Source organism: Capra hircus, chromosome 5 (assembly GCF_001704415.2).
Source record: "Capra hircus breed San Clemente chromosome 5, ASM170441v1, whole genome shotgun sequence".
Classification (NCBI taxonomy): Eukaryota; Metazoa; Chordata; class Mammalia; order Artiodactyla; family Bovidae; genus Capra; species Capra hircus.
The window spans coordinates 5371273-5443361 of NC_030812.1; the positions used below are offsets into that span (position 1 = coordinate 5371273).

The window sequence follows — 72089 nt, forward strand, 5'->3', positions numbered from 1 at the left end:
GAAACGTGGCGACTACAATGGATCTTAGAGCACCTTGGTTAACTGGAGTGACTGAACCGAGAACCAATCACTTCCTTTACTACACCGCCCCATTCAGTATTATAGGTGGGAAACTGGGAGGCAACCAGATAAACCCGAGTTGTTTGATGCATTTGTTGTACAAAAACTTTCTGTACACCTATCATCTTCCTGGCCCCAGACCAGAAGCTAGGGAATCCAGTAGTGAACAAGCATTCCTACAGTAGTACTTCTTGAACTGTTAAAACCAGGAAAGAACTAAGAAACCAAATGAAGTACATGCTAACTCAATGCAAAGAGAGACTGTTGAGCTAATGAGATAAATGCACACAAGAATCACTAGTAAGTGAAAGAAAAGGCAGCCAAGCATAACTGAAACGGAACACAAATACAAGTTACACAGGACAGGTGGCTGACATTCAGGTTGTCCTGAAGATTTTGGGGCCACTCACCAAACCAACTGAATAGCAAAGACAAGCCTGATCCAAGTTTAAAACCACATCTGGACTGAAGACAGACACCCGTCTCATTGTCCACCCGCCACATCCAGGAATCGAGGGAAATAAACGTTAGGGATGGAGTCAGATGGGCTGAGTCATGACAGCTTGTTGGTTTTGGAGCAAGAGGTATCAACCGAACTTCATTTAATTTTATTCTACATGACTTCTGGATTTAACAAAGGAAAATAAATCAGCACTTGAAAAATATAAATTTTAAAAACTGACTTTACATAAGGGTAACACATTACTTTTTCTATTTTTAGCTTTATATAACATTAAACCCCCTCAAAACAGGGACACAGATTTATATTTATTATCCAGTCTTAGTCTCAGGGTTCTTTTGTACACCGAGGGCCACCTCTTAGCCAAGAGCCATTTTGCCTTTAGAACCAACCAAACATCAAAACAGAAAAAATAACCAACTAATTCTGAAACTGTCAGAATCAACTATCCAAGATGATCCAGACCAAATTCTAGGTTTTCTTATGTTTAGCAGACACGTTTACTAGCTGCTCATTATGTATTAAAACATATGCATATCACATTCTATGTACTTGAACTACTTCAATAACGAATGTCAAGACATCACAACAATGAAGCTGAAAGAACAAGTGGTAAATGAACTCCAAACTTGTATTTAACCACTCTACTACCCAATGTACCTACCATTTTACTCCCATACTCACTAGAAAGATGTTACAGTACTTGCTAAGGGCTGCAAGGTTTTTAGTCTAAGTCTGAGCTTTTCCACTTTTATTCCTGGTTTCTTATTCCTATGGAGCAACACCTATAATTCCCAGCTGGATCAGTTATTACCAACCCTACCTGTTTGAAGGTAATTACAATTATGTACTGGAGTAAGCCTAGAATAAAATCCTAATATGTTGGATTAGTTTTGAGGTTTTCAGTGTGTACTAAGGTTTTACTATATTTCCTAAGATTCACCTGAAAGGACCTAGAAAAAAGAACATCCCAGGAACAAGCTAACTCACCATCTAGACTTGGTTTCCAAGTATAACTCCCACTGAAGGGAATCAGGGATCCTTAGGGAAATAGCCAGTTTCAGAGGCGGGACCAAAAAAAGCCCATGATGAACCTGGAAGAATTTGCTTGCAATGCAGGTAATGCAAGAAACATGGGTTCCAATTCCCAACCCAGGAAGATCCCCTGGGCAGTGGGAGTGGCAACCCACTCAGGTAGCCTTGCCTGGAGAACCCTTTGGACAGAAGTCTGGCAGGCTACAGTCCATGGGGTCAGACATGACTTAGCAAATGAATTGAGATCAAAGTACAGAAAATCTTTTTGAGCTATAAAGTATGCAAGTGTGCAAATGATGGACACTCAGAAAGCACACAGGAACCAGCTGCAAAAGGATACCATTGATCGAATCTGAGATGATTTAAGCATCAAAATGAATTATATGTTGCAAAATTTTGGTTTTGACTAAGTGTACTGTGATCTCTAAGAATGTCATCCTAGTGAAAGAATACAGCGTTTAGATAAAGGGGCACAATGTCTACATTGCCAAATAGCTTAGGAAAAAAGATATATGCATTAATTTAGAACTATGTAGAAAGTCAATAAATGGCGATTTTGTGTCAAAGAATATGTAGAAATTCTTTTAAAGATTGTAATTTTAGAGTTGAGAAAAGTTGCAATATTGATAAGGGCGCCCCCACAAAAAGCAACCTGGAAATTTAAGCAGATCTGTTGTAGATAGCCTTGAATCTACTTTTCCTTTAACTTCAGTCCTAGCCTCTAGCCAGCCCCAATGTTCTTTACGAACAGTTGACAGCATGTCTTGAAGTCATCCCCATGCTCACTTAGAGCCTCCCACTCTCTTACTGCCTTTCAGGTGCCATAGACAGTCCTACTTAACTTCCTGGTCCCATGTTCACCTTCAGCTGCTCCATCCTCCACCCCTTGCTACACAAATTTGTACTCCCAGCTAAAAGCACAGGATTTGAGTACTTTAGCAGATACGACCACTCTGTAAGTTTCTAAACCACCATTACCTGAAGTTCATTAATAAAAAAAAATGAGTATTAATACCACTAATTCTTGATACGAGATCTGCTTTTGGCATTGGCATTTTTCAACACCTATACCCAGTTACTTTTTAATTTAAAAGCAGCCTTTCTGAAGAACCAAGGTGGCAGAAGTGGAACCGCTGGGTATGACCTATGAGCAGCAGACAGTCCACAGGATGCAAGAGGCAGAGGTGGCGGCAACCCCGCCAACTGCGGAGAAAGCAGCGCTCGAGGCTAACGCACCTGCGCAAGGCCAGGTAGGTAGGAGGCTAGAGGTGCTGAGTTTCAAAATAATAAAGCTCTACAAAAGCTACAAACTCTCATTTTTCAATATGAAAATTAAGCAATATGATTACCAACTTATTTCCTGCTGGCAATTTATTGTTGCTAAGTTGTTAAGCTCCATTTCTCATTTATTTCACACTTGAGAAAATAAGTCAATACCTCAAATTTTTAAAAAGCTGAAAAACAAAGTACAGTATAACGTCAAATTGAAGAAACAAAAGATACAGCTTATATTGTATTTTTGAAAATATAATTAACTGAATACATCAATTTTTCTAATAAACATTTATCCTTGAAAGTAATTCCACATCCCAACAAAGATCTTCCCATTTCTCTGAAGTCAGTAAGCAAACCTTAATTGGTCCAAGAACTTGGCTTTTCCTCTAAGTTAAATTTTTAGCATCTGGATTTTTAAACTAGTATACAAAACCACCACTATATATATGTTAATTTTTCCATTATCATTTACATTTTTCAGCTATTAGAGACTTAGTGCTTTAAGTAGCAAACTACCTAAATTATAAACATGTATCCAGTTCACATATATACAGTGCAGATTAAAAACTACATTAGCATGTGATTTCTTTTTCCTAAGGTTCCTATAAAGAATGTATGCTTGTTCTATACTATCCATTAATTCTGTACATTTAAAACATTTGGCTTGACCTAGTCAAAAATATAAAGGCTAAAATTTTTATAAGACTAACTCATTAAAAATAGGACTCAAATTCTAAACCAAGTCCTAAAGCCAAGCAAAGAGTATCTGAATAGTTTTAGCATTTCTGCATGGTATGATGAAGTTTCAAACAATAATTCATAAGTTTTATTATTCAATGATGGGAATGGCCTACAACTCAAGTTAATCCAAATTCATACTATTTTACAAGCAAGAGTAATATAAAGTTAATTCAGTTAAAGACCTCATTATCTACCAATCAATACCATTAACCTGTTCACTGAATAATTAAAATATTTCTATCAAGTCTAATGTGTCCTTTTAAGGTTTATGTGTTGCTATTAAATGTGTTATAAAGGAATGAGGTAGAATCCCATTTTTTAAAGTACTGCTATGTAAGCCAATTTCACACTATTAAGACATTTTTATGTCACGTAAATATTAATACAGCTTCAGTGAACTAGGTAACTTTCAGAGAGCCATGCTAAACAATTTATGGAACTGTTGTTCTCTGCTTATTACCATATTTGAGTAACCATAAAGATAGAAAAAAATCTTAAGTGTATTACTTTGGAGGTATTCATATGGGATTTTACCATTTCTAGAAAGAAATGAGAGAACTTTTTGGTAGTCACAGCCTGGACTATAGAAAACTATAAATTGAAAATGTAAAGACAGAATTCAAAGGGCTTCAAAAACATCTGTAGTAACTGAGAGGATAATCTGCAGAACACGAAATTCCCTCCTTTCTAGTCTTCCAGTAACAAACTCCACTAGCAGGGCCTGGGAAGGTGCTTTTAAAATTATACATTTTACAGGCCATCATGGCCCAAGCACAGAATAGCCTACTCAAAATATCTCCACTCTTAAAAAAAAAAAGCATATATACTTATTCTTTTTCAAAAACGACCCGAAATATCACCAGTACATTTTATAAAATTAAATTCAAATTTTATTAAGGATTTCAAATTACATGTCAGATTTCTAAAATGGAATAAAACCATTTTGAAACTGGAGAGATGGCATTGATGAACACTGATATCCCTTGAAATTCCAACTTTATTAAAAAAAAAAATTCCTCTGCAGACCATATTCCCCCGATATAACAAGAAACAGTTCTCTCTCTCTTCACAACAGACAGATCTGTTGTTCTTGGCAATAGCTATTTCCTAAAGGAATGGTTTCGCTGCTACTTTTAAGTTCATTAAAAATGGGATTCTATCTTCAGATTAAAATTTTTTAGTTCAGAAAAAGCTGTGTTCAGATGAGCTATGGGTACAAAAAAAAAAAATCAGTGCAGAATGTCTACTTAAAACAAGCAAAATCATTTTGAAAATAAAGAGGAAAAACAGGTGTTTTCATGGCATTTTTTATAAACTACTGCAATTGGTTAAGGATTTCCAGTAGTTAAAATTTCAGGAGGAATGGATAGTACTATACAAATAACAAAATGTGTTTATAGTCTAAGACCTTAATACTTAAGTTTTTAAAACAGGAGTTCTATCACCTCTAAAAATGAGCCCAATGTAATTTTATTAAAACCAGGAATTCTAAGCTTTCCTATAATTACAACCCAATTAGTCCACTCTGTCCAACCTTTAATATTCATCCCCAAAAGTAACAGTATTTAGCCTGAGGTATTTTGAATGTGGCTCTACAGTCCCTAATTTAATGGCATTTCCCCCCTCTAACAATGGTCTTATTTCCACTTTAGTCCCATGCCATCTATAGTATTTACTACAACATAGTCAAAAATTAAAATAGCTGGAAAAAATCCTAGGACCCCTTGAAACAGCTGCTCATTACCTACTTCTGTTCAAACAGGAGCCACACAAAGATCTGCAAGTGTTGCCTGACTGGATCCAGAATAAAGGGTCTTAAACTTGGTTAACCAGTTTAACTATTCATATCAAGCCTTGGTATAATTAAGATGCTGAATATCACATACTTATGGTACGATAGGTCCAAAGTTTTGAGCTTTTAATGCAACTGAGAAACATTTCATAAAGTTTTTAACTTAATATGCCTTAACACATCTGTGAGGTAGTTAAGTCAACAGTACTACCCATTTTAGTACACAGTAAAACAAAAGGCAAGGGTCAATAACTGACACACGTTAAGCAATAAGAATTGGAATTAACTGTAGAGGCTTGGGGCCTTCAGTCTAGTTATGACCAAAGGAAATGAAATTTAACCTTTCACTTTTTCTATGAAAACCATTAAATCATTTAAGAACTGTCTTTTTTTTTTTTTAATACTTTCTCATTAGTAGATGTAATAGTACCGCTTCCAAATCTGGCCCCCTTTTCTTCAGTAATATGGTAAACTGGGTACATAATTTAAGCTAGGCCTCTGCTTCTACCTGAATTAGTACAAAGTTAAGACATTATCTTTTGAGAACTAAAATTATATGACATTTTTATTTTAGGATGCGAAAACAAAAATGAGCAAACAAACAAACAAAAAACTTGAAATAGGCTTGTCAAATGGTGTAAATTCATCCTTTCCATGGAAGCAGAAGGCAGATCCTACCACAAAGAGAAGATGCTTAATTAATGGAGGTCAAATTTTAAAAGTACAATTGAAATAAAAATAATGAGGCATAACTTCTGAAAATACTAGGTTTTATTCACCTCCCTAAGATAATCAATAACCATACTATTAGTTAATCAGCTTCTCTTATAGTAAATAATGTCACCTGACATACAAAAACCTGTTAATCTAAATTATCAGGTGTAGTCTTACTGGAAATTCTTAACCATATACTTGTCTTGACAAGTTTTGCTTTTCGAACGATGAATTGTCTTAATGCAAGTCATTGTATTACTGTAACAAAGTAATGAAAGGCACAGCTCTTGCAAGCAAACTGAAACCCATTCAACCAGCTGAAAAAATACTTTGGTTCTTCAGGAAAAAACTTAGCAAGACAAAAAAATCGGGTTCATTTCACAGTTCTGTTCACTTTCATAGCTTTAATCTAACAGTTACATGATAAAAATATTCCAAGAAGAACCAAACTATATAGCAACGGACGAACATGCGTGAGAGATTCTGCGCACTCGATGCAGCTGGCAGAAAAACTAGTTAAAATGCTAAGTAGAACAAATCTGGTCTTTAAAATATCAGTTCCTTTCCTTTAAAAAAAACTTCTGAGTCTACCAAGAAAATACAAAAACATAAGGCTGTGAGTAAATAATAGCTGTGTCTAGGCTATTACAGTGCGGGTTATCCTCAGGGCCTCACACATCCTGCTTCACTGCTGCTTGCACTCTGCTGGGTTTTGATCCTTCTGTTAAAGGAAAACAACAGTCAATCTATCTGTTTCTATCTGCTTCAGTTAATTTTTCAATAATAATTATTTTAATTATCACATTATCTCACTGTTCTGTCACAATTTTTGCCGAATTTAAAAAAAGGGATATAGTACTTATAGCAAATTACTCATTCAAATATTACAGTCACAAAAATGCTAGTACAAAGTCCTGATTTTACACTGTAGAATGAATGCCATAAAGTGAAACACATTAAAGTATAATCTTAAAATAGCCAAACAAATTATCTTAAGTCATATTACCAACTGTTTCTGCCTTTCAAAAATACTAATTTCATTCATATTTAGCTGTTAAGACCAATTCAGACATGTCAGAATATTTGACTTTTTAACTACCCTCTCTTACCTGATGAATAGTTAAAGCGTCTTCTGGGTATTTTACAGCATAAGCAAATGAATAAATGCATTAAAGAGAACCTGGAAGTTTCAAGTGAACCCTGGTAAAAACCCAGCATTTTGTAGGAGATACAGTCCTTTCCTAACCCTGATATGACACCTTCCTATGGACAGGAAGCCTAGACTCGGGCATGGAGAAGAGGTGACTGGAGAACCTGAGAGCGCCGCTCCCGTTTCTGTGCACTCCTGCACGCAGAGGACTTAAAACCTGTTCACAAGCGTTCCTTAGGAGAGAAAACATCCTAAACAGCAGCAGCGTAAGTAATTTTGAATGCTTAAAAATGCCCAAGATAAGGCACCATTAAAATAGAATCCTAGGGGTATTTAGGCTGAAACTATGAAAAACCTAAGTTCAGAACCAAAAATAAAAGTTTCTTAGGAAAGGTACATTGAAATTACACGTACTGTGGAAATGCCAGTGAGGAAACATTTATTAAAGACTTTAAGGGCAAAAATAAATTTTATAGTCAGAAACATACCTAACCTGCCTTAAATTTAACAGAAAACAGCACTAATTTTGCTCACCTTTGGGTCATAGTCTGGATCATTTTCCTCATCTCCTTCTTCTTCCCCTTCCTATATTAAAGTTCAAAATGCATCCATGAAGTAGGTACACAGTAGGAAGAAATGGCTCATAATGTAGGGAGAATTTAATACAAATTACTCTACAAGTCAACAGATTTTTCATGATTACAGAGTTTGGTGACAATGCAATTTAATTTGAAAGCTTCTAATATGAAAAATTTCCCAACACAACTTGAGACATCCAGACAGGTTTTATTGAAAAGATTTACTGCAGCCAACGTTGAAAAAGTTTACTGCAGCTTTTGACTTCTTCAAAGAGCTGATAACCCTGCAGCAGAACAGAATTATTTGAAATAAAAAAAGTGTTCTGAGTTTTGCAGTTTATTTATTGAAACCTCATACATACATTGCTTGGATGTAGAATTCTAAAACCACGTTTTTCCAAAAAAAAAAAAAAAAAGTTTTTATCCCATATCATGGAATAATGGATATACCAATGGAATACATGAGTCACTCAATTTGCTTCTCAATGTGTTAAACAGAGAATTATTTGCTCATTTGGTAAACATTACCTCATCCGCTTCTTCACCTTCTTCATCATACTAAAAAAGGGAAAAAAGAGGACGTTTGAATGAAGCTAACATCTGAAAGTAGCATTTACTCAATATCCACCACTGTATCCACTAATGTCTAAAAAAAAAAGGAAGAAATACTTTCGTTTGGCAACTGATTAAAACAAGGACAATAGCTACATGAATCACCCAGCTCAGTGCCATGATCTCAATTTAACAACTTAAAAAATAAAGAACACAGGATAATCGTGGGTAAAGTGTGAGCAGGTAACTATGACTTGTCTGTAAAAAAAAAAGGACCTAAAGCCTATCTGAATGATTGCCACTTAGCAAGAAAGATGTCCAAAATATTGGAGAACAACCTAGTTTTACCTTAAATTGGTCCTTTGTATTTCTATGAATAAAAATCCTATGCTTTCTAATGAAGATTTTTATCAGAATTCAAAAATGTCCAAGGTTATGATTTGTTTGGTCAGAAACATGTAATGGATTTACAACACTAACCCAACATATTGAAGTTTTACTATTTCAAAGTAGCCTTCCTAATAGTAGGAAAATATAAACTACAATAAACCAAACACAGATTCTAAGAGAATCTGTTTAAAACAATTCAAAGAAGTTACTGAGAAGGATGTAAGTAATGAGCCTAATTTTGAATTATTCTGTCTTGCTTTTTAACAGCTCCATCTATTCATTAAACCTCTCACCAATTCTGACCACCACACCCTCACCAAAAGACTTCACTGCAGGATTCAGATTCACTCACATCATCATCATCATCTTCAATAGCTTCTCCAGTAAAGTATAACACTGATCTTGGGATTATACGCTCACGTAAAAAGTGACCAATTTCAAAGTCTGCAGCGAGGATAGCTTCAGAATCATCATCCTGTTAAAGGAAAACAGAAGCACAAAATGCAGTAACTTACTGAATTTGGCATATGTGGGACTGCTCGGTTTAAATCATTCATAGAAACTCAACTTCACTTTTAACATTTAAAAGTAGCTCATGTGTGCATGATCAAATAGTCTTCTACATGTGCCTCAGCTTTACAGGTTTTTAATAAAAAGAAAATGTTAGGAGGTCAGTGTGCCTACTGATCATTGCTTAGTTTCCTCTAGTTTAAAAGTTACAAGAGCAACTTTGCTATACGACGGCAATTTTCAATATTATTGAAAGGAAGGATCTTAGACTCTTATAAATAAAATTAGGTATATGGCACATAATACAGACCAGAGAGGATCACTTCATACTTCCTGAAAGAGACTTATCCAAGCAGCTGGGCAGTGCTAAATGTCACCAAGTCCTACTTGATAAAGACTAAGTCAGTCTCAGATTACTACTTAATGGCAAAAGGCAGCAGAGAAATGCTGCTGACATTATTCACAATTAAAATTATGGATAAGACTAAAGTTCCAATTCTGTGATACTAAACAATGAGTAAATATTCTGTGAAATCCTGAATGTTTATTTTTGATCCATCAACACAATCCCATCTAGTAACAACAACAAAACACCAAAGGGTTAGGGGAGAAGACTTTCAAGGAAAAATTCTAATCACAGACAGAGATGTTCTATCTATAACTACTCAAGACTGTTTTCATCAATACTTGGTAACAGACTTAAGCCAAATTTAAAACATGTCTAGCCTACACTGCATGTATAGGTTTCTTTAAGGCTGTTCCTTATTCCAGACTGTATGCCAAGGACATTTCAGCTATATGATCAACATATATAAAATAACCACATTTCTACTGGAATAATAACCACAGAAAAGAAATCTAAGCAGAATGTGGTTAGTGTTTTCTAAACAGTATAAATGACTTAATACACTCCATTTTCAATAAGGAAGAAAACTTAATAGTTTGAAAACTTGAATCCCTCACATCAGTATTTGCAAGTCTCAAAAGAGAAGAAAATCTTTAGTCTCCCACCATTTCTCAGTGGAAGCAGCAAAAGCATTTTCAATGGAGTAATTTTTCAGACGTGTAAAGGTCCTCTTTTCTGCATTACAACCCTCAGTACAAAATACTAGCGGCCACTTCCCCACTCTTCACATTTGAGAACCAATCTTTTAATTTTATATATAGTAAACAATTCAACAAATAAACAATTCAGCTTACCAGATCTCCACTCTCAGGAACTGCAAAATTGAGAAAAGAAATCCAAATGAGTAGAAGTTAAACAGAGCACATAAGAAAACAACCATAAATACTCAAAGCAAAACACTATTCACCTTCAGGAGGGGCAAAAAAATTAAAGAAAGAGTCATTAGAAACTGTTTTGGTCACAGTACGAACTGTCCCACGTCCCTTGTGTTTCTGCTTCTTCTTAATCGTTTTCAAAGTGACATTCTTCCCTTTTTTCCAATCTATCTGGCACCTTCCAAAACAAAGAGAAAAGAATGTCTATCACAACGCATTTATACTTTCAATTGCTGGAAAGCTGACACTTTTCTAAGTAAATGTTTTGTTTTCCAATTTTAGAGGGGAAATTTGTGCTGCTTTCTGTAGCAGTATAGACAGAAAATTTTAATTTCTCAACAAAATTTTTCAATGTATTTATAATTACCACAAACTCACACTATAATACATTTAAATGTGTACTCCTTTGGAAAAATATCTATTATGGTCCATGGAGAATCCTGCACAAATGGTTAAGCTCTTCTCAGAAAACATTTTACTGAAATATTTGGAGATAAACTAGGTATGTATGTGTGTACCTAGCAGACAGACTAGAAAATAATAAATATCACAAATCGTAAGTTAAACAAAAACAGATGTAGCGCTCTATTAAAGTAGTAAAATGAAACTTACCCTGTACAACCCATAATTTCTGGTCCATCAAAAGAAAAGGGATCAGAATCATCTGGTTCTGATCTCATCCTATATGTCTTTGTCAACACTTCATTTGTGAAATATTCATTGGGTTCAAAGTGAAATTCTAAGACAAAACTCTTAAAAAAAAAAACAACAACATTAAATTAAATTTTTACATGATAAAATTTCAATGCTTTAGTAAATAAAGCTTAATGTATGATTTCTATAAACATAAAATTTTAAGTGACAAAGTCCTATTCTGGGAAAGTCATGTAAATCCAAAATTACCTTAAAAGCAATATATGGCACCAAATAAACTGAGCAAAACTTAGTTCAGCTTATACTGTTTAGTAACATGTTTATGAAATAGGTTAGGTACAGCTGAACAATCTCTCCTTTCTTCCCTCCATCTCCCCAGAGAGGACTTTCAGTCTTAGACTGACAGAGAAAAGGCCCAACCTTAGCAGATGTAATACAAGAACCTACAGCCCACAGAACCTTTGCCCATGCTTTCCATAAACCTGATGGTTTCAGGGAAAAGTTGTTGGCTGATCTTCCATAATGAAGAAGGACGGACGCTCTAACACCTTCTGTTCCATTTACTTTCCAGACACATGTTTAATACAGAATAAGCACTTCCTTATTCATGTTACTTTGCTGTTATCTTTAATACATTTTAAATTCAGTATCAAAAATGGATGATTTTTACAATCAAAGGAGGAAAAGGAATAAATACAGCATCACAACTATCAACATGCGAACTGTAATTCCGACTAACAATTCAAAGTACCAAATATCATTTTCAACTTCTTTTCACTCCCTTGTCTAATTGTTGAATGTCACCTTTCTTTAGAAAGTTCCAGTGATCTACTATGTAAACATCTAATGCTACAAAACTGGAAATATTTCAAGATTCTTTTACCATAGGTTGACCAGCATCTGAGAACTTCACTTTAATATCTTTCAAGTGCTTCAGAATAGGCTCATCATGTTCCTTTAAATTAAAAAAAAAAAAAAAGATCAAAACGAGTATCTAAATGGCATTTTAAGACTAGTGTTCTATTGGACAATATGCATTTAACGAACTGAGACATTTTATTGAAGTTTTATGTATAATTTTGAACCTTAAGATTTACTCTCCAGGTTATGCCTTATATGAAGCTAGTTTAAAAATGTTTCCTGATCATAACTGTTACCATTTCCAGCTGGTTCTTGTTCCTTTACTACTTTGCTAAAAAACAGAAATGCAATAAGCTGTCATTGTTTTGAGATAATTTCTTTTTCTTGACATTAACTTCCAACAATCACAACATGAGATAACAAGTAATAATGCAGATGAAAGTGGCCCAAGAAATGATTCAGATTAGGAGAGGCAAAGTTTCCCAAAGGTAACAAAGGACAATTATTAAAACAGGTAAGTAAAGAACCTGCTTATCAATGCAGGAGACACAAGAAGACTAAGGTTCAAGCCCTGGATCCGGAAGAATTCCCTGGAGCTGGGAAAGGTAATCCGCTCCAGTATTCTTGCCTGGAAAATTCCATGGACAGAGGAACCTGGTGGGCTATGGGGTCCCAATGACTCTAATATACTGGGCATGCATCCACCCACACACACACACGTATGTTTACAGTGTTCTTTGACAATGCAAATATTCCTTGGAATAGCTTCAGACTGAAAAAGGTCTCTCTGGTCAGACAATCAAAACAACCCACCATAACCTCCATACTCTGCCATCTAAAACCAAAAGGCACAGGGCTATGTGAGAATTACAATGAAATGACCAATTATGTAAGAAACTATTTCATTACTTAATTTTTGGAAATGAATTATAATTTATTCGATTACATTAATCAAAGCTGCAATTCCCCGTCTACCAACAACAGCTCTTTCAAAAGAAAGCTATCATGGAAATTCCCTTGCAGTCCAGTGGTTAGGTTTCTGTGCCTCCACTGTCAAGGGCCCAGGTTTGATCCCTCATCGGGGAACTAAGATTCCCATAAGCCTTGGAGCCCTCTTTTCCCCTCAAAGGCAATCATTCTATAAAAGTCAACAATACAGAGACCAGTCATCACAGTCATTTAAATTCCACAGGTTTACTCTTTGAGGTAAACTGGTGTTTTATGAATAAAATTACCTGAACCATATCACTGAGCAAGTCAACATTCTTAAAAACGGTCAGCCAAAACTCAGGAATTCCCTTGGGATCTTCTTTTTCTTCATCCTTTTTCTCATCTTCAATCTTGGCCTTTTCTTTTAGCTCCTCCTTAATAAAAGAGCATTAATGAATGCTGGATACCTAGATTAGACATCTTGATAAAAATGTTTTACATTCAGGACCCAACAAACCTTCAACTAATTCTAACATTCAGCCAAAGAAATTCTAGTCTAATTGTGTAAACACTGCTGTTACCCACAGCAAACCTTTACTTCTATAAATATTTACTATACCATATTCCTCCCAAAAGAAAGCTACTAGGACCCATGAGATGTAGAGAAAAAAATTTTAGCTTCACGGAAAAAAAAAAAAAAAAAAGACTTAAGCATAGTAAAGAGAAAAAGCAAAAAAACATAAACCTTGTTTACTGCCTCACTCACTGGTTTTCTAAATTAAAATATATTCTCTTAATCAAGGTTAAAATATGAACACTGGAGAAATGCGATCACGTAACAGGGCACTGGATCTATGTCACAGTTCTGCCATCTATAAAGGTGGGCAGGTCACTTAGAAGCCTTCACCTCCACTCAAAAAACAGGAACAATCCTTTCGTATGTCATAAGGAAGTTCAAAGTAAAAGTTTATATAAATCTATAAACTTTAAGTACTATAAAAATACAAGGAAAAAGTAAATTTGGGTATAGACAGTGCCAGGCTAACAGTGGCTCATCTGCACTCATATCCATCTCACAATAAAAGAGATATTTCCAAAGTATAAAAACACACTAAAGATAATACCAACCGAAATTTCATCTTCCTCATCTGGTTTCCATTCACATTCTTCTTCTGTAGGTTCATAAATGGCATTAATGATCTCAAATCGCTGAAATGATTAAAAAAAACAAACTGCATAAAACTCTGGCATCCAAGCTAAAAATTGTCTCTCATTAACACTCATAGATTTAATGACTTCATACCACAAGCTGAATTGTTATTACTGATAGTTTCCCCAAATATCTTTAATAACCATTTTGCTAAGAGGTCAAACAAAAGTTTGTCTATATTTTCAAAGCTTTATTATCTACTTGAACTTAAGATAAAAAGTATTAGAAAGCATTACCTTATCAAACAGAGGCTGATAAAGAACAGCGTACTTCCTTTCAAGATCATGAACTTCCTCATAGAATCTGGCTTCTATCTGTGCGCATTTGACTTGAAGGTTTTTGAGAGCGTTCACTCGTCTTTTAACTACCCTAGGCAAGCTGACAGGTGAGAAAATACCAGTTATACAGCATCACAGGAAAACACAAGCCACTTCTGTCATATTGAAACTGAAGCATGAAAGTTAGTGAATGACGTTCACAGTTAGCAACATGCATGCGCACTCATGTCCAATTCTTTGCAACCCCATGGGCTGCAGCCTGCCAGGCTCCTCTGCCCGCGGGACGGACTCTCCTGCAAAAATACTGGAATGGGTTGTCATTTCCTCCTCTGGGGAATCTTCCCAGCTCAGGGATCGACCCAGGTCTCCTGAATGGGCAGGCAGATTCTTTACCACCAAGCCACCTGGGAAGCCTTTAGTGAATGACAGGTTTCCTCTTTGAAGCAAAAGGTACATTCAAATACAGACCTCATGACCATTAAGCATTTCAAAAGAGCAAATTTAACCAGGTAGCAAATTTAAACTGATAAGAAAATGTAAACTGTATCACAAATCCTAAATCTTTCATTGTAATCAAACCTTAGCACTGAGCTTGTCAGTGCTGGTATCTTAGGTGTGAAACAGTCTATCTCATACAGTTAAAAAGTCATGAACTGACTATCCTGATAACCTGAATTATTTTTTTTTAAATATGAACAACTGAGGGAATTCCCTGGCAGTCCAGTGGTTAGGACTCTGAGCTTCCACTGCAGGGGACACAGGTTCGATCCCTGGTCAGGGAACTAAGATGCCACAAGGCATGCCAAAATCACTGAATAAACACAAATAAAATATGTACAGTTGACCCTTGAACACAGGTTTGAATCACTTATATGCAGACATTTTTCAATAGTAAATACTACAGTACTATACAGTGTGTGGCTGGTTGAATCCGTGGAGATGGAGGAATCCGATACAAAGGGCGACTCTTTATATACTGTTATACACTACGTATAAAGTTATAGACTGATTAGTTCCTTATTCAAGGGTCAACTGCATATCTCACCTGTGTCTATTATTATTAGGGGAAAGGAGGGGACCATATCTCTTTCTGGAGAAAGAATAGTATCCTACAGCATTATTTTTTTTCTAGTCTCAATATTTAATTTGGAATTTGAGATTACATTAAATAAGTACATAGTATTTTATGAAGAGGGGAGGGGGATTTTTAAAATAACAGCTTTCCTGAAGTATGATTGATATGATCCACTATGGGACATTTTTTTCCCTTAAACAATACACACACCTAGTTTATGAGCCCCTCAAAAAATTACTAAACTTACAAATGCCTCTAACACCCAAAAAACATTCACTCAGGCAGTTTGTACAACCCATCCAAAATCCAGATTAGAATTTCCTGCCATAACGAATGGACCTAGAGATTGACATACTGGGTGAAGTAAGTCAAACAGAAGAGGAAATATTGTATGACATCCCTTATAGTCGAATCTAAAAAGAAATGATACATATGAACTTATTTACAGAACAGAGTCACAGAGAATGAACTTATGGTTGTCAGGGAGGAAGGAAAATATGAGGGGAAAGGACAGTTAGCAAGTTTGGGATCGACACGTACATACAGCTAGATTTAAAATGGATAGCCAACAAGGATCTACTCTTATCACAGGGAACTCTGTTCAATGTTATGTGGAGCCTGGATGAGAGAACTTGGGAGAGAATGGATACATGTATATGTATGGCTGAGTCCCCTGGCTGTCCACCTGACAGTGTCACAGCACAATCAACAATTCTCCAATAAAAAAATCAAAGGCTAAAAAAAAATTTCCTGCCATAGACATATTGTTGTAATCAAATTAATTCTCTTATTTAGCCACTTAAGGTAAGTAAAGCAAACAAAAAACAAAAACCTGAAGTATCAAGTTTTACTTCTTACAACTGAAAGTAAAATGTTCTGTCAAGACGGTCAAAGAACTTGATCACTTAGCTTTACCCTCAACTTCACATGTCCAAAAAAAAACCCAACCAACCCAAGAAACTTTATGGAAACAAGAAGGCTCCATGGCTCTGTATCTCTCTGATAAACACACACACACATGCACGCGCACACACACACCGTGAGCAAATTGAGACACACACACACACACACACCACTCCCCCACCCCAAGACCAAATTCTGAGTAAGACCGCAGGCTGCCTTTAACTAGTACAGGCAGGGTGAGCGGGCTGCAACTTCAAAGGCAGGGATGGGTGGTGGTGATAACCAGAGTATGAAACGGTGAGGTCAAGTTGGAAGAAAGCTTTTGTGCAGAAAAGCTTTTAAGTTCTACATCTGCTTTCAACACTCATTGCCTGTCCCCTTCACCCTTCACAGAGCCCAGTACTCAGGATAACACAAAGAGCTGACCAAAGCTGGACGGGCACAGAGCCGTAAGCACTCACTCTTGCCCCTACTCCAATCCAGGAGCAACGATTACAACCAAAGCAGACCGCTTCCTCCGAAGAAAACTGTCTGCAATTGCCAGCCCACAAGTCTGAGGGGACGGGAGCTCTCCTCAGGCTCATCCTGCCCCCCCCCCCCCCCCCCGTCTCTCTAAACCCCATGAGGCTGAGGTGACGGGAGCTCTCCTCAGGCCCATCCTGCCCCTCTCTCTCTAAACCCCATGAGACTGAGGTAACGGGAACTCTCCTCAGGCTTACCCTGCCCCCACCCCCACCCCCAGGAGACTGAGGTGACAGGTGCTCTCCTCAGGCTCATTCTGCACCCCCCCCAAACCCCATGAGGCTGAGGTGACGGGAGCTCTCCTCAGGCTCATCCTGCCCCCCCTCTCTCTAAACTCCATGAGGCTGAGGTGACGGCTCTCCTCAGGCTCATCCTGTCCCCCCTCTCTCTAAACTCCATGAGGCTGAGGTGACAGGGCTCTCCTCAGGCTCATCCTGTCCCTCTCTCTCTAAACCCCAGGAGGCTGAGGTGACTGGGCTCTCCTCAGGTTCATCCTGCCCTCTCTCTAAACCCCATGAGACTGAGGTGACTGGGCTCTCCTCAGGTTCATCCTCGCCCCTCTCTCTAAACCCCATGAGACTGTCAAAACTGAAGTCTAACTGCCATCCCTCCCTTGATACTCACAGGAGTAACTGATATCGCTCAGTAAGCCACAGAAACAGAATAACTAGACGGTTCCAGAGTACTACGAAAGAATGAAATATTTAGCATCTGAAGCATTATTAGACAGATGAAGGATTTAAACAAGAATGTAAATATATATTTAAAGGGATGAAGGAGGATAGATACTATGAAACAAGACCAAGAACTCTAAAACAAGGTGGGAATACTAAGTATTAGAAATACAGTAACTAGAACAACGAACAAATAAGATAAACAACAGAGGTTCAACTGAAGAAAAAAAATCCATGAGGTTTAAAAGCTCTCAGACAGGCAGTAGTAAGGACAAAAAAGCTGTAAGATATGAAGACATGGATGATAAATTTTAACAGCTGAAAAAGAGAAGGAAGGTGGATTATCTGAAGCAATGAGTATAATAAATTTCTCAGAGTGAAAGAAATATGAAAATCCTTCCTTACTCAAAGCACTGAGACGTTACTGAGACGTATAACTATCAAAGACAAAAGTAAATTCTAAAGGTGTTAATGAAAAAAGCAAATAACCTATAAAGGAAAAGGAATCAAAGTGACATCAAGCTTCAAAGGAAACACAAGAATATACAATAATGAAGAAAAAAAATGAAGTTAAATCTTTAAGATATTTAAGACTTTGAACCTAAAATTTTCAGATATGAAGACCAAGTAAAATTTCAGATATGAAGGTAAAATAAAAATTGCCTATGAGGCTTCCAGAAATATGCCACACTCGTATTCATTAAAAATAATTTTGAGGAAGTAAAAAAAAAATCCAGATGTCACATAAGGTATGGGTGAATTAAAAATTGGTAAAATTTACTGTTGCCTAGAAGGAAAAAAAACAGAAGCCCACAGGAAGTACATTATCAGTGAATTTAAGAGATCAATAAAGGTAAATAAAGCTATTAGATTAAAAGCTATTTTACTATAATGAGAGGCAAATTAAGTGAATGAAGATTTTTTACACATCTATCCCCAAAACTGATAAAGCAATTAATCAATAAGAATCTGAACAGTACAACTAATATGCCTAAGCTATTGACTTCGGCATATAGATCTCCACTTAACATACCTGTAACATTTATAAAAAGTTTTATAGCTGTTGAAGGTTTTTTGAACTAAACATGCAATCAAGAAACTGGAAAGAGGAATAGAGCAAACCCAAATAAGGAAATAACGTTAAAGGCAAGGGGGAAAAAAAGCAGCAATAACAAAAATACATGAAAATGGAAAATCAAAGGCTGTCCTTTAAACATTAAGATTGAGACAACTGACAAAACTAATGAAGATACAGAGTACAGAATATGGAAGGGACAATTAGATTTTCTAAAAGTATGAACTATATACTAATAAATTTGACACCTAGATAAAATGCATATTTTTAGAAAATAAAATTCCACAATTGACAAGAGAAATTGAAGACATTAGTTTACCAGCACACGTAAGCTCTTTTCACTAGTGAATAAGGTAACTACCTATAAGTAACTACCTACCCTAAGTAACTACCCAACTCATATTTCTAAAAGTATATATTTAATATAATTAGTAAATTCAAAGAAAAGGTCAAAAGATCATCAGAATCTATAAAGGACAAAAAGACCATTAAAAAATCACCAAGACACCAAATTAGTGAAGAGATTATATATTCAATTCTGGTAAAGATTAGAATGCTCATTTTGATGCTAATGCTTAACACAATATTGAAAGTCCTGGCCAATGTTATCAAGAAAGAAAAATTACCATGGAGTGTGATATAATGTGGAAGATGAGAATTAAAACTGCCATTGTTTACAGATGAGACTTTGGGGCTATGGGAAAAATAAAACAAACTACTATACAACAACCACAGCAAGGTTTCTGGACACAAAATCAACTTTAATACTAATCAACAGCACTCCTTTATCATGAACAACTCAAATGGCAGCCCACTCCAGAATTCTTGTGACCAGCCTAAGGGACTACAGTGCATGGGGTCATGAAGAGTTGGCTATGACTCAGCAACTAAGCACAGTACATATACATATACACTGAATAATAAAACTAAGAGTCAGAAAAATAAAAAAAAAAAGTCAAACAGAAAATACAGTAAAAAATAAAATAACAGTCACAATAACATACAAATTAACTAAGAACACTTTGTAATAAAATACGGACTACGATCTGAATAAATACAAGGACATGGATGAGACAATTTAATACCAAAAAGATAGTGGAATTCCTATCAAAATTTTAGTTGCTTTATTGTGGGGGTTCTGTTTGTTTTTTTAAGAAAACCCTAATAAACTCACCCTCAACCATACATGGGATAATGGGCTACAGACGGTAAGATCAATCCAAGAGTGTGTTCCATGACGGGTGAGAGATGGTAGGAGAAAGCAACTCACTGTCAGATGTGAAGACACACTCCACAGCCCTGTCAGTAAGGGGGACAACGGCAAAACAACAGGCAAAGAGACGACGAGGAGTGCAGCTGAGAGATAAGGAGAGAGCGCTTGTAAGCGGGCACTTATGAGAGGCATTTATAAGAGTCTGATTCGTAATAAAGGTGGTTAGCAGAAATGAATGGGGAAAAAGGAACCGTGGAGTGAAGCGTTATAAAGCCTTACTAAGAAATAGAAAGGTGATCTCCAGAAGGATTCATGGTCTGAAGGTAAAAGATAAAACTAATCAAGTCAATAAGAAATGTAGGAGCAAGGAAAAGACATCTTCAAAAGAACAAGACATAGGTAAAAAATTTAATGAACATAAAAATTAGGGATTTAATGGAGGAAACCATGGACAAAATTAATAGAAAGGACACAAAAAATTAGTTATGAAGTCTAAAACTGAGAAAGGATTAAAATCTAGAACACATTAAGAACTCCTACAAAACAAAAAAGACAGTAAACCCCCAAAAGTGAATGGGCCAAAGGGTACATACAAATGAGCAACCTAAAAGGCTCACTCCCAATTATCATGCAAAGAAAGTCAACTCATTAAAAATCAGAAAATACAAACAAAACAAAAGGAGCCTGCATCTCTTAGGCTGGTAAAGACAAAAACTATAAGGCTGAATGATGCCAACTGCTGGCAAGGACACAAGGCTAAATCAACCTTCACATATTCTGGAAGTACCGAAGGCTTGCATATCCCGTAACTATAAACCCCACCGGGAAGTACATACACCAGAGAAACTCTCACACAGCCCCTTAACAGGACAGGCACCAGGATGACCATCACAATGGAATTTGTGTTGATGGAGCTCGGCGACAACCCAGACGGCCGTCAAAGAAAAAGCATACAGTGAAGCATGGTGGACGCACATCACAGAGAGCAAGGGAACACAGAGAAACCACTGACTAGAGACACATACAGACAGCAACGTGGGCAGATCGTAAAATCAAAGTTGTGTGAAAAAGAATAAGATATTTGGGTTATCACTATGACTTTTATCACCAATGAAATAAATAAGAAATCTGTATTTCTTCTAATTCTCTGCATTTCTAACAAATCTCTAAACAAATCTCAGGGATGATTTAAGATTCATATACTTCCTATGGAGATGAACCAAAATAAACTTTAAAAGACCAACTCTAAATTGGTACTTAGCAAAATTTTAAACCCCTGATAATCCTATGATGAACATTCGCTTTTCCACTGTGACATACATTAAGTCCCAGATGACCTTAAAAAATATTCACCTGCAACGCTGATTACAGAAAGACAGACTATGAAAAAGAAGAACGTGTACCTTTCAATGTATCCTGTTGGTGTTTCTACCAGACCATCAAGTCTTTCTTGAAGGGCTGCAAGAATCTGAGGATTTTGCATCATCTGAACAGTCAGCTGACGCGCTTTAAAAAAAAAAAACAAAAGGGCATCGAAAGAAGGATTTTATGAACATGTATTATGCTATTTTATTAGGGCAATCTAATCATGAACCTTTCCTGACTAGCCCATAAATCGCTGGTATAAGTACAGACGAATAGCAAGCTAAGGAAAATTCACTCTAGGAAAACCTAGCGTATAGAAAAAGTTCAGGTTCCTAAAGACTGTCTAAGGCACACCACTTCTTAAGGCCACTGCCACAACTATTATGAACACTATCCTTTATCTTCCTATGTGTTTTACCCACCTTGTGTTTTGAACCCACCTTGTATTTTGAGAAGTTCAAAGATTCATCCCGATGCCTATCTGTACCCTTTGAAGTCAAACAACACATAAGAAAACTGCAAAAATAGCAACACTTTCAAGCCTGGGAGAAAGACGGTCAAATGAATGACCTGAATGATTCTTTGAGCTTGTGCAATGTGTTATGTGCATCTGAACAAAGTTAACAGTGACAGTCAAAGGCTGTAACTAAAGCCAAACAACATTTGGTTATTAACGGCCTCTCAAAATTATACTCTATCCAAAAATAAGCTAGATTTGTGCAAAACAAACTACCCTGCTATCTTATCTGCTCTGTCAATACAGACTTTATCAAAAAATTGCATTAATTTCCCAGTTTATGTCTTTAAAGATAAATTTATTTCTAATAGTAATTTGATTCTTGGATGACATACAGTTGTGATAACCAACATACTTTTAGAAGTACCAATACTGGCCATAATGATACAGTCCTGTATCATTAGTTCAGTAGTCTTTTCACAATAAAACCTCATTCTGGCCTAAAAACCGAAGTCAAGTCATCTGGTACCTTGATATTCTTGGCCCCTTTAAGCAGTGCAATTCCCCCACTAACCATTATTGCCCCTTTTAAAAATAAACTGCTAAAGAAAATACTGAGTGACTTTTGTCTACATTTAATAAATGTTCTTTTTTTGGTTGGTTAGAATGGATTAAAAACAGACAGACAGACATACCACATATTTCCTACATGTTAAACATTTTCAAGTCCAGGCTAATGTTTAGAAGCACCACTACCAACAACTCCTACCACTACCTAAGACACTTGTAAATTCAGGTAAAACTCATAGGGAAATGCCTGACAAGACATGATGTCAAACCAGCAGCAGAGGGCACAGTGACCGCTGATGGGTCACCAGACCCACACCTTCCTCCCTTCCTCCGCCTCCATCTCCACCTCCACCTTCCTTTCTATTTCTCCCTCCCCATTCCAAACACATTCACACGAAAACCTGCTGCTGTGGGTGTGGCTAGTCAGAAAAGTGGACAGGTATTCAAAAAGAGAATGCTGTTTATTACTGTCCTCCAGAAGACGTGAGCCAGCAATCACTGGCTCCTGAAGTAATGTAAAATAATACCTTTGATTTTTGTTTCTTCACCAGTTTCTTCTTCTTCTACTTCTTCAACATCATCCAAATCTTGATCAAGTTCAGACTGTTCTTTGCTACAATATTATAGTATCACACCAAGGTTCAAATGTACCAATTACCCAAAAAACAAAAAAAAATTATAGAAAACTTCAATTCATTTTCTATGTTAATATGCCTCTTTCAAAAATACGAAATAGCAAATCTAAAAGATAATTCAGTTTTCCAACTTCATATGTAAATAAGTACAAATTGGAAGTACTTAAATTTTCATTCAAAAGCTTTTCAAATATAAAGTTTATACTTGAAGCTAAAAATATGGTTTGATGGGTTGTGATTCAGAGAATATAACATCAGAAAGTATGTGCTTCCAACTCAATATCTACTGATTTCACTCCTCCTACTTGATTTTATATGCGATAATACATCAATCAACAAGTCTACATATTCCAGCCTACCTTTCAGCTAGATATGGCTATATAACCAAATTCTGGCCGTGGGATAAAAAGGAGACGCAATGCGAATTCTGCCATCCTCCTTAATAGGATGGTAAACAGCTGGAGGCTTTTTTGGTATTGCTCTCTCCCTACAACAGGGATATGATGGCTAGTTCCAGCAGCCATGTAGGACCACGAGGCATCCTGGAGAAGTCTCCAGCTAAGAATAAATAAAGGAGTCTGGGAAAACAGAAGGCTCCTGAATCTCTCTTAGCTGTAGAAACACCACATAAGCCTGTACCTATCTTTGGACTTTCCTTTTTCTTTACTTCATAGTGGAGATGGGGAAGGACAGTAAAAGTTAACGGGAAGACCTGAGTCCACTTCATGCTCAGAGTAAAACTAGGAGAAAGTAACAATATCCTTCCAATCTCATCTTAAAAATCTAGTTTTTGAACATGATATTACAATCAGTATTAAAACAGGGATATCTAAGTCAGTATAAAGATCATCATACAATTCCTTATGTAATTCTACATTTTAGTATTTGGTTTAGAAAATTAGGTACTTTCATATCTTGAAAAAGCATTTGAAAACTTAATTTTCATATAGGAACAAATACCACCTAATTTTCATACAGTAACAACTACTGAAAAGGTCAACTGTATTCTACAGAAATTTGTTTCTGTCAACTAAGGGGGGAAAAAGCAGTCTTCCCATCAGAAGCAACACAGATTATTCTGGGAGTATCTTTTATTATAAAATTAAGCATATTTAGAGCTAAGGTCACTAACTAAAGATAATATGGAACAGTTCTCCCCCCAGGTGTCATCTCATTCAATCACTTATTGAACATCTAAACCTTAAAGCTTTAAAACAAGAGTCCACAAACTGCCATATGGCAAAATTCAGCCCATTTCTATTCTTTAAATGAAGTTTTACTGGAACACAGCCACATTATTTACTGGCTATGGTTTCTTTCGTACAGCAGAACTTCCCTGGTGGCACTATAACAGAGCTGAATAGCTGTAACACAGACCACATGGCCCAAAATGCCAAAAATATTTATGATCAGATCCTTTAGAATCTGCTGACTCCTGCTTTGAAGAGCAAGGATCCTCTCTCCTCCTACCCTGCTAAGAGCTCACAGGCATCCACAGTAAATAATGGAGTGGGAGGGGGTAGGGCAGAACCAAGCCATCACAACCAATGTATTTCTTTTTTCATTGAAACAAAATGAAGGCTAGATGGCAGACTGCACATACTCATCTGATCTTAATCCTTCTAAAATCTCCACTAAGTTATGAGAAAGAAGTTTTAAAACAAATACTGAAGGACAGGGAAATAAGAGCCAACAAATTCACTGAGAACTGAAATCTAAGTCCGTAGTGGCAGAGCTGAGAACCAGCCTAAAGTGTCTTTAAAAATATACAACTAGAACTAGGGCTTGGTGGTGAAGGTGAGTAAAATAGGGAGGATAAGCAAAAACTGATAAAACAGTTAAATCTTAGGATGCTCTCTCTCTCTAGCAGAATAGGTTCTGCTTTGGAAAGGGAAGTGAGAGCTCCGACTAGAGGACCACAGAGAGCATACTAGAATCCAAATACAGACATTCTTCCCTAGCTGCCCTCTCCCAAGTTAGCCCCCTAAACACTCTTCACTGGCCATGTGACCAGCCCAGGAAAAAAGTATCATTCTAACACTGGGGATTCTCACAACAAATACCCACCCTAATGGGTATTAAATTGATTAAATACCAAATTGGTAAGTCCTTCCCTCCCCAACACTCAAACTCTCCAATTAACTTTAAAAAAAAATAATCCTTCAACTATGCATTCCCCCCACCCAAACCTTAATGAGCAAACAAGTATTACTTCCTATCTGAGGAAAGCCTCCTACACTGAGACCAAAACAGAGGGAAGGAAGACTTAGGGCTGAACAGACAATACAAGGGACTGACCGTCCAGAAAAAAGACAGAATCAGTGGAATGAGAGCAAGACGCTACAAAAAGAGGAACAGAGAACAAAGGAATGTTTGAAAACTGAAATAATAGAAATTTAGAAACTCAACACAAGAGTTAAAAGATAGTTTCTTCTGCTTTACCCAGAAAGAAGAGCAAAGAGACAAAGACAGAAACTAGAGCAAAAAGCAGCGGCCCAACATGTAACAGAAGTTCCAGGAACAGCAAATAGGAAGGAGACATTCAACAGAGGAAGTCAAGAATATCCCCAGAGCTGACAGAGAGGGCCCCCCCGACCGTGTGCCTAGCACAAGAGAGAAACACAAAAACCTAACCATGTAAAAATTGTGAACTCTTGAACCCTAAGTAGCTTCCATAGATAGATATAAATGTCTGTATTTATTCAAAAGTGTCACATGCAAGTGATTAAGAATTATGACAACTTTGAAATTCAACACTAGAAGCATCCTGACAATGGAGCAATGCCTTCAAAATTCTAAAGAAAGTGATTCCCAAATTAGAACGCTATATCCAAACTATCAAGCAGAAGGGCAAAACCGTCATTTTCAGTCATGCCATCTCAGAACAATTCACTTCCCTTGGACTTCCAAGAAGGTGCTAAACCAAAAGTACAAAAAAAGAAAACATGGGATATAGCAAACTCCAGAGAGGAGAAAAAGAAACCCCAGGAAGATAAAATAAATCCACAATGACAACTGTGAAGCCAAAGTCAGGCAATCCACACCATGGCAGTGTGACTCAGGAGACCATCATTTTGAGAGCCATTATCACTGACACCCATACTTCTCCTTTTAATGAAGACAGTGTGCATGGGAGGACTGGCCAGATTCTTAGAAGTACTTGAACGTGCTGCCCTTGTTAATCAAGTTTCCTGCCCTCCCACCTCCATGCTCTGCTGCCTACAACAGCTGTGGATAATCCCATTATAACCCTTCATCCTGAAAGGCTGTTTTACCTACTCCTTTGAGTTGGCAGACTACCATGGAATTACAAACAGCAAGAGATAGTGCGGCTCATCCCACTCTCCTTGACCATACTTCCGCAAGACATCCTTCCACACTACAAGCCGGCCAGATGCCGACATCAATAAACCTGTTTCCAGGACGTATGGCCTTGCCCAGTGACTTCTTCAAAATAAGCCTTTGTAAAGACTCAGGATCGCTGAAGGCAGACCATGGCCCAGACAGTCTCTTTTTATTTTCCCACTTTGGACTCCTCAGCTATATTGCAATTTTTCTTTACACAGCTAAGTTTGTGACTGCCATTTACGAGTTTCAAAAGTCAACACTAATTAAGAAGCTGTAGGTGCTGAAACTCTACAGGCAAACACAGGAGCGCACTAGACAAAGCCAGGACAGTACTGACACGCCTGGAGAGAAGAGGGCGCAGCTGAGAGGTCACACAGGGCCCCTGAGAGGTCACACAGGGCCCCTGAGAGGTCACACAGGGCCCCTGAGAGGTCACACAGGGCCCCTGAGAGGTCACACAGGGCCCCTGAGAGGTCACACAGGGCCCCTGAGAGGTCACACAGGGCCCCTGAGAGCAATGCTGCAGCTCTTAGACCTGGTGCAAGTGTCCTCTCGTCCTTTCAACTCTGCACATTGGATTTTAAACCTTATCTTTGTGTACGATACTTTACAATGCAAGTAGTAACATCTTTGAGAAATGGTAAAAAACGAATTCCCCAAATATTTATGACTCATTACTGTGCTCAGCACTTTCCTAAGAACAAACACCGACAAATGGTTTACTATATTTATGACAGTGATTATGTATACTGTATTTTGTCTTGGATACACTGTACCCAACTTTTAAAATAGGTACTAAGCATTAGTCATTACCATACATTTTCATAATACATAATTAGTACTGCTGTTAATTAAATCACACAGTACACAGTGAAGCCAACTCTCTGAAAAAAGAACCAACTTTCTGTCACTTACTTGTCGATGTCTGCCATGTTGTACAAATGCCAAGTATCTATGGAGAGAAATATCAATGTTAAAAAAAGAAAACATACAATTTATTTAAAACCAGTAAAAACATCTGAAACCAAAACTCTTTAAATCAATACCATGCTAAAGCTATTTTACACACACACACACACACACACACTCACACACACACACTCCCATTAAAATCAGAGGCAGGGAGGTGAACACTGACACTCGTCAGTGAAGTAATTTTCAGAGGATGCTACTTAAATCAAGAAAGTTACTACTTGGCACTCAGAATCTATTGGGCAAGGATTTTTACAGCAGAACTGTTGGCTAAAAGAATCTGAGGTATGCTAGAATCACAGGAAGAGTTCATACCAAGAGCCTTTATTCAAATTCCTTTAACCATGAACGGTCAATTTTGGGGCTGCTTAGTACCTCCCAGTACTCTTGCAGGAGTTCTGATGAATATATATATGTGTATATATATGTCCATGAAACCATCAAAGTCACGATAACGAATATACCTCTGCCTTGTTAGAATACCTCCCTCCTCCCCTTCCTGCCTCCCATCCCAAGCAAGAGTTGCTCTGCCTTCTGTCACTATAGCTTATATTTTCTGGAATTTTAATAGAAATGGCATCATAGAGTATGTACTTTCCCCCTTGGTCTGGCTTCTTCCATCCAGAATGAGATTTACCTATGTTGTAGTACTTACCACATAGTTCATTATTTTTATTGTATAGTGGTATTCCGTTGAAAACATACACTCTATTCTATGTTTAAGTTTTCAGCTGTTGATGGACATTTGGGTTTTCTTTTGGGGGAGGGGGTATTACAAATAGAGCGGCTGTAAGCATTTGCCTCTTTGTATGCACAAATGCACTTCCTGGTGGCTCAGACGGTAAAGCATCTGCCTACAATGCGGGAGACCCAGGTTCAATCCCTGGGTCGGGAAGATCTCCTGGAGAAGGCAATGGCACCCCACTCCAGTACTCTTGCCTGGAAAATCCCATGGATGGAGCAGCCTGGTGGACTGCAGTCCACGGGGTTGCAAAGAGTCCGACACGACTGAGCGACTTCACTTTCACTTTCTTTCACGGACAAAATGCTTTACTTCTCTCAAACCCACTCGATTTTTTAACAGTATTAATTTTTATCAAATTCATGTTAAAAGCCAAAATCTGCCACCTACTGCACTCATGATCCCCTGAAGATCTTTCTTTTCCCCCTCAGTTTAATAATCCCTGTTATTAAATGTCAGCCCTTGAGACTATTCAATGGCAGCTATGAAGCTCTGGTCCAGATCCACCAAGTAAACATCCCCCATCCCTTCAAATGCACTCATGCCACATCACCGACTACTACCATGCCTCCAGCTTACCCTGAGTATGTCAGCACACTGTCCACAATGTTCTGGGTGATTGGGGCTTCCCTGGCGGCTCAGACGGTAACCAACCCGCCTGCAATGTGGGAGACCTGCGTTTGATCCCTGGGTTGGGAAGATCCCTGGAGGAGAGCATGGCAACCCACCCCAGTATTCTTGCCTGGAGACTTCCACAGAGGAGCCTGGCGGGCTACCATCCGCGGGTCCAAAGAGTGGGCCATGACTGAGTGACTAAGCAGTTAGGACTGGCCAGAGCATATCCTACACTCTTTCACACTATAGGGTCAGGGTTAACTTAGAGAAGACTGCTTGGAGAAAAACGAACCTCAGGACAAAATGTGTTACATTCATCCAGAAAAATAGCTGAGTGCCATTTACTTTTTTAATAAGCTTAGTTTTTTCACAACAGGTTTGCCACCAGGACACAAGCATCGTAAAAACCGCCACTAAACCTGAGCAAAAATGGGAAAGAAGACCCAAGTCAACACTGTTGTCACTGGACATGTAGGATCTACGAACGCTGTGGGATTCACCTGGGAACCACTGAAAAGTCCAAAACGGAGGCTGCCAAGATGGGAAAGGGCTCTTTCAAGTATGCCTCGGTCTAGGAAAAACTGAAAGCTGAACACGAGTGATTATCACCAATGATATCTCCCTGTGTCAATATAAGGTCAGCAAGTACTCTGTGAGCTAGCTGACACCCTGGGACGCAGTCACTAAGTTGTGTCAGACTCTTTTGCGATGCCATGGACTACAGCCCACTGGGCTCCTCTGTTCATGGGATTTTGCTTTTCATGGGATTTCCCAAGCAAGAAGATTGGAGTAGGTGGCCATTTCCTCCAGAGGACCTTTCCAACCCAGGAATCAGACCCACAGCTCCCCCACTGCAAGCAGCTTGTCACTGAGCCACCAAGGAAGCCCCCAGGACACAGAGAGGTCATCAAAACACAACTACAGGCACATTTCGGCGCCTGTGCTGGCGAATCTGAAGCTGGTATTTCCAAGAAAGGGCAGACCCACGAGCAGGCCCTTCTGGCTTCCTCTGTGGGTGTGGAACCTTCATTACACTGTAGGTAATGAAATGGACTGCACTGTGCCAGCCTACAGCCAGAGGTAACTGCTAAGGAACTCAGCCTCCATTAAAAAAATTGGCTACAATCCCAACACAGAAGCATCTGTGCCAATTTCTGGTTGTCACAGTGACAACATTGCTGGAACCAAGTGCCACCATGCCTTTCAAGGGATGCCAAGTCACCCATAAAGATGGCAATGCCCACTGAACCACAGTGCCTGAAGCTCCAGACTGCACCCTGCCACCAACCTGCCCAACTGATAAGCCCTTGGGTTTGCTCTTCCTGGATGCCTACAAAATTGGTGGTACTGGTACTGGTACTGTCCCTGTGGGTCAAATAGAGCCTGGTGTTCTCAAATCTGGCAACGTGGTCACCTTTTGAAATGCGCCATGATGCTTTGAGTAATGGCCCTCCTGGGGACGATGTGAGCTTCAAGAACATGTCTGTCAAAGATGTTCTTCATGGCAATGTGGCTGGTGACAGCAAAAATGACCCACCAACGGAAGCAGCTGGCTTCACAGCTCAGGTGACGATCTTGAACCATCCAGGCCCAAATCAGCGCTGGACCATCACACAGCTCTAATGCAAGTGTGCCGAACTGAAGACCGAGTGTTCTGGAAAAAGCTAGAAGGTGGCCCCGAATTCTTGACATCTGGTGATACTGCACCACTGATACGATTCCTGGCAAGGCCATGTGTGCTGAGAGTCTCTTGGACTATCTACCTGCCTCCTGGCTGTTTGGCTGCTCCTGACATGAGACAGGCAGCTGCTGGCGCTATCAGCAAAGCAGTGGACAAGAGGCGGCACGGGAACTGGCAAGGCCACCAGGTCTGCCCAGAGAGCTCACGGCTACACGAGTATTACCCCCAATACGTACCACCTCAGTCTTCATCAGCGGTGTTTGTCTCAATTGGCCATTTAAGCTTTTACAGTAAAAGTCTGGTTAATGGTAACTGCATTGCAAAACCTTCAGAAGAGTGTTGTGTGAACCATTAGTTTTGTGTGTGGCAGTTTCAAGTTATTTACTTTTAAAATCAGTACTTTTTAATGGAAACGACCAAAAATCTCTCACAGAATGAGACCCATTAAAAAAGTTCAATGAGAAACAAAACAAAAAAAGGCTTACTCCGTTAAAATCAGTTTTTAATGTTTGAAAAATTAAAACCTTTATCTTTTAAAAAAGCATTTTACTTATTAACCTGGCTGCACCAGGTCTCAGCCTGGCCGTGCGGTGCGCGCAGACCGCCAGCTGTGGCCCAGGCCTCCAGAGCGCAGGCTTCTGTGCTCCGTGGCACATGGAGTCAGTTCCACAACGAGGGATCGAACCCACATCCCTTGTATTGCAAAGTGGATTCCAAACCACTGGACCACCAGGGAAGTCCCCACACCTTAGTCTTTCACTCACAAGTGATAAGGTCTGATTCCTCCTATCAATATGCTTAATACGCTTTTCACTTAAAAAAACTGAGTTTCTGATTTTAGCAGTTAAGTGCTATCCTTTGGAGCATTATTACTAATCCAACATCCATCCTTTAGACAAGTATAAAGGAAATTAATTCTTCCTACTGTAGCCTACTCTATTTTTAAATATTTTCTATTTACTGTAAATAATCTCTAACAGCACTGATGCATTTCTCTAGCGATGCTGGTTAATTAAGTCAGCATTAACAAAACACTTAGCAAAAAATTACAAATATACTAATTCAAAAATAACAAAAATATTGAATCAAAGAAACATAAGTGGGCTTCAGATCTATCAGGTCAGCAAGGGTTTTCTGTCAATGCAGGGAAAATTATGGTGAATATGCATTCTTAAATATGGCTACTGTTAATATAAACTATTTTCTTTCCTTTGATTATTTATTTTTGGCTGTGCTGGGTCTTCCCTGCTGCACACAGGCTTTCTCTAGCTGTGGTGAGTGGGGGCTATTCTCTTGTTGCGGCTCTAGCAGTCGTGGCAGATGGGGTGAGTTGATCCAGGCATGTGGAATCCTTCTGGACCAGGGAGCAAACCCATGTCCCCTGAATTGGCAGGCAGATTCTTAACCACTGCATCACCAAGGAATTCCATAACTGTTATCTTTCTGGAGAGCAATTTGGCTATGGGAATAACAAACACCGTAAACATGTCCATCTCCATACGTGGTTATTCAATTTGTGAGAACCTACCCTGAAAAAAAGAGAAGTAAAGGATCTAAGTGCCTGTACACGTTACGTTCGTCTAACAGGTTCGTATAAAATCCAAGTCCTACATATTCTTTGACTCTCAGCTCAAAGTTTTACTTCTTCAAGACAAAACAGACTGGCATTGACTACTTCAGAGAGGCCTTCTCCAATCTGTACATTTTGGCTAAGTAAGATTTCTTGGTTGGACACACTCTTATAAAGTCCCATTTCTTTCCATCATAAGATATCTCCAGTTTGTAATTATAGATTACTGTGATTATTTGACTAAGGTCTGTCTTCCACCAGTGACAAGACCATAACATTTGTGATTACAGGGATGATATCTGCTTCTTCTAACCACTGCATTGTATCCTTCAGAGTAGTATACGAAGTTTATATATATGTAGACACATATATGGCAGCTACAATTACTCAGCAAAATTAAATTACTAGTGTGGAATGTGCATACAATGGAATGCTCTGCAATTAAAAAACCACCACCACAGAAGAAGAAGAAAAAGCAAGACTTCCCTGGTGGCTCAGTGGTGAGGAGTCTACCTGCCAACTCAGGAGACGGGTTCGATCCCTGATCTGGGAAGAGCCCACAAGCTGCAGCTACTGAGGCCTGCACACCATAGGGCCCTTGCTCTGCAGCCAAAGCCACGACACCGAGAAGCCCACACAAGGAACGCCTGCAGAGCAAGCAGAGCCGAAAACAAAAGGCAACCGCGCGCATCTGAGTCGGTATGCAAAGAGCGACAAAGCGGGACTGAAGGACGCGTGGCGAGATCCAATCTCAGTATATACGAATACCCATTCTCATACACACACTTTCTTACGAATAAGACAGTTCTAAACAATGCACCAGAAACCTAACAGCAGCTGTCTATGACAGAGAAAAGACTGGAAGTGAATGAGAGCTGACATTTCATACTGCATTATTAGGTTTTCCTAACCAGATACTATTTATTAACAGTTTAGAATTTGCTTCCTTGAATATATAATATACTAAATCCAGCAATCACCAGAAAATATGAAACAAAACAGAAACACCCAAAACTTCTAAATTCAAAATTCTGTAACATTCTAACACGTTCACGGAAGACGGGCTACAACTGTTTCCCTCAGAGTCCACGTTGCTGCCATTACATTTAGAGTTCAAACTCTTATCGTTTTGATGCATTATTACAGAGATTCACGATAGAACAGGAGGGCAAGCCATTTCCTCAGAGATGCCTTCTCCAATCTGCGCATTCCGGCTACAGTGATACATCTCTTGGTCATACACACTTCTGTTTTTTAAAGTCCGCTTCTCTGATGGCTCACTGGTAAAGAATCTGCCTGCAATGCAGACACACAAGTTCAATCCCGGGGCTGGAGGATCTCCTGGAGATCGCAACCCACTCCAGAATTCTTGCCTGAAGAAGCCCACGGACAGAGAAGCCTGGCTGTAGACTGCCACAGGGTTGCAAAGAGCCAGACACGACCGAGCACACACACACACACAACAATGCCTAATTCTGCAGTCAGACCATTTGGGTTAACACCAGCTTTGTGGGAATCTGGCTCAGGCAAACAACTTCGGGCCTTATTTCATCTTCAAAACAGGAGAAAATGGTTCCTTCATTAGTTTCTCTTATTAAGAAGCAAATTCATGTAAAAGATCTGTTTGATATCTAATTAACACTCAACAGTTTCTTTCAATCTGTCCATTTTGAACTATCCTTCGCAAACAATTAGCTGGCATGAAAGCTAAAATCAGACTCTTTCAGTTCTGATAAATGTACAGACTGACCAGTAAATGCACTCTGGTAAGATATTAACATTAGGGGAAGTTCAGTTCAGTTCAGTCGCTCAGTCGTGTCCGACTCTTTTGAGACCCCGTGAATCGCAGCACACCAGGCCTCCCTGTCCATCACCATCTCCTGGAGTTCACTCAAACTCACGTCCATCGAGTCGGTGATGCCATCCAGCCATCTCATCCTCTGTTGTCCCCTTCTCCTCCTGCCCCGATCCCTCCAGCATCAGTCTTTTCCAATGAGTCAACTCTTTGCATGAGGTGGCCAAAGTACTGGAGCTTCAGCTTTAGCATCATTCCTTCCAAAGAACACCCAGGGCTGATCTCCTTTAGGATGGACTGGTTGGATCTCCTTGCAGTCCAAGGGACTCTCAACAGTCTTCTCCAACACCACACTTCAAAAGCATCAATTCTTCAGCACTCAGCTTTCTTCACAGTCCAACTCTCACATCCATACATGACCACAGGAAAAACCACAGCCTTGACTAGACAGACCTTTGTTGGCAAAGTCATGTCTCTGCTTTTGAATATGCTATCTAGGTTGGTCATAACTTTTCTTCCAAGGAGTAAGCATCTTTTAATTTCATGGCTGCAGTCACCATCTGCAGTGATTTTGGAGCCCTAAAAAATAAAGTCTGACACTGTTTCTACTGTTTCCCCATCTATTTCCCATGAAGTGATGGGACCAGATGCCATGATCTTTGTTTTCTGAATGTTGAGCTTTAAGCCAACTTTTTCACTCTCCTCTTTCACTTTCATCATGAGGCTTTTTAGTTCCTCTTCACTTCCTGCCATAAGGGTGGTGTCATCTGCATATCTGAGGTTATTGATATTTCTCCCAGCAACCTTGATTCCAGCTTGTGCTTCTTCCAGTCCAGCGTTTCTCATGATGTACTCTGCATAGAAGTTAAATAAGCAGGGTGACAATATACAGCCTTGATGTACTCTTTTTCCTATTTGGAACCAGTCTGTTGTTCCATGTCCAGTTCTGTTGCTTCCTGACCTGCATACAGATTTCTCAGGAGGCAGGTCAGGTGGTCTGGTATTCCCATCTCTTTCAGAATTTTCCAGAGTTTATGGTGACCCACACAGTCAAAGGCTTTGGCATAGTCAATAAAGCAGAAATCGATGTTTCTTTGGAACTCTCCTGCTTTTTCAATGATCCAGCAGATGTTGGCAATTTGATCTCTGGTTCTTCTGCCTTTTCTAAAACCAGCTTGACCATCTGGAAGTTCACAGTTCACGTATTGCTGAAGCATGGGTTGGAGAATTTTGAGCATTACTTTACTAGAGTGTGAGATGAGGGCAATTGTGCGGCACTTTGAGCATTCTTTGGGTAAAGGGCAAATGGGAACTTTGAGCTATCTCTACAAGTTTCCCATAAATCTAAAAAACTAAAAATAAGGGACCAATTCCCATACACAGATTCAAAACTAACATGTCTGAGAGTAGATGCCAAAAAAAAAAAATTCTAAATAAGAGACCCACCTTCTGAGACAGGTGGTCTCAGGCAATCAGATTACATCAAAAACCACAAGTTTAGTTTAATATCTACAGATTTTTTTTTTAACTGCAAGTCAACAACTTCAAGTAAAATCAGCATGATTTTTACTTACCAGACATGAATTTGCTTTCTAAGAGATCTGAAGACTTTCCATTCCTGGAAGTGACAAGCTAGATTATGCAGATCAACTCTACTAATGAAAACTAATTAAAAGTACAGAATCAAATATTTGTTTTAAAAAGTAACATAATAAGAAATAAGTAACATAGTAAGAAATTACTAACCCCAAACTGAAGGCAAAACAAGGAGGAAAAGGGTAAGTAAAAGGAATCCTGCCAACCTCAGATGTGAACAGTCTGCGGAAACCAAAAGCCCTGGGCTTACCAAAGTAGGGAATCTTTATAGCAACCTTTCCAAATTAAGCAGAAACCTCAAAGTGCTATGTTCTCAGAGATAATAAACGAGTTTTCCAGGACAAAACCCCAATCCACCTCATCAGCCTTGTGCCCTGAGCTTCGAGCTGTGAGCTTAGAGCCATCATCAGCACTCCCTGGCACCTGCATAACCAGATGTAAGTGAGAGCACCACGCTAGAGCTCACATAGTTCATGAAGTCATCTGCAAGAACAGGAGCGACAGAGAGCAACAACAGTCAATCCTATGGAAGAGTTCAATACTGTCTAAAAGACCACAAACAGGAAAAGCAACCATGCCTTTTAAGTTTGAAAATATGTGTCTGCAGCAGTATCTATAAGAAACTCATTTACTAAAGGTGAAGAGAGCAAATCTGGCAAAGAACTAAACAGAATTTCCAGAAATAAAAATAACAGAAATCAAACGAAATGGGCAGGTTTAACAGTAAAGCAGACACAGCTGGAGAGAGAATTAAGTGGCTTGAAAGCGAGCTTAGTAGAAATCTTCCAAAGCACGGCAGAGAGTAGATAATAAAAAATATGGAAAAGACCTTTTAGGAGACACTAAAAGTCTAACGGAGATTTAACATACGTTCTAGGAGTAGAGGAGAGAATGGACAGAATATCTGAAGAAATAAATAGCCAAGTTATTTTCCAGAACTAATGGAAGACAAGTCCTACAAACCCCAGGTAGCAAAATAAAAAACCCACACTTAGATACTTGAGTGAAAATGCAAGACAAGACAGAAGCATTCAGAAAAAAGACTCAGATTAATGTCAAACGCGTAAGACTGACAGCTGTTTTCTCTTCAACAGAGACCAAAAGATGACAGAACGGTCTGCGTGCTCCATGTGCTGAAAGTAGCTAAGGGTCTTAGACTAACACACACAACTGGAACATCCTTTGAGACGGTCAAACAGGTACTTTCAGGCTAAAATATCTCCAGCACTCTCATTAATAAATTCCGTAAGTATATTCTTCAGGCAAAAGGCAAGTGATCCCGAAGAGAAGGTCTAAAGACATAAGATGAAATGAGAGGCAATAAGGATGTTAGCATACTATCAAAATAAAGTATTTTAAAGGAAAGATTACCACTGTGTAATGTGTCAAATTTAAACTACCATAATATTAAGTCAGCAGTGAGAATAAGTGGGGAGGAAATGGATTACTCTACTGTTCTTAAATAAACATGTTGTAATTTCTAGGGTGACCCCAAAAGTTCAGAAACAGATCACTCTTGTGATCCCATAGACTGGAGCCCACCAGGATCCTGTCCATGGGATTTTCCAGGCAAGAATACTGGAGTGGGTTCCCGACTCAGGGATCGAACCCGAAACTTGTGCACCATAGGCAGATTCTTTACCACTGAGCCACTGGGGAAGCTATATATTTACTTTTACATCAATCTAAAACAGGTTGGACAAATAAAAAGCACACACACACAAATCAAAATTAAACCTCATCATAGTGATTACATAAATCAACTAAAGGCTTCCTTTTACAACTATCAGATTGAAGAAAATTCAACTGCATCCCACTTACAGTAAAATACAATCCTTATCCAAAAGCTGGAATCATTGTACTAACATTGGGGAAAAAAACAGATTTAAAGGAGAAACATTCCTAAGGATTAACATTTACAATAAAAGGTTCAACCCAGTACTGTGTTACAGATCTCAATGTGAAGACAGGGTTCATAACAAGACTGAAGGCAAATCTTTACCAGAAAACCTGAACATGAAGTCTTCCAAAGGAGAAAGAGGTGGAAATGAGTGATTCAATCAGATCATTAGCTGATTATTTTGTGGTTGTGTAAAAGCTAGACATCCAGAAATCAAATGACCTACCATTCCAGTATACTTGATTCTGTTCTTACTTCCAACGAGAAGGAAAGAAAAGTAACATTTACAGAGCTTACTCTCTAAGACTTACAGGCTTTCCTCTTATTTGCAGATAAAATAGTAAGCAACTTGCTCAGCAACACAGAAATGAAAAAACTAGGAATTAAACAGTACTCTTGCCTGGAAAATGCCATGGATGGAGAAGCCTGGTGGGCTGCAGTCCATGGGGTTGCTGAGGGTTGGACACAACTGAGCAACTTCATTTTTGACTTTTCACTTTCATGCACTGGAGAAGGAAATGGCAGCCCACTCCAGTGTTCTTGCCTGGAGAATCCCAGGGACGGGAGAGCCTGGTGGGCTGCCGTCTATGGGGTCGCACAGAGTCGGACACGACTGAAGTGACTTAGCAGCAGGAATTAAAACCTGACTTCCAATACCCATGCCAATTCCACTATTCCAAAAGCCAAACCTATCACCTACTACACAGATTATATAACCTACAGTTATAAAAATAGCTGCTTCACAGTGAAATAGCCAACCATTAAAAACTACACGTTTGGGGTATTCTCTGGCAATCCAACAGTTAAAACGCTATCCTTTCACTCTGAGGGATTGGGTTCCACCTCTGGTTGAGAAACTAAGATCCCACAAGCCACGCAGCACAATCAAAAATTTAAAGTTTTCAAGGATAACAAAAAGAAAACTATAACAAGTGTTAGTTGTTCAGCTGTGGCCAACTCTTTGTGACCCCGTGGACTGTAGCGTGCTTCTGTCCATGGAATTCTCCAGTCAAAGGTACTGGAATGGGTAGCCTTTCCCTTCTCCAGGGGATCTCCCCAACCCAGGGATCAAACCCAGGTCTCCTGCATTGCAGGCAGATTCTTTACTGTCTGAGCCATCAGGGAAGCCCACAGTGGTAACCCATCCAGCTGGCAACGCAGGAGACAAGAGACCTGGGTTCAGTCCCTGGGTGGGGAAGATCCCTTGGAGGAGAAAATGGCAACCCACTCCGGTATTCCTGCTTGGAAAACTCCAGAGAGAAACCTACCGCGATACTGAGTGCACAAGGACACATACACGTTTTAAAGCAAAAAGGTTCAAAGGAACCAATAAAACCCCAAAAGGAACTTCCCTTTACCTGAGACCTATCTCAAGCTGAATGCATTTTAAACAAACCTGTATTTTGGACACTGCTGTTCTACCAACAATTTCGGTTGGCCAGGGGCTCAGAACTTGATTCCAACACAACCCTGTAATAGCAGTACATCTCATTCTTTATGCTCACTTTTTCACTTCAGAGATACCAAGTCAATCTAGAACTGACTTTTATACAGGTCCCAAGCCAAATACACTCCTATTTCTATCTTCTGTTCAAGTAATCGCATTATCTATAGTACCATCTGAGCAAACAGCAGAGAAACATAAACAAACTGATAATCTGGTGAAAACGCAATCAGCATTAACAAAACTACAACAAGGTATTCACATACTAGACATATATTAGAAGAAACCTTCATGACTGTTAAGTGCTTTAACTATCCTTTGAAGCCCAGTGGAACCCAAGCCAAGAGTGTTTTTAAATTCTAAGCAGATATATACTGTATAGTGAAGTGAAAGTCACTCAGTCTTGTCCAACTCTTTGCAACCGCATGAACTGTAAGTCCATGGTATTCTCCAGGCCAGAACACTGGAGTGGGTAGCCTTTCCCTTCTCCATGGGATCTTCCCAACCCCGGGATCGAACCCAGGTCTCCCACATTGCAGGCGGATTCTTTAGCAGCTAAGCCACAAAGGAAGCCCAAGAATACTGGAGCGGGTAGCCTATCCCTTTCTCCAGGGGATCTTCCCTACCCAGGAATCGAACCGAGGTCTCCTGCATTGCAGGCGGATTCTTTACCAACTGAGCTATGGGAGAAGCTCTATATACTGTATAGTACAACTAAGTCAAGGGAACTTCCCTTAAACCAACATAAAATCCTTATTATAAACCATCATTTCTCAGTTATGTAACTTTGGATAATAAGTTCTTTACCTGCTCTGTACCTCAGTTTCCTCATTTAAATGTTGATACTATTTATCTCTAGGAGCACTGAGTTATATACATGTAGAATAATTTTAAAACATCGCCTGAATAATCATGCAAGAATCCCTATTATTTTCTGCCTGTTGTATTCATTCGTCTATACCCTCTGTACCTGAGACAGTATTTTCAAAGTAATTAATAAACTCTTCAAAATTATGACCCCTTTTCCAATAAAAATCAAAATGTATAAAACTTCTGAACAAGTAAAAATGTATCAGACTATGTAGCAGTAGAAAGCAGAATTGGTTACCAGAACTAACTTCGGGTTGAGACCGCTTGGCAAGCCCAGCAATGTGACCTACTGGTGTGCAGCTGAAGCTCTAAGCAACTTACAAGGATGAGTGGAAACAGCAGTGCTCAAGTTCTAATCCCTACTCTGCCCAGCGTACTCAGATGGAATCAGTACGAAATGGGGCTTAATATTAGCGGCATTTTAACAAATTCCTTCATGTAAAGAGGCTATAGATACTCCTCCATCTCCCACTTTCCAGCTCTCTTTTTCTTCAGAACACTCATAACCACTCAACAATTTATATCAAATCACCAACTTGCCTGTTTGGCTCATGATATAAGATATATGTCCAAATAGGAGCCAAAATATTTACTCAAAGAATCAACTGAGAAGATACGCAATTACAGATTTGATTAGACTTGAGGGTATGAACGGATTGACCATTATTTCCTAAATTGATCAGGATTCATTGCCTCTTTCATTAGTATTTCAAATTATCAAGCAGAAAACAAAGTAAGAAAAGCAATGTTTAATTTTGACATCTTCATACCTTGAAGTCAAACAGATTCTACCTTTTTTAGCCACTTTTCCTACAAAAGGATAAGTACTGAATACATTTGGTAAGTTCTGAAGCAGTCATCTCAAGGCAATATGGGCAAGTTGAGCAAGTAACAAAACAGGCAATAACACTGTGGATTAAGTTAGCTCTGGTACACGTGTGGGTTTCGTTTTGTTCTTTTAACCGTATGACAAAGACAATCTGTCACATTTAATATCAGCTTAACTATTTTCCCTGTCAATAGGTCCAATATCAAAAACAGGTACCTTACAACAGATAAAACTTACAAAAATTTTCAGACTAGTATGAAAGGACCAATCTTCTTAAAAAGTAAAAGGCCCATTTTAGATCTAGGCCACTAATCTGAACTCAGACAACTTTGAAATAAGCCTGAGACATCAGTCCCAGAAGGTCACTGTAAACCTCATTTACCTCCTGTCAGCTTTAAATAAGTTATTCTAAATATAAGGCTTTTCCTTTATCCAATCAAAGGTGTATTACTTCCTAAGGAAAATAAGTATAGAAGTAGTTATGAAAGCTAACAAAACAGGACCTAAAACACTAATTTGAAAAAGTATTTTTGATGCCACCTACTTTCAAAAATGGCAAATTTCGTTTTCCAGCTCAGCTCTCCTGAAATCAGATAAGCAGTGTAAGTTGTGAGCTTTTAAAATGCAGTCCTTACAGAACCCATAATCAAACAGAATAAAATTGGGGCTCCTTGAGGACATCACGTGCCCGGCTCTTTCTTCCTCCAAAAACCCAGCCCTCCCCTACAGGCCTTCATTCCCCGCCTCCTTTCCCGGCCTCTTTTTTTTTTTTTTTTGAGGGCGAAGCATGAAGCACTGATGAGGCAGCAGGTTACAAACCTGGCTCAGTACGTTTGCTTGTGCGTCTCATTTCACCCCATACCGCCTCCACCATAACGTTAAAAACCCAACAGCTATCTTACAGTGGGAACGTCAATAAAGGAATTAGTAACAAAACAACAGAAGCCCTCGACGAATTAAGAAGACACTGCAGGCCAAATCCTTTACTTCCACTGTTCAGGAGTCGACTAATTACGATCAACGCTTCCCAAATAAAAACCCTGATCAAGATACCCATCCTAATTCTAATTTGTACTTGAGAGGACACAAAAGAATCTCTTGTTAATAACAGCTAACCTAAATGCTTTACACGCGATAATCCTTAAAAATCCTAGCAGTGAGAGCCCCGCTCCTTCATCCAACTAACATTCACGCTTTCTTGCGGTACCTAAAAAGATTAAGATCAAAGAGAAGCAGGGAAGAGTTGCAAACCCAAGAGCTGGACTGACTGGCTCCCTGCTCACCCTCGCATCCCACCACCTCCTCAACTTTTAGTGGAGGGCTACCAGAAGGGGGTCTGCACCCGCGCCTGGGCCCCGGCCACGTGCAGAGGGAAGCCGCGGGGGTTTCCCCTCCCGGCCGGGTCGCCACCTCCCGGGGGCGGGCAGCCCGGAGCCTCGCCGCCTCGCCGCCTCCCCGCCCCGGAGCCTGGTCCCCGCGCAGCCCCTCCCTCCCGTCGGAATTCGCAGCCTCCGCGGCTCCTTCCCTCCCCCCGCGGCCTCCCCTCCAGGGAGTGGGCGTCGTGGCGACGGTGGGCTGCAGACCCCGGCTCGGGCTGCGCCCCGGGCGCCTCCCGGCTCCCAGCGGCGGAGGCCGCCTCCCCGCTCCGGGCGCCAGGGCTTCGCCGGGGCCGCGCCCTCGTGGGCGCGTAGAGGCCGGCGGGGCTCAAAGGGCCCCGGGGCGGACCCTCCCGGGCCGCGCCGACGCTCCCCAGCCCCACGCGCCTCCCAGTCGGCTCTCCCGGGACCGCAGGCCCTCTCCGCCGGCGGGGTCGCGGCTCCCACAGCGGCTCGGGCTCCGGCCTCCACGGACGGCCCCGGAGGCCCCGCTCGCCGTCCCCAGCCCCCTCACCCCTCCGCTCACGCGGGCCGCCCGGGGCCTCCACGTCCCTCCCTTCCCCGCCGGGCCCCAGCCCGTTACCGGTGGCGAGCGCGGGGAGCCGAGCGGCCCGAGCTGCGCAGGCAGTGACTCAGGGCGGCGGCGGGAGGAGCAGGAGGCGGCGCCGCGAGCAGATGGCGCTAAAAAAGACCCGAGAGCCCGCCGCTCGCGCTCATATACAATCAGCGTCAGCACGCAGGGCCCGCTCCGCCGCCCGCCCCCCGGCCTCCCCGTCTCCTAGCGACGCCACTGGGAGGCGGGGCCAGGACCGGTCGCCTAGCAACGGAACCTTCCTCCTTTCCCCCGGCGACCTCCAAACTCGCAGCGCCAGACTTGGGTTCCCGCCTCCGCCCCCTACGACGCCTCCAGCCATCTCTTTTCTACGCTCTTAGCAAGAAAGGAACTCGCCGCCCCTTCCGTTCCGGGGTACGGCCCAGACCCCAGCCTTGCTCACGGCCCACCTCGGCCCCCGCCTCCCCCAACTTCCCACCCCGGCCTGGTACCGGGAAGGATGAGGGCGGGAGGCCAACCTCCGGGTCCTGCCTTGCCGCATCCGGACAGCGAGCGCTCCTTAGTTCCCTACCGTGTCGGGGCCTAATTCCTACAAACTCTCCGATCCCGGGTAACCGTTTCCTCTCCCCGCCCATTTTTCCCCGTAAGAACAACAGTTCTTTCCTCCTAACCGCCTCGGCGGCGTCTTTTGCCGGTTTTGCTTTTCCGAACTCAGTGGGTCACCGTGGCTTCCGGGGATGCTCTTCATTCCAACTTCTCCATCTTTTTACCTGACTTGCGATCCCTCATTTCTGCTTTCGTATGTTTGATGGATGAAAATGGCATGTTCGTGTAAGGTCTGGACCCTTTATAATGAGGACAGCGTTGTTTCTTCATTTTGAAAAAGTAAATCCAACCTCATGGCTATTTTCAATTGAAGCTGGATTGACTAGTACTAACTCTTTACAGTGGTTCTTAAAGTGTGGTCGGAGGGTTCCAGTACTCTTTCAAGGGGGAAGTCAAAAGTATTTCCATAATAATTCTAAAATGTTATTTGCTTTGACACTCATTCTGTCATAATTATACAGTGGAATTTTCCAGAGGCTACATGACATGTGATATGGAAACACTAAAAACAGAAGCAAATATTAGAATCCCAGTCATCTGCTGTTCAACTAGACATTAAAGAGATTTGCAAAAACATAAAACCACTCTGCTCAATTTTTTTATTTTAGAAAGTAGTTACTTTTCATATAAAAGATTGTTGTCTGTTAACATTTAATCATTTGTTTAAAATGAAAGAATAATAATTTCAAATATGATATAGTTGTCGTTAATGCACATAAAACATCTTTGGACTAAATTTTTAAGACTATAAAGAGGTCATTGAGATTAAAAACTTTAACAACTCTTCTCTGTTGTAGTCCTTGAAACTTCAAACTACTTAGAGTCATCTATTGTAACTAACCCAGTTCCACTTTAGAGGATACAGGTTTTTTCCTCAGTGCTCCCAGCCTCACTGAAACTAGTTGCCTTTCCCACTCTATGCTACAGATGCCTCAGTTTATCCATTCATTTTGGTTCTTCACATATGATTCTTTTGGTTTCTCAACCATTTGTCTTCACTGACATTCTACTCGACAGTCATGTAAAACTCAAAAGGATTATAATAACATCAGTAATGACTCCTCAAGAATTTACAATATACAAGATAGGTAGACCAGTGCCCAGTATGTCAGTATCCTTGGCACTGATTTCTATGGCAGCCTCAAAAGCAATGCAGTCTGAAGTGAAATTCATTCAGTCGTGTCTGACTCTTTGAGATCCCATGAGTCCTGGAGTTGGTAGCGATTCCCTTCTCCAGGGAATCTTCCCAACCCAGGGATCGAACCCAGGTCTCCCACATCCCACATTGCAGGCAGATTCTTTACTGTCTGAGCCCCGAGGGAAGCCCCAATGCAGTCTAATCAAAGCTAAATAACTTGTACCTCCTTTCTGTAACCTTTTGTGGTTTGACCATCTGAGATCAAATTGAAATTAGCCTTTGTGATGGCTTCTAACCCACTCTTGGGAACCCCACCAATTTCAGCCACTGATCTAAGGCTCCTAATTTCTGACGCTTCAACTCCCACTCCCTATTCAAAGGGTTATCATTACCAGTTTATATTCTCTCTCCCTTTTCCTCAGCTCCTTCCTCCAGTTTCCTCCTCCCTTTTCTTTCATTTATCCTAGCCAATCTAAGAAATGAAACGCAAATAGATTGCTAAAGTGATCTTTTGAACCACAGTTCGTAAATCTAAACCTCTACCATTTAAGCCCAGAGGAGGGCAATCACTTAGGCAGTCATTCAGCAAATGTTTGTCAGGAACAACTTGAGACACTGGGAATATAGCATTGAGCAAGAAAGACACGATTCTTAATTTTATTGACCTCGTGTTCTGGTGAGATGGAGCAAGTGGTAGACAAGTAATGAAATAATGTTACGTATTAGTAAGTGAAAGAGCTGTGGAGAAAATAAAAAGACATAAAAGGGTAGAAGGTGACTGATCTGAGCATCAGTTCAGTTCAGTCTCTCAGTCCTATCCCACTCTGCAATCTGATAAACCACTGAGGTTTTCACGTGGCTTCGACTCAGTTAGGCCCTGGAATCACACAATGGAGTTAACTCATGTAATTTATTTACAATAAATGGTGGCTCTGGTCACTGATTTTGGATCATGCAAAACTTTTTATTAGAGTTTCTTTTTTCTTCATTCCCCATTATTTTCATTTGATGGATGCTTACAGCATTGTAGCCCAGTGGGTTGGAAGTGTGGCTTTGAAGTCACATAGCCCATTTTATCCCTATTTTATTGTAAAATGTTAAACAGCATGTAAGTTGCTTGACCTGGCACCTGATAGATAGAAAACATTCCATAAAAGTTAAACATTATGAACTTCTTACTGAGGTTTTGTTTTATTTAAAGGTTGAAGGAACTATACTAAAGTCTAATAATATTTGACTCAATTTTATTGGGAAATATTTTATCAAAGCCATCTTGTCACAAATTTGAAAACATATTTTCCGGAGCTGAAATAGTCCACACTAGAAAAGTACTATATTCCACATTTCTAAATATTGGATATAGACACTGTAGAGCTCAACCAGACAAATCAGTGACAGAGATGCTATCTTGAACGTGCTTGTGTCTAGAACTGTCCCTAAGTCATAGGACAGTACACAGGTTTGAAAGACAGGCTTAGCTTCATCCTAACACTGTGACCTCGCAAAAGTACTTACACATACTGACCCTTAGGCTTCCCCATCGGAAAAGTGTATGAATAATTCTAATAAAATTTGCCATTTTGACAGCATCAAATAGAAACTATATGTAAGCCCCCACCCCGGAGCAATGATTGCATTTAAGCACTCAATAAATGTTTATTTTCTCTCCTCACAATCAATATGTAAAATATGTAATGGCACCAATCATAATTATCATCTAAAAACTGCACATTTTAGTACCTTATCTTAATTTTGAACCTGGTTGGTTTTCTTTTTTTCCAAATTATTATAAAACTGCAACATAAAATCAACCAAAATTTCAGTGAGCAAATTGTGGGAACGTTGCCTTAAATCTCCCCTCTACATCCCAAAGAGGATTAATAGGTTTTTGCAGGGGAAGGTGGTTGAAAATATCTTTATTTTGCTTTTTTTTTTTTTTTTTTTTTGGCTGCACCAGGTGACATATGGATTTTTAGTTCCCCAACCAGGGATCAAAGCCAGGTCCCCGCATTGGAAGCTCAGAGTCTCAACCATTGAAGTAGCTGTAGATTAACTCACAACTGTAAAAAATAATCTATGTAAACTTTACCCAGTTTACCACAATGGTAACAACAATCCACAATCTTATTCAGGTTTCCCCAGTTTTACTTCAACCCACTTGTGTGTATTTAGTTGTACACAATGTTAGTATTTGTAAGTTTCTGTATCGCATCAGGCAAGATAAAGAACAATTCCTTCACCGCAAGGATACCTTATGTTGCTCTTCGATTCTTTTTTCTTTTCTTCTTCTTCTTTAACTCACATGCTAAATAAAGTTCTACTTTCCCAGATTTTACTTTTTTCCTTGTTTCTCACAAATAGACAACTTAGTGAGAAAACAGGCCATGTCTGTGTTCAATATTTCTTACCTGAACTATATGTAATAGACTTGCAATTGGTCTCCTTATTACCAATCTCATCCCCCTCTGGCCTAAATGCCAAAGTTATGGTTCTAAAATACAAATCTAATAAAGTCAACTTTTTAATAAAACCTTTAATGGCTCTTTGATGTCTACATGACAAAAAAAGCCCTGCAAAGCCCATCCCAATCAGAATCATCCTATTTTTCTAGCCATATGTCCCACTATCTACCTTCATGAACCTCACATTTTATGATTTTGAACTACGCAGTAGACCCTCAACATGAGGAGTGTTTCTATGCCTTCTGCTCTCCCCTTCTATTAATCCTTCAATATCTAGTTCAAATCTTTATCTCCTGCGGGGAATCCTTCCTAACTCACCAAGGCCAATCTGGCTGTACTCCCTTGTCTATTTTCAGACAACTCTTTCCTCTATGTCTGTCTGTATGTTCCCATGTTTCCTTCTCCCCAACACACACCACAGCAGAACAGGCCAGGTCTCTGTGTATACACTTGGCTTGAACAATGACTACTACAGGCAAAGATTTTCAATAAATAGTTTAGGGGGTAATTAAATGAAAGAAGCAAGGAGGAAAGAAAGAGAGGGAGGGAGAAAGGGAAGAAGTGTCATTGAAAACAAAATAGAAGTCACAATACTTTAATAAATTATCCTTTTTTGAGGACAACGACATCATTTCTACACTTATAACAGAGTCTACGTGAGAAAAGTTGAGAACCTAGTCAATACAAGAAGATTTTTAGATATGGTTTGGATATTGTTTGAATATTTGTCTAGATATTATTTTCCCTCATGTATGAAGTAGCTGGATGATGAAAAGAATGTAAAGAAATACTGAGATGTCTGAGATCATAATGAATGAAGAAAATAAATTTCATGGTAGTATTTGGAGAAAGTTGGGGCGTCTGTCATTGGGAGGATTGATAGTGAAGTGTGGTAGATGCATGTCATAGAGAATTATACAGCAGAACCTGGGGTGTAACGTGGCAACAGGAATGAATCTGTAAGATGCAGTGCTTGCAAAATAAAAACCACAGTTAGGGGATCTCCTTGGTGGTGGTCCAGTGGTTAGGAGTCCATGCTCTCACTGACAAGAGCCTGGTTTCAAACTCCAATTGGGGAACTAAAATCCCACAAGCCATACGGTGTAGCTAAATATAAAATAAAATAAGATTGAATAAATAAAACCGCAAGTAGATATTATCACACACCTATTAGAGTTGCTCAGATTAAAAAAAAAACTGGTAATACAAAGTGCTGGTATATACGTGAAACAACAGGAACTCTCATTTATTGCTGGCATGAATGCAGAGTGGCACAGTCATTAAGTCAGTTTAGCAGCTTCTTATAAAACGAAATATACACTCACCATATGACCCAGCTTTCTCATATCTGGGTGTTTAAGCGAATTGAAAACTGCGCATGCATGCACACACACACACACACACACACACCTGGAGGTGAATATTTATAGCAGCTTCATTCATAATTGCAAAATACCAGAAGCAATAAAGATGCTTTTTCCACAAGTGAATCGATAAATATTGCTACAAGGGAATACCACTCAGAGATGAAAAGGAACAAGCTGCTAATTTACTCAACAATACGGATGAATCTCAAATGCATTTTTGCTAGTGAAAGAAGCCAGATTCAAAAGGTTATATAATTCCCTGTATATGGCTTCTGGAAAAGGCAAAATTATAGGGATGGAAAACACCACTGGTTGCCAGGGTTTCAGGAGCGGTAAAGGGTTGACTCTGAAGGCGCTGTGGAGGGAGGGGATGCTTTAGGGTAGAAACTCATCTACATGTAAAAGTGAAACTGAAGTCGCTTAGTTGTGTCCAACTCTTTGTGACCCCATGGACTGTAGCCCACCAGGCTCCTCCATCCATGGGATTCTCCAGGCAAGAATACTGGAGTGGGGTGCCATTTCCTTCTCCAGAGGATTTTCCCAACTCAGGGATCGAACCCAGCTCTCCCGCATTGCAGGCATACACTTTAAACTCTGAGCCACCAGGGAAGCCAAAGAGACATGATGCATTTGTCAAAACCCATTTGCTGTATTCGAAATTTTAAAAATCAACCAAGATGCTGAGAAATCCTGGGATGGAATGCAGGCAGTGACAAACTATTATATTACAAATATATAATATTAGTTTGTCGCTGCCTGCATTAATCAATAACCTCAGATACGCAGATGACACTACCCTTATGGCAGAAAGTGAAGAGGAGCTAAAAAGCCTCTTGATGAAAGTGAAAGAGGAGAGTGGAAAAAGTTGGCTTAAAGCTCAACAGTCAGAAAATGAAGATCATGGCATCTGGTCCCATCACTTCATGGGAAATAGATGGGGAAACAGTGGAAACAGTGTCAGACTTTATCTTTTGGGGCTCCAAAATCACTGCAGATGGTGACTGCAACCATGAATTTAAAAGACGCTTACTCCTTGGAAGAAAAGTGATGACCAACCTAGATATGATATTCAAAAGCAGAGACATTACTTTGCCGACTAAGGTCCATCTAGTCAAGGCCATGGTTTTTCCAGTAGTCATGTATGGATGTGAGAGTTGGACTGGGAAGAAGGCTGAGCACCGAAGAATTGATGCTTTTGAAGTGTGGTGTTGGAGAAGACTCTTGAGAGTCCCTTGGACTGCAAGGAGTTCCAAACAGTCCATTCTAAAGGAGATCAGCCCTGGGATTTCTTTGGAAGGAATGATGCTAAAGCTGAAACTCCTGTACTTTGGCCACCTCATGCGAAGAGTTGACTCATTGGAAAAGACTCTGATGCTGGGAGGGATTGGGGCAGGAGGAGAAGGGGACGACAGGGAATGAGCTGGCTGGATGGCATCACGGACTCAATGCACATGAGTTTGGGTGAACTGCGGGAGTTGGTGATGGACAGGGAGGCCTGGCGTGCTGCGATTCATGGGGTCGCAAAGAGTCGGACACGACTGAGCGACTGAACTGAACTGAACTGAATATGATCTAATTGATTGAAGGGGTAGGTAGAAAAGGAACTGACTTTGGAAAATAGTGTTGTGACTAGATATTATAAGGCTAAAGGCAAAAAGAGCTATACACAAACTTTGTACTTTGATTGGTAAGTCTGTTTCTCATAGAGCTAAGTATTAGGAATTTCAAAACTAATTTACCTGTACACTAGAAAATCTATATTAGTTTGCTAGGGCTGCCATAACAAAGTACCAAACTGGGTGGCTTAAGCAACATAAATATTCAGTTCAGTTCAGTTCAGTCGCTCAGTCGTGTCCGACTCTTTGCGACCCCATGAATCGAAGCACGGCAGGCCTCCCTGTCCATCACCAACTCCTGGAGTTCACTCAGACTCATGTGCATTGAGTGGGGATATCATCCAGCCATCTCATCCTGGGTCGTCCCCTTCTCCTCCTGCCCCCAATCCCTCCCAGCATCAGAGTCTTTTCCGATGAGTCAGCTCTTCGCATGAGGTGGATTGTCTCACAGTTCTGGACTCGAACAGCTGTGAGTCTACAGTTGTGAGGAAGGATCTGCTCCAGGCCTTTCCCTTTGGCTTGTGGATGTTCATCTCCTTCCTGTATCTTCACATCTTCTTCCCTCTTTGCCTGCGTCTCTGTCCAAATTTCCCCTATTTTTAAGGCTACTAGTCATATTGGATCAGAGCCCACCCTAATGATCTCATTTTAAGTTGCTTACCTCTTAACTCTGTAAAGACACCCTCCAAATAAAGTCACATTATAAAGTACTGGGGGCTAGAACTTCAACATATAAACTTCAGGAGAACACAATTTAATTCATAATAGTAGGCTCAAACAAATAAGTAAATAATTGTAGATAATGGGAGCCAGGTCTCTCATTATTAAAGAAAATGTTATAAACAAGGACAGAAGGCTAAAATGAGCCCTGGGGTGCTGAATTAGGGCCATCAGCAGAAATTCATGTTATAGCTGAATAGATAGATGTGTGTATACACAGCTTAGTATATATATGTATATTTCCTAGCTTTGTCCATTGAGAGGGTCTAGAAGCAATGGTATTCTAATAGCAATAAGCACACCCAGCACCCTGATTTTGATTTCTAAATACCATTTTCCTAGAAAAGGAGAAATGGCTGATTTTCTAGGACTGGGGAGGGAAAATACGAGTCTGGAATATCTTCTAATGCCAAACAAGAAGGAAGTTTGAAAAAAAGGTAAAAGCGATGAAGCATGTCAGAAAGACAGAGGGGCCACCCTGAAAGAGTTCCCCATGGCCAAAGCTGAAACGATTTCAGCAAGAACATAAAAAGAGTTGCGCTGTCTGTTTCTTCAGTTTATTTCTTTATTCATCACATGGTGTAGTGTGGCCTCGATCACGGTCACAGACTCAAACGGCTACAGTTGCCAGGCCAAGAATTTAGTGTGTGAAGTCAGCCAGGTGTAGGATGAAGGGAGAGGATGAGACTGTGAACAACCGGAGACCACTGGCCTCCTTTAGAGGACGCGACTGTGAACAACCGGAGACCACTGGCCTCCTTTAGAGGACGAGACTGTGAACACCCGGAGACCACTGACCTCCTTTAGAGGACGAGACTGTGAACACCCGGAGACCACTGGCCTCCTTCACAGGGCGCAGCTACTCCCCAACTCCAGCCAGCTGTAGTCACACGGGCTCAGTGTTATCAGATTTTCCAGTTTTCAAGAGAGGCTGACTTTTACACATGAACTCTCCCAATATTGAGAGGAGTGCACAAAACGAGTTCAGCTCTGGACATGCTGTGTTTGAGACGGCTGTGATGCATGAAGTTCAGGAGACTAACTCGAGTGGCAAGTACAGATTTAGAAATCCTCCATGCAGGGAGTGTAGATGAGCATCCTTATAGAAAAGGAAAGAAGAAATTAAGAGAACCACGAACTCCAGCATTTAAAGAGTTGGCAGAAGAGGAGAAGCAAAGGAGACCTAGAGCAGAAAGAAAGGCCGAGGAGAGTAGAATTTGAGATGCCAAAGAAGGAAGGTAAATCAGGCAATATCTCCCAGACTAGGGGCTTCTCTGGCGGCTCAGATGGTAAAGAACCTGCCTGTAATGCTGGAGACCAGGGTTTGATACCTGGATCAGGAAGATCCTCTGGAGAAGTAAATGGTGACCCACTCCAGTATTCTTGCCTGGAGGATCCCATGGACAGAAGAGCCTGGGGGCTACAGTCCACGGGGTCACAAAGAGTCAGACACCTCTGAGTAACTCAGTCTTGTTCAGGAGGTTTCCCAAGTGGTGCGATGATAAAGAATCCGTCTGCCAATGCAGGAGACTCAGAAGATGCAGGTTCAGTCCCTGAGTCAGGAAGATTCCCTGGAGTAGGAAATGGCAACCACTCCAGTATTCTGGCCTTGGAAATCCCATGGACAGAGGAGCTTGACAGGCTACAGTCCATGGGGTCAAAAGAGAGTCAGACATAACTGAGTGACTGAGCTAGAGCTAATCTTGTTCAGAGTTCATGTGCTGATTCTCTTGCGTGAAAGAGATCCCAGATCTCAGTAAGAAATACTACAAATTTAAAGAAAAATTATTCACAGCCCAAATGGGCTATGACTTTCTTGTATCAAAATTAGCACCAGAGGAGGATCCCAGAACTTTCCTACCGTTAATCACTCTGAGGCTTTAACTTAAAAGGGAGAAGGATTTCACTTCCATTTTTCCAACTTTAGTAATATTTTATTAGCATTATAATTATTGTTCCATTTTGTTAGGTGTTCCTTTTTTATATCCAGTTTGCTCTTATGACATATTGAAAGTTCTAATATATTTAGCAAATTTCACCAGAACCACCAATAATAAAAACTGTGATTTTTGTGGAAAAGCCATACCCGTTTAGATTTATAATTACATAAAAGCATTTTTCACACCTACAAGTTAAAACTTGGTTCACACATCAAAAATTATGTATAACTTTGCTCAGACACATTTTTTTTTTTCTGGTGAATTTAGGACACCTTCTCCTATGAGCAAGGAAAGCAAAGGAATCTATCTGCTTTTTGGGCTCCAGGCAGCCAGTAAATAAAATCCATTTTCCCTGCCTGAGTTTAGAACCAGTTGAAAGACAGATGCAGGAGGTAAGCAGACGGAGATCAAAATAGCACAGGAAAAGTAAGTAGGAGAACATGGCTTTGTACTTGTTCAGACCTCACCTCTAACACAGGCCTCCTTGCCTGAAACAGGAGGGAAGGGGACAGGGCACAGCCATTAAAAGAATGACATAGCCCAAGGACCCGACACAAAGGGATTAGAACCAAAAATGGGTCCAAGATGGTGGAAGAGGCAACTTCTGCGAGACCTTGAGCCTTGATGTTACACCCATCCTAACACATCAGCAAGCTAAATGACACACCCACAGAGGCCACGACAGTTTCAAGGCCAACCATAAAGGTCAAAAGATGGGTGCTGGACAAATTTCCAAAAATTCCCACCTCTTACCCAACATAGCTGGAACACTCCCCCCCATTCATTAGCCTATGAAATTAACCAGTCCTATAAAAGCTGATAACCCCTTTCGCTGCTCTCACCTTCTGAGAATGGCCACATTCTGCCAGTGGGGTGTATTTCTCTCTAAATAAATCTATTTCTTTCCTATCACTTTGTCTCTCGCTGAATTCTTTCTGTGGTGAGACATCAAGAACCTGAGCTTCATTAAGCTCAGGTTATTGTTAGTCACTAAATCGTGTCTGACTCTGCCTCCATGGACTGGGGCCCGGCCAGGCTCCTCTGTCCAGGGAACTGTCCAGGCAGGAACACTGGAGTGGGTGGCCATTCCCTTCTCCAGGAGATCTCCCCGACCCAGGGATCAAACCCGGGTCTCCTGCATTGCAGGCAGCATCCTTACCATCTGAGACAACAGGGAAGCCCTGAGACCAGGTGTGATCTCGGCTAAAAGAGATCACAGTCCCAGTCTGGGTTGCATGGCTTCACATTCAGGTACAGGTTCTCCTGTCCCCTCAGTAAGGCAGAAGAGAGACCTGGACAACGAGCTCTGAAACAAAGGGAACCCAAGAAGAGACTGGGTTTGTTTGCCCAGTTCTTTCTCCCAACTTCCCCATCATACATCACACCTTTTGCCCTCAGTTCAGTTCAGTCGCTCAGTCGTGTCCGACTCTTTGCGACCCCATGAATCGCAGCACGCCAGGCCTCCCTGTCCATCACCATCTCCCAGAGTTCACTCAGACTCATGTCCATCGAGTCAGTGATGCCATCCAGCCATCTCATCCTTGGTTTTCCACTTCTCCTCCTGCCCCCAATCCCTCCCAGCATCAGGGTCTTTTCCAATGAGTCAACTCTTCGCATGAGGTGGCCAAAGTACTGGAGCTTCACGTTAGCATAATTCCTTCCAAAGAACACACAGGGCTGATCTCCTTCAGAATGGACTGGTTGGATCTCCTTGCAGTCCAAGGGACTCTCAAGAGTCTTCTCCAACACCACAGTTCAAAAGTATCAATTCTTTGACACTCAGCCTTCTTCCCAGTCCAACTCTCACATCCATACGTGACCACAGGGAAAACCATAGCCTTGACTAGACGGACCTTAGTCGGCAAAGTAATGTCTCTGCTTTTGAATATACTATCTAGGTTGGTCATAACTTTTCTTCCAAGGAGTAAGCGTCTTTTAAATTCATGGCTGCAGTCACCATCTGCAGTGATTTTGGAGCCCCAAAAAATAAAGTCTGACACTGTTTCTACTGTTTCCCCATCTATTTCCCATGAAGTGATGGGACCGGATGCCATGATCTTCATTTTCTGAATGTTGAACTTTAAGCCAACTTTTTCACTCTCCTCTTTCACTTTCATCAAGAGGCTTTTTAGTTCCTCTTCACTTTCTGCCATAAGGGTGGTGTCATCTGCATATCTGAGGTTATTGAGATTTCTCCCGGCAATCTTGATTCCAGCTTGCGTTTCTTCCAGTCCAGCGTTTCTCATGATGTACTCTGCATAGAAGTTAAATAAGCAGGGTGACAATATACAGCCTTGACGTACTCCTTTTCCTATTTGGAACCAGTCTGTTGTTCCATGTCCAGTTCTAACTGTTGCTTCCTGACCTGCATACAGATTTCTCAAGAGGCAGGTTAGGTGGTCTGGTATTCCCATCTCTTGTAGAATTTTCCACAGTTTATTGTGATCCACACAGACAAAGGCTTTGGCATAGTCAGTAAAGCAGAAATAGGTGTTTTTCTGGAACTCTCTTGCTTTATCCATGATCCAGCGGATGTTGGCAATTTGATCTCTGGTTCCTCTGCCTTTTCTAAAACCAGCTTGAACATCACGGATTTCACGGTTCACATATTGCTGAAGCCTGGCTTGGAGAATTTTGAGCATTACTTTACTAGCCTGTGAGATGAGTGCAATTGTGCAGTAGTTTGAGCATTCCTTGAGCATTCTTTGTCATTGCCTTTCTTCGGGATTGGAATGAAAACTGACATTTCCAGTCCTGTGGCCACTGCTGAGTTTTCCAAATTTGCTGGCATATTGAGTGCAGCACTTTCACAGCATAATCTTTCAGGATTTGAAACAGCTCAACTGGAATTCCATCACCTCCACTAGCTTTGTTCGTAGTGATACTTTCTAAGGCCCATTTGACTTCACATTCCAAGATGTCTGGCTCTAGGTGAGTGATCACATCATCATGATTATCTGTGTCATGAAGATCTTTTTTGTACAGTTCTTCCCTGTATTCTTGCCACCTCTTCTTAATATCTTCTGCTTCTGTTAGGTCCAGACCATTTCTGTCCTTTATCGAGCCCATCTTTGCATGAAATGTTCCCTTGGTATCTCTAAGTTTCTTGAAGAGATCTCTAGTCTTTCCCATTCTGTTGTTTTCCTCTATTTCTTTGCATTGATTGTTAAAGAAGGCTTTCTTATCTCTTCTTGCTATTCCTTGGAACTCTGCATTCAGATGCTTATATCTTTCCTTTTCTCCTTTGCTTTTCGCTTCTCTTCTTTTTAGCTATTTGTAAGGCCTCCCCAGACAGCCATTTTGCTTTTTTGCATTTCTTTTCTACGTGGATGGTCTTGATCCCTGTCTCCTGTACAATGTCACGAACCTCCGTCCATAGTTCATCAGGCACTCTATCTATCAGATCTAGGTCCTTAAATCTATTTCTCACTTCCATTGTATAATCATAAGGGATTTGATTTAGGTCATACCTGAATGGTCTAGCAGTTTTCCCTACTTTCTTCAATTTGAGTATGAATTTGGCAATAAGGAGTTCATGATCTGAGCCACAGTCAGCTCCTGGTCTTGTTTTTGCTGACTGTATAGAGCTTCTCTATCTTTGGCTGCAAAGAATATAATCAATCTGATTTCGGTGTTGACCATCTGGTGATGTCCATGTGTAGAGTCTTCTCTTGTGTTGTTGGAAGAGGGTGTTTGCTATAACCAGTGCATTTTCTTGGCAAAACTCTATTAGTCTTTGCCCTGCTTCATTCCGCATTCTAAGGCCAAATTTGCCTGTTCCTCCAGGTGTTTCTTGACTTCCTACTTTTGCATTCCAGTCCCCTATAATGAAAAGGACATCTTTTTTGGGTGTTAGTTCTAAAAAGTCTTGTAAGTCTTCATAAAACCGTTCAACTTCAGCTTCTTCAGCGTTACTGGTTGGGGCATAGACTTGGATTACTGTGATATTGAATGGTTTGCCTTGGAGACGAACAGAGATCATTCTGTCGTTTTTTAGAGTGCATCCAAGTACTGCATTTCAGACTCTTTTGGTGACCATGATGGCTACTCCATTTCTTCTGAGGGATTCCTGCCTGCAGTAGTAGACGTAATGGTCATCTGAGTTAAATTCACCCATTCCAGTCCATTTCATTTCACTGATTCCTAGAATGTCGACGTTCACCATTGCCATCTCTTGTTTGACCACTTCCAATTTGCCTTGATTCATGGACCTGATATTCCAGGTTCCTATGTAATATTGTTCTTTACAGCATTGGATCTTGCTTCTATCAGCAGTCACATCCACAACTGGGTATTTTTTTTGCTTTGGCTCCGTCCCTTCATTCTTTCTGGAGTTATTTCTCCACTGATCTCCAGTAGCATATTGGGCACCTAATGACCTGGGGAGTTCCTCTTTTGGTATCCTATCATTTTGCCTTTTCCTACTGTTCATGGGGTTCTCAAAGCAAGAATACTGAAGTGGCTTCTGTCAGACCTCTCCACCATGACCTGCCTGTCTTGGGTTGCCCCGCGGGCATGGCTTAGTTTCATTGAGTTAGACAAGGCTGTGGTCCTAGTGTGATTAGATTGACTAGTTTTCTGTGAGTATGGTTTCAGTGTGTCTGCCCTCTGATGCCCTTCTGCCCTGGAAATAAGCAATTCAGTCAGAAAGAATAAACCTCCTGGTGGAGTTTCTTCTAAAGGGAAAACTGGCCCCAGAGGGCATGGAAATGGAGGCCCCTTTGTAATACTCCTTACTGCTGGCTCAGCTAGTAAAGAATCCGCCTGCAATGTGGGAGACCTGGGTTCGATCTCTGGGCTGGGAAGATCCCCTGGAGATGGGAAAGGCTACCCACTCCAGTATTCTTGCCTGGAGAAATCCATGGACTGCACAGTCCATGGGGTCGCAGAGTCAGACATGACTGAGTGACTTTCACATTCACACTGCCTTATCTCCTTCCAAGTGCATCCCACAGGTGGGTTCTGTTATTCCCCCAGAACAGTAAATGGATAAACCTGCACTCAGTCCCAGGTTGTGAGATTTTAGAACAGTGACCTTCATACTACCCTGAAGGTTATGACCCAGAGGTCTGTGGTTAAATAGAATAATCCTATTTAAATTCTTTGGGTGGGCAGTTAAGGAAGAGGCAGTAATGAAATAGCTACAATAGGCACTGCTCAGCTTTCTTCACAGTCCAACTCTCACATCCATACATGACCACTGGAAAAACCATAGCCTTGACTAGACAGACATTTGTTGGCAAAGTAATGTCTCTGCTTTTCAATATGCTGTCTAGGTTGGTCATAACTTTTCTTCCAAGGAGTAAGCGTCTTTTAATTTCATGGCTGCAATCACCATCTGCAGTGATTTTGGAGCCCCCCAAAATAAAGTCTGACACTGTTTCCACTGTTTCCCTATCTATTTCCCATGAAGTGATGGGACCAGATGCCATGATCTTCATTTTCTGAATGTTGAACTTTAAGCCAACTTTTTCTACTCTCCTCTTTCACTTTCATCAAGAGGCTTTTTAGTTTCTCTTCACTTTCTGCCATAAGGGTGGTATCATCTGCATATCTGAGATTCTTGATATTTCTCCCGGCAATCTTGATTCCAGCTTGTGCTTGTTCTAGCCCAGCGTTTCTCATGATGTATTTGCATAGAAGTTAAATAAGCAGGGTGACAATATACAGCCTTGACGTACTCCTTTTCCTATTTGGAACCAGTCCGTTGTTCCATGTCCAGTTCTAACTGTTGCTTCCTGTTAGTCACTTCCCCACAATTTAACTCAAGTTGTCTTTCCTAAGAAGTGTATAAAAGCTCCAGAGTATAATTGCTTCTTTGAGTTTCACTTATTTTCTGTAAACTCCTGCACATGTAAATATTAATAAAAATTCCCTGATAGTCTTCCCTGATAGCTCAGTTGGTAAAGAATCTGCCTGCAATGCAGGAGACCCCAGTTGATCCCTGGGTTGGAAGATTCCCCTGGTGAAGGGAAAGGCTACCCCCTCCAGTATTCTGGCCTGGAGAATTCCATGGGATCACAAAGAGTTGGACACGACTGTCTGACTTTCACTTTACCTAATGGGATTTTGTGAGGAATATATATATAAACGGCCCATCATACAATTTACTCAGGAATTGTAGTTTTCTTTCTTTTTCTCGTTCTAATCTAAGGACCAACCTTGGCTATAGAAAGCTTTCCCTTTTTTTAACCAAGTGGATTTTTATGTATTATATGCACAAACTATTTGATTGAACTATTAGCTTTTTTGACAAGTTTTGATTATTTTCAAATGCTAGAATAATGGACTAATCAAATAAACATGATTCCATGACAGCATTACAGAAGAAATTAGCAGCCATCTTTAATACTCCTTAATAGATGTCTTGAGTACATGAATTTTAAAACATTTATTTTTACCAAAATAATTTAGGCAATTCCTTGGTGGTCTAGTAGTTAAAACTATGTGCTCCCATTAAAAGGGATGTACGTTTGATTCTTGGTTGGGGAATGTGCTATGTGGCACAGCCAGAAAAAAAAAATAATAATTTACTTATGAAGCAAGAAGTCTGCTTCTCTTCATTTCAAGCATCAGCACATAAACATATGTTAATCATTAATTTGCTCATTCAATTAACAAAGTTCTATTCTGTTAGTACTGGGGACACGATTTTATGATCTAGTTGAGGACATATCACAAATAAACATAAAAAAGGAAAAATGTACTATAACAAGGAACAATATTCTATGAAAGTTACATAATGTCTCAATTTCCTTATCTGTAAAGTGGAAATAATTTTGATCCCATAGGACTGCTACAGTCATTATATAGGATAATGAAGTTGGTATTAGAAGAATAATTTCCGCACTCACAGCCCCGTCAGCCTGGGAAGAGAATGCCCCTTAGTGGAGACTCTTCTTACAAAAATCCAGTCTGTTTCCCTCCAGGGACCATGGCTGTCATCCGAGACTGACTTCCTCAGGCCCTGAACACTGAGTTATGACTGTGTTATCAAGTTCTTGCCAATAGAATCTGAACAGAAGAGGCACGTGCAGCTTCTAGGGGTGGGTTTGAAGACACTTGCCTTCTCCACATTCTCATTGACTTGGTGGCAAAGGGTCTTCAGCAATGTAGATGAGGACATACTCTAGGCGGTAATGGAATACAGCCACGTATATGAGTTTGCGTATTGTCGATGACTGTTTTCCCTATAATGGTAGGGTTAAACTGTTGCAAAAGAGACAAACTGTGCAAAGTCTGAACTGTTTACTGTATGGCCATTTACAGGAAAAGTTTGCTAACATCTGGTCTAGACTATGAGAAAAATTACATTTGGCATTCAGTGTAAAGTTATATTCTCATGGAAAGCCTAAAACAACAATATTAGCTTCAGTGGGATGTAGGGGGAAATAAAATGAAGAAAATAGAAAACATAAGACTGGTCCTTCGCTCCCCCTTTCAGCCTCCTGCAGGCATTTGTTTGTTTAGGAGCTGCTATATTCTTTCTTTTTCTTTTTTAAAGAGAGCCAGGAAATTACAGAGATAGACAGATAGACAGACAGGTAGATGGATATTGTGTATAACATATGTAGGACTACATCCCACAGGCCTACAAGCCCAGCTTCAAGCCAGAAGAAAGAAACTGGAATCGGTAACCAAGAAGCATCAGTGGTTTAGTGGATGGGGGCGCTTACACATCTGAAGCAAGGCCCACTGTCTGTTTGTGGCAGATAGTGGGCAGCTGTTATATTCTTTCAAGGAATTTTAGATGGAGATCAACATCAAAGGGTGTGTGTGTGTGTGTCTATGTGCATGACAGTGGTGTGAGTCCCATTTGAACTGAAAATGATAGGGAGGGACCCCATGCTGACAAACAGTTCAAAAGGAAAACCTTCACAAGCTAACTTTCTATTCGTTATAATTGAGGGCCTCACTGTGGCTGGTAATGGGGTGGGAATGGGGTGACAGACGTGATTTTCTTAAATGGACTACACACAGTTGCATGGGACAGAACAGTGTCCTGGTGAAAGGGTGGGGAGCTGTGGGTTTGTGATCCTGGTTCCGACACTTTCTATCAATCTCGCTCAAGGTTTGTGAGGACAGGACGAAATCATGCTTCAGTGGCTTGCACAGTACCTGGCACATACCAGAATTTGCGCTGTGTGCTTAGTCACTCAGTCTTGTCTGACTCTTTGCAACCCTATGGACTGTAGCCTGCCAGGCTCCTCTGTCCATGGGGATTCTCCAGGCAGGAATACAGGAGTGGGTAGCCTTTCCCTTCTCCAGGGGATCTTCCCAAGCCAGGAATCCAACCGGGCACTCCTGCATTGCAGGCAGATTCCTTACCAGCTGAGCCACCAGGGAAGCACTTAGAAGCTCATTATGTTTTCTTTTATAAACAGAATACTCATCAATTGAGAAAAATTAAGTAGAAATAATCTTAATTTTTTAGAATAATGAGTTTTGGAGAAAACAGAAAGCAATAAGGAGGAAATGTTCTTGTCCCTAAATTTTCTCTCACTTATTTAAATGAGGCTGCGGTTTCAGTTCCTCTGGCTGCAGCTTTAATTCCATCTTCCTATTCTCCTGATGCAACACCTAAGGCCTGCAGAAGGGATGCCCTGAGGAGAACTAGCCCTACTGGAAAATGAAATGCTACTGTAGATTTTCCAAAAGAGCCCCACTTTCTGGATTTCTCCCTCTGCTCCTCTGGCCTACTGTGAGGGGCTATTCCATTTCTTCTGGGACCAGAAATCCACCACCACCCTCTTAGAACTATTCTAAGTTGCACAATGTAATGGACTCCAGAAGGTCATCACGAGAGTACTTCTAAGGAGAATAAAATGATGAGGCCTGGATATTTATTTTGCTGTGTGTGTTTGGGGAATTTTTTGGTGTTTGCTTTTCTGCTACTGGAACTTGATTGTTTCAGAACCCTCTTCCCTGAAGCTGTGAGCGAGCGTGCTGGGAACAAGTGTCCCTACTCTTAGTGACCCTAAGGATTGTATCTCACCAGGCTAAGGATTGTATCCAGCGTTCTCCAGGCAAGAATGCTGGAGTGAGTTGCCATGCCCTTCTCCATGGAATCTTCCCTACCTGGGGATCGAATCTGCATCTCTTGTGTCTCCTGCGTTGGCAGGGGGGTTCTTGACCACCTGTGCCACCTGGGAAGCCCCTCCCCGAGGCTGGCACTATTGATATGGCCTGTGTCTGTGGAGTACGGGGCCGTCAGCTTCAGAACTGTGCGCCAGCTGGCATGGTTTCTTCCAACCCTCTTTCTAGGCAGAAAACTCAGATCATTCCATCCTGGATAGTAAAGGGCTGCCCGGCTCTGACATCCCGTTTTTCTGCCCAGTTCACAAAAAATATTGCCCCAGAAACCCATCAGGTTTTCTGTTTATGGACTCTGAATTCCTCTTCCCAGGTGCCAACAAGAAAGGCTCTCCTAGAGTCCTCTAGGTTCAGAACTGCAAAATGAATGACCCTAAGTAAGGTCTGCATTTGACGGCACTCCTTACACGGTCCCTTTATGATAATATTCTTTCCACCTAACATTCTGAATCCCATGTCCGTTTCTTACATTCTCGGGGAAAAAAAAAAAAAAAAGAAAAGGGTGAGTGAAAATAGACTCTGTCTAAGCTTTGGTTAAACCTCCTGCACTCTGAGGACTTTTTGCTGCTGCGCACAGGCTTTTTGGAAAAGCTTCTCCTTTCGTGATAACTCAGCAGATTGGCTGAAGTCAGCCAAATTTTGGGGGTGGAGATGAAGGAAGGTTGGTCTTCCAGTCTCTTTTGTTTGATATCTTGAAAAACATACTGCTTTAGAAGGGTTTTTCAGACCTATAAATAATTAGCAATTGACATTACCAAAAGCTATTTCTCAATCTCTTTCAAAACAAAAACACTGAATGAGATGATAACAGCAAACACTTAACTGAGCTCTTCCCAGGGCCAGGCACTGCCCCATGTGCTCACAGGCGCTCACCTTTCACAGCCCTCTGCGGCAGCTACTGTCATCATTCCCACTTTCCAGATGAGGGACTGAGCACAGAGTGGTTACATTGTTTGCTCAAGGTAACACAGCGACTACATGTGAGAGTCTGGCTCAAGGATCTAAAGATCTAAAGGGGCTCGTATACAAAAAGCACTATTTCAATTTTCTCTGATAGACTGGAGAGGGTGGTGAAGAGTACAGAGGACTCTGGAATTTAGACAGCATAGGGTTTAAGTTCCTATCGTCCCCTTACCAGCTGAATAACCTGGGACAAGTAGACTCATCACTCTGAGCCTTACTTTCTCCATCTGCATTTTGAAAATAACAATACCTTTCTCATAGAACTATTGTGTAGGTTTAACGAGAAAACCCTTGTTTAGTAGAGACCGAGTAGCATAGCATTACAGTTGGAAGGAGAAATCGTTCTTAGATGTCAGGACAGAAATACTCAGGGCATGACATTTACAAGAGAAATTACAAGTGTACATTTCCATCCATAGTGGGACGAATCACCTTCCGCAATTCTACCAGCTTAGAATGATGTTGGAATTTTGTAAGGTCCTAGGAGCCATCCCAAATAAACAGCCAGTAATTTTAGTGATTCTAGAACAGAACTGTCCAGTTCTGTCCACCTTCAGCAATGACTGATGCATTCAATATCTGCATTGATTAACATGGCAGCCACATAATGGCTCTCGAGCACCTGAAATGTGGCTTCTGTGATTGAGGAACTGATATTTTTGTTGTTGTTCAGTTGCTCAGTTGTGTTCAACTTTTTGTGACCCCATGGACTGCAGCACGCCAGGCCTCCCTGTCCATCACCAACTCCCGGAGTTTACTCAAACTCATGTCCATCGAGTCGGTGATGCCATCCAACCATCTCATCCTCTGTTGTCCCCTTCTCCTCCCGCCTTCAATCTTTCCCAGCATCAGGGTCTTTTCCAATAAGTCGGCTCTTCGCATCAGATGGCCAAAGTATTGGAGCTTCCGCATCAGCCCTTCCAGTGAATATTCAGGTTTATTTCTTTTAGGATTGACTGCCTTGATCTCCTTGCTGTCCAAGGGACTCTCTCTGGTATTTTAATTTTATTTAGTTTTAATTCATTTCAGTTTAGGTAGCCACACGTAGCTGGTGATTACCAGGTGAGACAGAAGAGCCCTGGATCAGCGGTCCCCAACCTTTTTGGCCCCAGGGACCAGTTTTGCGGAAGACAATTTTCCACAGGCTGGGGTGGGGCGTGGGGTGGCTTTTGAGAGGATTCAGGTGCATTACACGTACTGTGTACTTTATTTCTTTTATTATTACATCAGCTTCACCTCAGGTCATCAGGCATCAGATTGGGGAGTGTGAGGAACCCTGCTCTAGATGATATGATCAGGAGGGCTGCCCTGGTGGGTCAGACAGTAAAGAACCCACCTGCCAAGCTGGAGATCCGGAAGTGATACCTGGGTTGGGAAGATCCCCTGTAGAGCATATGGCAACCCACTCCAGTATTCTTGCCTAGAGAATTCCATGGACAGAGGAGCCTGGTGGGCTACAGTCCACGGGGTTGCAAAGTCTTAGACATGACTGAGAGACTTTCACTCACTTTATTATTATTTTTTAGATTTCCTGCCAGAAATGCAAGATAGGAAATGAAACTGCTTAACTATTTTCTCCAATAAACTATATAGGTAAGGCCTAGATGGAATCAAAGTATGACCTGTTCTCACTCCTAAATCATGGATCAATTAGTGTTTTGAACTACATCAGCTTTCTTCCATTATCTGGTTATAAATTTCAGAAACATTTATTCTCATATTATCACTATAATGCTTTACTCCATCATATTAGGAGTACAGCTACAAGTGAAAGCTATGTCACAGACCCATTTCATTTTGACGATTAATAGGTGAATGGACTAAATGCTTTTCTGCTATAGAAAACAGGAGGGTAAGGACTCTGTGTTGTTGGCGTTCCTGTTTCACGCAGGAAAAAAACCTTCCTAAGAATTAATCAGACCAATTGGCTAGTTGGTGTTAAAGGTCTTAGAGATCTTTACTCCCAAACTCAAAGAGTTATACCTATACAAATGTGGCAGTTTGCAACATTTTAACAGGACAACATAAGCAGACTCCAAAGGTACCTCAATTCATTCAGCAGCTTGGGAGGTGCCCCTTTTACCTGACTCATCCCCACAGTCCAGGACGGCATAACGTTCTGCTGCCCTTTCTCTTTGTGTGGTATAGACCTTGGGAGCCTCAATCAGGAACTTAATCAAATGTTTGATAAAAGAACTTGATTACATTTACACTCACCCTTGCCATCTGCACTTTCAATCAACTGAGTGGAAATTCTGCCTGGGTCAGAATGCCAAAGCTTGGTGTCTTTTCTTCCTCAGCAGAACAAATTTGCTCTCTCCTACCTGGTATCTATAAGATGACTCCCTTTATCCATTCACATAAAATATTTTCATTTCCCATACCTGTGGTGGGAAAAATTCACTCAAGAATTGATTGAGATATGTTACTTCATAATACTTACACAAGCCTCTGAGATTGTAAGGAACTTTCATCATCATGATCACTATTAATTCTTGTTTGTTTGTTTTTTTGGCCACGTCACAGGGTATGTGGGATCTTAGTTCCCCAGGGATGGAACCCACACACCCTGGAGTGGAATCACAAAATCTTCACCACTGGACTGCCAGTGAAGGGCCATTATTCTTTTTTTTTTAGATTTTCCCCTAGTTTTGCTTCAGTGCTGTAAGCTAGTAATACTAGCTCTCATTTACTGAGCATTTACTTTGTCTGAAGGAGTATATAAGTTCTCTCATTTAATTCACAGAATACACTGAAGAGTAGAGATTAGTGTTATAATATGGAAACCAAGGCTCAGAGGGAGTGTATCGCCCAGATCACTCGGCCTCTATGGAGTGGAGCCAGAGTGCATACCCAGGGCCTTCTGACCCCACAGTCTGAGCAGTTAAACACCAAACTATATTCCGTCTTAACTACTGGTATCAGTGTACCTGGGCCATGTAATCTGTTACCTACAAAAGCATTCTCACTAGTCAAGTGTCAACTTTTAGAGAGCATCTGTAAAATGGCACATTGCAAAAGTATTTGGTTGTTCTGCAAAAATCACAAATGTGGTCATTTCTGTTCCTTGGTGGCTTTGGGTTCAGTTGAAAGAAAAGTGTCTCTTCGTGTACATGTTATTTGCAGTTAGAACCAAAGCCCAATCGGTTTCCACTTGGGTCTTCACTACCAAGAAACTTGGCCAAGTTCATTGCTAAACTAGCACAATGAACTTACCTCCTGTGTTTAGTGTTATCATCTGTTTATTCAGCATATGATTATATTTATGTAAACATAAGGTATTTATGAAGCCTATTATGTTTAGGGGGCTATGATCACACCTGGGATGCAAAACAGAGAGGTGAGCATGACTGAAATTTCCTCAGGGAGCTCACAGTTGAATAGGGAAAGAAGAGATTATATAAAGAATAACACAAATAATTAACTATAATTGTGATTAGAGCCACAAAATGTAAATGAACTGTGGCATCGCCCAGCCAGGCAATAGTGGTTTCATGGGTCAGTGAGTACGAAAAACCTCGGAAAGCAGACTTTGCGATCGTTAGTCAGCAATTCTATTATGCACTGATATTTCATTGTATATAATTTGACAATCAATTCATTAGGAAAAAAAACAAAAATATATAAGAGGCATAAATGTGCCTTTTACTTATCAAGAAGTACCATCTAATTATTCTCCCACTTCTTTTTCTTTCAGTGGAAATCTTGTTTTAAAAATTCCCCTGGAAAGTATGTAAAACAGTTTTACTATAATAAAAATGAAAATTGAGTTGAAACAATGTCATCGCTTTTAACCTCTGCATTATTAATTTGGAGAAGACAAAGACTAATAGGACTTTAACCTTCTGTTCAGAAGCAAAGATCATGCCTTATAAGCAAGCAGAGATCATGCCTTTGTGAAATAATTAATTCTTACTTCAGAAAGCTATACCCAAAAAATGACTAGGGAAAACCACCTCCTGCCTTTGAAGGCTTTAGTCTGCTATCATCATTAAGAATTGAGATTAAAAAAAAAAAAAAAACACCATCATGATCTAAGAGTTCTAGAAGTTAATTTTTAAGACTTTCTTTTCTACTTAGAGCTTGCCTGAAAAGGAGTAAGTATGACCTAATTCTCACATGGGTCAGCCAATAATCCCCAGATATAGGTGTTAGAACATTAACAACAATGATAGAAAGTGAGTGAGTGTTAGGCACTCAGCTGTGTCTGACTCTTTGCAAACCCATGGACTGTAGCCCACCAGGCTCCTCTGTCCACAGGATGCTCCAGGCAAGAACACTGGAGTGGGTAGCCATTCCCTTTTCCAGGGGATCTTCTTGACCCAGGGATCGAACCTGGATATTCCACATTGCAGGCAGATTCTTTACCATCTGAGCCACCAGGGAAGCCCAAAGAAGATCCCCCTTTTTTTTTTCACAGCATTCCTTGACTTCCCCTGCCTTGGTCTGCTCTATAAAATTTAAGAGAAGCTGACTGTGCCAGTTTTTCTTTGCTGGTAGTTTTCCCCTGTGCTTTTCTCATGTTCAGAAGTGGAGAAGGGAAGATGGATGCTATAAAAACAGAAACAGCTCCGAGGTGTGGTCTCCACAGACAAGCTCTTCAGAAGGGCCAACCCTTCCACTCAGTAACCTGGAACCCATGTGTGTCTGTTCCTCATTGCCAGACCCACCTGCCTGAAACACCACCAGAAATGCATTTGACGTATGAGGTCTCCTCTTTGCAAATGAAAGCATCTCTGAAGGGTTTCTTCTTAGCACCTAAGGTCAGCTACAGTGAAGTGACGGTGACTTTGATGAGTGAGCGTTGGAGAAGAGGACTGTAGAGCATGGTGCGCTGTGGAGCGCCCATCAGGCCAGTGCAGGAGCCAGAGCCGAGCGCACGGGACACCCGTACGCGCCCAGGTCACACGGAGACAGGCGCTGCGGAGAGGAGACAGCGACAGGAAGGGAAGCGGCTGGAGGCACAAACCAAAACAGATTTGCGTAAAGGAGGTATTTTACATAAAGCGCGTAGAACAGTGCCTAGCCCCAAACAACACGATAGCAGTAAGCATTTCCCAATCACTGGTCCCGGGGCGAGTCAGTCCCCACGACAGAAGGGACCGCTCTCTCTCCTCCTCCTCTCCTCCTCTCGTCTTGTCACGTGGCCTGTCGTTCCCAGGGCTCAGAGGTCTGACTTGCACACATCTCGTGGCACAGCTTCACTCCAAGCGAGGTGAAAAGGCTTCAGTGAGCTGGCCCTGGAATCCAAACAGTATTCATCCTATTGTTTCCATAGAGAAGGTGTTGAGAGCACAGTAGACTCTCAAAGAGTCTTTGTTTAAGCAAAAATGTGTTTAGCCGCAGGGAGGTTCAGAACATGCACAATATAGCACCTTGCCATTTTGAAAATTTTATACTGAAGGAATCCGAGAAATGACAGGTATAGGGAGGACTCTCTGATCTTCCTCTGAGGTAGGTCATTTCCTCTGCCCCACATCCCTCCAAGAGAGGTGCCCTCCTATACCCAGAGGAAAGGAGAATCCTCTCTGAGATGCATAGAGGAGTCTGGGGGAACTGGCCTTGCTGTTTCCCTGGTTTACTACCCTTAGCTCATACTGGTTTTTTTTTTTCTATCATATTTCCCCATGACTTTCCACTCTGCATCAAACCTAGTTTAAAAATACTCAGACTTAAGTGTTTCCCAGGTCTTCATTTCCTTAAAAGGCTACCATGTCATGCAAAACTTATACTAAATAATTTAGTAAGCTTTCCTCTTGTTAATCTGTTTGTCAGTCTAATTTACATGGCTCTAAGTAGAGAACCTAGGAGACTGTTTCTCCTCCCCTATAGTTTTCCCCCAAACAGTCAATGTCTATACTTTGAGAAAGGATTACACACATAGGGTGAGGGCTCCCTATATACTGGAGGGTTATTTTACTTAGAGCCTTGTTCTCCTTGCTTTTAAAATTTTTAATGGTAAAGGATTTTTTTTTAAATTTAACTTAACAAGATTCTACATAAGGAAAACAGAGAATAGATGCTATGCACAACACAGGAAACTTGGAATTCTGTCCTGAAGGGTAAATTCTACTGGGATACAATCTAACTCTTTGATAAGTGTACACAGAACAGGAATTAAGGATCTGCATACCCAAAAGGAATAGGCTACACCTAACAACCCAATGTCATCACCTGAAAAAGCTTTCAGACAATCAACATTTACCCACTTAAGTTCCAAAGGAAATGCACTGCAGCTACAAAGAATGTTTCGTCTCAGATTCTGAATGAACCAGAGAGAGATGATGACTGCCTACAGGATAAAAGCCCAAGGCACCGCTAGCCCGTTTGTACTGGTGGTCATAACCGCTGATCTGGTTCATGACAGAATTGATTCAGTGGTAACAACTGCCTTCAACACTAAAGAAAGCATAAATGAATAGATCAATCATGCCCCAGTCTAGTCTGCTAGCCACAAAATTCTAAAAATAAATAAATGTCGCCAAGGAGAACATTAAAAGACAAATGTTATCTACTAAAAAGGATACATTAGCCCTTTGTGTTTTTCCAAAGTCATTACTGAATGACTAGGGCAATTCATATGCCTCAGAACTGCACTCTTTATTTGTATATTTTGATCCCTCAGCTGTATTTGTGTTTGGTACTCTTCTTTTTTTGTAGAAGAGCAGGATAGGAAGCAGTTTGGTTCAGAGTTTCCCAGAGTACGCATTGCTTAGTGACTGTACAGAAGAAGACGAATATTACAGTCCTGGGGGTGGGGCAGGGAGGGCTTCTCAGGACAAGCTTGGAGACCGATGTGCAGCCTTCAGCTCCTAGAAAGACTGGGGCAGGGTGGGAAATGGAAGTTAACCAAGACCCCATAGGGCCACCTAAGACAGAAAGAAATTTTAAAATCACAATGAGGTGGAAATAGGTGTGGGATGAACTGAAAACCAAGCATTTTTGCACATGGAGATTTTTATACCTTCTGTTTATGACCACTGATACTCAGTTCAATTTAGTTGCTCAGTCGTGTAAAACTCTTTGCAACCCATGCACCAGAGCACACCAGGCCTCCCTGTCCATCATTAATTCCCGGAGTTTACTCAAACTCTTGTCCATGGAGTCGGTGATGCCATCCAACTATCTCATCCTTTGTCATCCCCTTCTCCTCCTGCCTTCAACCTTTCCCAGCATCAGGGTCTTTTCAAATGAGTCAGTTCTTCGCATCAGGTGGCCAAAGCATTGGAGTTTCAGTTTCAATATCAGTCCTTCCAATGAACACCCAGGACTGATCTCCTTTAGGATGGACTGGTTGGCTCTCCTTGCAGTCCAAGGGACTCTCAACAGTCTTCTCCAACACCACAGTTCAAAAGCATCAATTCTTCAGCACTCAGCTTTCTTCACAGTCCAACTCTCACATCCATACATGACCCCTGGAAAAACCATAGCCTTGACTAGATGGACCTTTGTTGACAAAGTAATGTCTCTGCTTTTTAATATGCTGTCTAGGTTGGTCATAACTTTTCTTCCAAGGAGGAAGCATCTTTTAATTTCACGGCTGCAGTCACAATCTGCAGTGATTTGGAGCCCCAAAAAACAAAGTCAGCCACTGTTTCCACTGTCTCCCCATCTATTTGCCATGAAGTGATGGGATTGGATGCCATGATCTTAATTTTCTGAATGTTGAGCTTTAAGCCAACTTTTTCACTCTCCTCTTTCACTTTCATCAAGAGGCTCTTTAGTTTTTCTTCACTTCCTGTCATAAGGGTGGTGTCATCTGCATATTTGAGGTTATTGATATTTCTCCCAACAATTTTGATTCCAGCTTGTGCTTCATCCAGCCCAGTGTTCCTCATGATGTACTCTGCATAGAAGTTAAATAAGCAGGGTGACAGTATACAGCCTTGACATACTCCTTTTCTTATTTGGAACCAGTCTGTTGTTCCATGTCCAGTTCTAACTGTTGCTTCCTGATCTGCATACAGATGTCTCAAGAGGCAGGTCAGGTGGTCTGATATTCCCATCTCTTTCAAAATTTTCCACAGTTTATTGTGATCCACACAGACAAAGACGTTGGCATAGTCAATAAAGCAGAAATAGATGTTTTTCTGGAACTCTCTTGCTTTTTAGATGATCCAGCGGATGTTGGCAATTTGATCTCTGGTTCCTCTGCCTTTTCTAAAACCAGCTTCAACACCTGGAAGTTCACAGTTCATGTACTGTTGAAGCCTGGCTTGGAGAATTTTGAGCATTACTTTACTAACGTGTAAGATGAGTGCAATTGTGCAGTAGTTTGAACATTCTTTGGCATTGCCTTTTTTTGGGATTGGAATGAAAACTGACTATTTCCAGTCCTGTGGCCACTGCTGTTTTCTAAATTTGCTGATATATTGAGTGCAGCACTTTCACAGCACCATCTTTTAGTATTTGAAATAGCTCAACTGGAATTCCATCACCTCCACTAGCTTTGCTCATAGTGATGCTTCCTAAGGCCCTTGACTTCACATTCCAGCTTGTCTGGCTCTAGGAGAGTGAGCACACCATCATGGTTATCTGCATCGTGAAGACCTTTTTTGTACAGTTCTTCTGTGTATTCTTGCCACCTCTTCTTAATATCTTCTGTTCTGTTAGGTCCATACCATTTCTGTCCTTTATTGAGCCTGTCTTTGCATGAAATGTTCCCTTGGTATCTCTAATGCCCATTCTAATTTTGTCCTCTATTTCTTTGCACTGATCAGTGAGGAAGGCTTTCTTATCTCTCCTTGCTATTCTTTGGAACTCATTCATATGGGTATATCTTTTCTGCTTTTCTTTTTGCTTCTCTTCTTTTCACAGCTATTTGTAAGGCCTCCTCAGACAACCATTTTGCTTTTTTGCATTTCTTTTTCTTGGGGATGGTCTTGATCCCTGTCTCCTGTACAATGTCATGAACCTCTGTCCATAGTTCATCAGGCACTCTGTCTATCAGATCTAGTCCCTTAAATCTCTTTGTCACTTCCACTGTATAATTGTAAGGGATTTGATTTAGGTCATACCTGAATGGTCTAGTGGTTTTCCCCATTTTCTTCAATTTAAGTCTGAATTTGGCAATAAGGAGTTCATGATCTGAGCCACAGTCAGCTCCCAGTCTTGTTTTTGCTGACTGTATGGAGCTTGTCCATCTTTGACTGCAAAGAATATAATCAATCTGATTTCGGTGTTGGCCATCTGGTGACATCCATGTGTAGAGTCTTCTCTTGTGTTGTTGGAAGAGTATCTAGAGTGTCTAGTATCACTGATACTAGATTCCATTAGATTCCATTTATAGTAGTAATACAATTTTCTTTTTAAATAAATATTTAAAAATTTTAAATTGAACTGACAAGTTAATATGTTTATTACTATGGCATTCAGGTATAACTGTTTCTGAAACTGATGCCTGAATGACTGACACTTAGGAGCTGTTTGCTTGGAAAAGAGCACTAGTTTCAGAGTTACTCCATTACTGCCCTGGGTTACCCTCCAGTGATTTACTTACTTTCTCTGAACCTCATGATCCTCAACTACAAAATGCCTGGATGAGAAACACAAACCTCTCAAGCAAGGCAACTGTAAGGAATACAATTCCTTTCCTTCCTTCTTTCCTTTTTTTTCCTACATAAAAAGGCATACCAAAATTTATGTTGAATATTCTCTTCTAATTTAAGGTGTATTACCTCTTTTTTGTTCTTCACACATTAAAAGTCTGTGAAACTTTTGAACTTCCCTGGTGACCCAACGGTTAAAAATCTGCTTGCCAATGCCAGGAACTCAAGATCTGTGCCTGGTTTGGGAGGATTTCACATGCCGTGGAGCAATGAAGCCTGTGTGCCTCGACCATGGCGCCCTCATGCCTACAGCCTGTACTGTGCAGCAGGAGAGGCCACCCTGATGGGAAGTTGGCACACCGCAACTAGGGCAAAGCGTCCACTT

General features: G+C 40.7%; 1 protein-coding gene across 7 annotated transcripts; it reads right to left on the reverse strand.

Annotated features, from left to right (window-relative positions):
* Positions 4496-42436, reverse strand: NAP1L1 (nucleosome assembly protein 1 like 1). 7 transcript variants are annotated; one of them, XM_018047572.1, is made up of 18 exons: positions 42282-42419; positions 40867-40905; positions 31847-31925; positions 27224-27260; positions 22853-22938; positions 21337-21439; positions 14430-14571; positions 14112-14192; positions 13289-13417; positions 12076-12147; positions 11151-11290; positions 10571-10716; positions 10458-10477; positions 9100-9222; positions 8334-8363; positions 7762-7812; positions 6727-6798; positions 4496-6037 (listed from the first exon to the last, which is right to left on the reverse strand). In XM_018047572.1, exons 4-17 carry the CDS (start codon positions 27238-27240, stop codon positions 6763-6765), a joined length of 1176 nt encoding a protein of 391 aa, XP_017903061.1. In that variant the 5' UTR covers positions 27241-27260; positions 31847-31925; positions 40867-40905; positions 42282-42419; the 3' UTR covers positions 4496-6037; positions 6727-6762. The 7 variants fall into 7 exon arrangements, with proteins under 7 accessions (XP_017903061.1, XP_017903060.1, XP_017903059.1 ...); XM_018047571.1 differs by lacking the exon at positions 31847-31925; XM_018047570.1 differs by lacking the exons at positions 31847-31925; positions 40867-40905 and having other exon boundaries at positions 42282-42436.

Excerpts from the sequence above, each read along its gene's own strand:
- NAP1L1 (XM_018047570.1), bottom strand. Across the intron at positions 12,148-13,288 it reads TGCTCAGTGATATGGTTCAG|GAACATGATGAGCCTATTCT; the intron begins GTAATTTTATTC and ends TTTAATTTAAAG. Across the intron at positions 8,364-9,099 it reads TTGAAGATGATGATGATGAT|TATGATGAAGAAGGTGAAGA; the intron begins GTGAGTGAATCT and ends TCCCTTTTTTAG.